Here is a 68,963-nt window from a genome sequence, read left to right as displayed (position 1 = left end):
CCCTGTACACGGATTCCTCTCCCAGGTTCTGCTGTTTCCAGGCTCCCCAATTTCCCTTGTACACGAATCAGTCTCTAGCTTATGTTGATCCCAGCTGCCTAAGGGATTCAGTAGGTTTAAGGAGAGTGGAAGGAAGAAGAGAGTCAGAAAGAGGAGGAGGAGAAAGATTGTCATCAGGGAAGCTCCTTATTTCTCTTGCCACCCAGAGCTCTAAGCAGCTAGAACGCAGCAGACTCTGAGCCTCTGACTCTACAAATAGCTCCCTTGAGTTGATCTGCCCTGGGACACCCCAATTCCCCCCTCCCGGCTGCTGCCCAGGGTCTCAGCTTTAAGTTAAGCATCCTCTGGAGGGCCCCTTCTTGGAGGGGTGCTTGTGCATGCATGCGGCAGGGTAGACAAGAGCCTTCCCAAGCCCTGGGCTCTCTCAGCCCAGCCTCCTGTCTCTCCCCTGATCCTTCCTCCTTGCCTTCCTCGCCCCTCTTTGTCTCTTTCCCAGGAGCTACACCTTAGCTCCTCTCAGTTTATTCAGCTAGAACTTAAAGGAGACTCCAAATGCACCCCCCAGGGTAAAGGGGGTACAAAGCAAGAGACCTACCCTTTTTGTTTCTTTCAGCTTTTCAGGATGGAGTAGGATTAATCTTGGGTCCTAGAAATTCATTCTGTGCCTGGACTAGCATGCTGGCATGCTTCTGCAGCCTTCATAAACACTTGTTTCATCCTTGTTGCATACAAACAGATGCCCTACATCCTAATCCTCCTTGGGGGGAGGGACGGGGGTGGCACAGTGTTCTGCAAGGCTTTCCAGGACCTTACCTTCTCTGATTCACTTTGGGGGCAATAGTGCCCCCAAAGCTTCTACTGGAATCTGGGGAAGTGTGTGTGATTCTCCATCTCCTTCCTCCACTCACGCACCCACCCACATACCCATTAGCCCGATCCCAGCCATTTTGTCAGTCATGATGCTCCATCTTGCCGGCTCCAGCAAACATTCTGGGCTCACCAGGGAACAAACAGGAAGGCAGACCTGCTGGGTCCAAGTGCAGTGCTCTAACAGAAGACAGACCTTTCTTCAAAGTGAAGCCTATGGGGTTTCAGACCTCACTGCTTCTGCTCCCAAGACCAGAAAGCAGCTTTAGTTTCCCCACCTGTCAAGTGGGGAGGACACACCTGCTTCCCTCACAGCAGTTGGGAGTGCAAATACAATTACTTATGTGGAGGAAACAGAATTCTTTCACAGAACTTGACAAGTGTGTTATTTACATAAATCCTATTTAAAGAAATCTGTACAAGGAGCTATTCTGCATTTTGTATATAAATTCTCCTTCCTTTGTTCGAAGATAAACGCAGTTGATGACAGTCATTTATTTCATTATTTAAAAAAACACTAGTGGAGGGAACTCCCTGGCGGTCCAGTGGTTAGGACTCAGCGCTCTCACTGCCGAGGACCCTGGTTCAATCCCTGGTCAGGGAACTAAGATCCCACAAGCTGGGCGGTGTGGCCAAAACAAACAAACAGAAAACACTACGGAGTTAGAAACTCTACAAACTACCTACAGACAGGTGTCAATACTCACTGAAATGTAGACTTAAAATGTGTGAATTTTAGTGTATGTAAATTATACCTCAATAAATCTGATTGAGAACATGCAAAGAACATGTGAATTGGGGTTTTGAATCAAGAGAGCCCAGGGTCACAGAGAGGTAAGCAGGGTTTCAGGAAACCCCCACTGCCGTCCCAGCTCTGTCACTTGTTCGCTGTGTGACATTGGGTAAGTCATCCTTTGAGCTTCACTTTCCTCAGCTGAAGCTCTTTTGCTTGTTCTCCCAGAACCACCCAACTTCCTTTTCCTACCTCAAAGCATAAACTTTCTTCAGTGCTCGAGTCCCTCACCCCCCTTCCCCAACCTCCAAGCTACCTGGGGAACGGGGTCAAATCTGAAGTGTTGGAAGGGAGGTCTGGTTTTCTTGACACTGTATTCAACAGGGGCCCTGTTTTCTCAGCACAACTGCCCCTAGTTCCTAGGGTCTCTCAGCCCCTCTTCCCAGCCAAGGTCCCCCCACCCCACCGGCGCGCACCAGGCTCTGCTCTGTGGTCTAGGGTCCAAGGCTCAGCTAGATGTCATTCCTGCAGGCCTTTCCACGGCCACAACCTGATCCCCGCCCCGCCAGAAAGGAAGGAAGTGGGGCTGGTCTTACGGCGCCATCTTCTGGACAGACCTGTGAGAGTGTATTCTACTTGCAGGCTTTCGGAGAACCCTGAGATATTTTTTGGTTTCCAAAGTTTTTAAAAATCTCATCTGCTTCCCCATAACCAAGTTCTGAATTCTGGACTTTCCCAGCCATTTCTTAGGAGAGACTGTTCCTGGAGCCCCCTAACCTTCCGAATACAGGGCTCGACCCTCCAGAGGGTTAGGGATGATCCCTAAACCATCGAGACCCAGAAGCAGCTGAGGCCAGTCTCTTCCAATCATTCCAACAGAGAACCCATGTCTCCACATATGTTCCCATATGTCCCCAACATACCCACCCCATGAATCCCTGTCAATCACTAAGAAGCTGTTGCCTGGAGGAAGGGACATTGCCCCCATGACGTTCAGAGTTTCCTTCTACCCTCAAGTTTTCCTGAATGAGGGCTCATTGCAGCCACGAGAATAAGACATATTTTTTTAATCTTTTTTGGGGGGGGGGGGACAGTTCACATACATGTAATAAGTTCACAGTTCACACTTTTTTGGGGCTGCGTTGCGTCTTCGTTGCTGCGCTCGGGCTTTCTCTAGCGGCGAGTGGGGGCTACTCTTTGCAGTGTGCGGGCTCCTCATTGTGGTGGCTTCTCTTGGTGCAGAGCATGGACTCTAGGCACGTGAGCTTCAGTAGTTGTGACTCACGGGCTCTAGAGCGCAGGCTCAGTAGTTGTGGCGCAGGGGCTTAGTTGCTCCGCGGCTCGTGGGATCTTCCAGGACCAGGGACTGAACCCATGTCCCCTGCATTGGCAGGAGGATTCTCAACCACTGCGCCACCAGGGAAGTCCCGATACATGTTTTCAATGCCTTAAAAATCAGGTGTCTCCCTCACGCTGGTCAGAATGGCCATTCCCAAAAAATCTAGAAACAATAAATGCTGGAAACGGTGTGGTGAAAAGGAAACCCTCCTGCACTGTTGGTGGGAATGTAAAGTGATACAACCACTATGGAGAACAGTATGGAGGTTCCTTAAAAAGCTAAAAATAGAACTACCATATGACTCAGCAATCCCACTCCTGGGCATATACCCTGAGAAAACCATAATTCAAAAAGAGACATGTACCACAATGTTCATTGCAGCACTATTTACAATAGCCAGGACATGGAACTAATCTAAATGTCCATCGACAGATGAATGGATAAAGAAGATGTGGCACATATATACAATGGAATATTAGTCAGCCATAAAAAGAAACGAAATTGAGTTATTTGTAGTGAGGTGGATGGACCTAGAGTCTGTCGTACAGAGTGGAGTAAGTCAGAAAGAGAAAAATAAATACTGTATGCTAACACATATATATGGAATCTAAAAAAAAAAAGTTACTGATGAACCTAGTTGCAGGGCAGGAATAAAGACATAGACATAGAGAATGGACTTGAGGACACGGGGTGGGAGGGGGAAGCTGGGGTGAAGTGAGAGTAGCAACAACATATCTACGCTACCGAGTGTAAAATAGCTAGTGGGAAGCAGCAGCATAGCACAGGGAGATCGGCTCGGTGCTTTGCGATGAACTAGAGGGGTGGGATAGGGAGGATGGGAGGGAGGCTCAAGAGGGAGGGGATATGGGGACATATGTATGCATACGGCTGATTCACTTTGGTGTACAACAGAAACTAACACAGTATTGTGAAGCAATTATACTCCAATAAAGATCTTTAAAAAAATTTCTTTTAAAGGGTAAATTCCACAGTGTGTGAATTATATCTCAACAAAGCTATTATAAAAAAAAATCAGGTGTCTGGATAAAGACAAACTGTGCATCTGGTCAAAAGGAATCAGATCTCTCTTGCCATTTCTTTTTCTTTCATTTATTTGTGTGTGTGTGTGTGTGTGTGTGTGTGTATTTTTAGAGTGGGTGTAGGTGAGGGTGATAAGAGGGAGCCAAATATATAAGCTATAAAGTGGATTTATTACTTTAAAATTTTTTTATTGAGGTATAGTTGATGTACACTATTATAGAAGTTTCAGGTGTACAACATAGTGATTCACAATTTTTAAAGATTATACTTCATTTACAGTTATTATAAAATATTGGCTATAGTCCCTGTGCTACACAGTATACCCTTGTGGCTTATTTATTTTATACATAGTAGTTTGTACCTCTTAATCACCTACTCCTAATTTACCCCTCTCCCTTTCCCTCTCCCTACTGGAAACCACTGGTTTATCACTTTTTAACATACTTTTCAGAACATAAATGTCAAATCATTGTCCCTAACAAAGGGGTCCTTTTGGAAGCCCTGTTGTGGAATGATTCCCTGCAATTATCTGAATTAATTCAAAAGCACTAACTCTTCAAACTCTGAGTAGACTTGATTTTTGCCAGCTGTTTGGTGACAAGATGCACAATCAAGCTGGATGGCACTGTTTAGATAAAGAATGGGAAGGGACTATAATGAAAATGACTGCCTTGGGACTTCCCTGGTGGTCCAGTTGTTAAGACTCCGGGCTTCCAATGCAGGGGGCGCAGGTTCGATCCCGGGTCGGGTCGGGACCTAAGATCCCACATGTGGCACGGCCAATAAAATAAAAATTAAAAAATGAAAATGACTACCTTCTGTAGGTCTTGCGCTGACCCTAGATTGTTATTTCCCCCTTCAGTAGACATTCCACGTTGCCGGCAGAGTTCCTTGCTGAAAACACAGAGTTGATATCCCTTAACTGCTAGAAAATCTTTAATGGCTCCCTATCACCTTCAGAATACAAATCAGGCTCCGTGGCAAAGAGGAGTGGGCACTGGAGTCAGACCAGCCTGGGATTCAATCTCACCTGTGCCCTGAGGCAGATTATTCAAATTCCTGGGCTCTCAGTTGTAAAAATAGGTCTGACAGCATCTACGTGGTTAGGTTGCTTTGAAGACAATAGTATTTCTTTTTTTTTTTTTTGACAGTAGTATTTCTAAGGAGCACAGACTAGTCAACTCAGTAAACTGCGGTGATTTGTTACCGTGACATTCAACACTGGCCTTGATCCGGTCACAACCTGTTTAGGGAGAAGCTTCAAGCTGCAGCATACCCGGACCTCCCCACAGAGACACACATCCTCCATTCCAGCTACATGTACCTACCTGCAATTCCTTAGACAGGGATTCTCTGCCTCTTTGCTTTGCTTACACACTTTCTCCCTTTGTGGTGTCTTTTCCCCCAACTTTTTTCTGTGAAATAACTATGTAACACCATCTCCTTTGTCAACGTTTTCAATTTCTTTGTTCCCAGTCAAGTTGTGATCTCCTTAGGTCAGGAACCGTGTCTTCCAGTTCATCTTAGAAGCTCCCACCAACCCCCATTAAGGTGTCTGGTGGGAGGACTTCCCTGGTGGCGCAGTGGATAAGACTCCACACTCCCAATGCAGGGGGCCCGGGTTCCGTCCCTGGTCAGGGAACTAGATGCCACATGCATGCTGCAACTAAGAAGTTCACATGCCAGAACTAAGGAGCTCGCATGCCACAACTAAGGAGCCTGCGAGCCGCAACTAAGATCCGGCACAACCAAATTAATTAAGTAATTAATATATTTTTTAAAAGGTCTTTGGCTCAGAACAGCCAGTTAATAAATGTCTATTGAAATTATCTATTCCAAAAGAAACTTAATTTTGCTTCTACTATTGTTACTTTTATCAATACTGCTTTTCTTACCAAAGAGTCTGTTTTAAGGAATGGCACTCGTCTGTATATACAATATAAAGTCCACACGTGCTCACAATCACTCTGATTTCTGTGGATCCTCATCTCAGGTATTTTCCAGTTTTAGTTGATAAGAGATGAAGAAGAGATTAGCAGACAGATGAGGACCACACAGATGCTGACGATAGAGTCAAACCTGGCAGCCATTTGATTAATTTACTTTTTTCGTTAAGAATGACTTACAGGAAGTAAGAATGACCTACAGGAAGGAACACAGAGCGCAAACTCTGAATTTTTAACACCACTCAGATAAAGGACACCGTTGGATTTTTAAAGGTATTTCTACCTTGAAATATCTCTCATCCCTTCTCTCCTTTCAACCCTCCACCCCCACCCCACTGCCACCTCTGGGCCCAATCACTTGCTAATCAGTCTCCCTTTCTTTCCCTAGTGCCAGGCTTCTGGCAAACACTCAAATATTTGAGTGAAAGAATGAACGAGTGAACGAACAAACGGAATGCACGAATATTGTTAAATGAATGAGACCCAGTTTGGAGGGAAAGGGAGGTCCATAGGGTTGTGTCCAAACTGCTTTGGGTAAATTATTCAATTTTGCCTACATCAGGTTCCGGGGTTAAAGGGTATCTACAGGGAATTAGGGGTAGGATTTTTTTTCTCTGTATAGAGTTTAAAGGGAGATTGTGAGCACGGAAAGACTGAGCCTTAGGCCGGTCTCCAGCTCATCCACCTACCCACTCCCCAGGGCTGTTTGGTCCCACCTTAGCCAAACTGAGCCGCGAAGCGGACACCGTCTCGGCCGCTGTCCAGTCAGAGCGGAGCCATCCATCACTGTCTGGACGCAGACCAATCCGACCAGCTCTGCCTTCCTGCCAGCCAATGGCCGGAAAGCAGGGGGCGAGAGGAGCCAGAGAAGGGGCCACCGGCTGAGAACGGTATAAAGGGGGTCCGAGGGCCTGGTGGTACTACCTCTGTGTCCCTATCCTGGTCTAGGTGTGTCTATCGTCCCCCCTGCACCCGAGCCCCGGGCCAGTGCTAAAGTGTGCGTGCGCCCTCTGGCTGGGCCTGGGCCCCTGAGGTCTCGGTTTCTGACGTGTCCCGGTCCCAATTCGGCAGGAGGAAAGGGGGCGCCCTGAAGCCCCTTCCTCACAGATACTCGAGACCCGCCGGGTCGCCCACGAGGGCAGAAAGGCGGGGAGGAGCCCCAGGGTTGAGAGCAGACGGGAAGGCAGGCCCCGGGGCTGCTCCCGCCAGGAACGGCCGACTGCCCTTCCCAAAACCTGGGCCTGGACAGACGGCGCCCCTGCCCAGCGTGCTGCGCGCTCCAGGGGTTGGGGGCGCCGGGGCCAGCGGGCAGAGCTCGAGGCAGACGACCAGACCCGCCGTCCTGGCGGCTCTGCGAGGCTGCAGGCGCCGAGAGGGGGCTGGGGATGCAGCGGGCCCTCCGCCTCAGCCCGGGAGAGCCGGGCCTGCAAATTTGGCGTCGGTAGGAAGAGGCCGCGACCCCACCCTGCCGGCGCTCCCCGGAGACCCGCGCGGTTCCGCGCAGCCCTCTCCCCTACGCGGGCGTGGGTCGGCTGCTTCGCTGCAGCCCCCCTCCCCAGAGTCCTTTGGCCACAAAGAGCGAGGACACCTCTCTGGTGGCCTCCCCGCATTGCCATGCCCCCTCGGCTCATTCTTCCTAACCCCGTACTGTCCCTGTGTGGGCGAGGGGTTCGGACGGCCCTTGGGTAGGGAGCGCGGGAAAGCCACCTCGCTCCAGCAGTGCCCGCTCCTGAGTCCGGCTCTGCGGAAACTGTTGTAAATACTTTAACCTTTCAGAGCCTCGGTGTGCCTCTCGGTAAAATGGGGAAGCACCGCATAGTCCACAGCATTCGGTGAGCCAGTTTGTGTGACGGCCGGGCCTTCCCATTCCAGTCCCTGCACTACTGGGCTGCAGCACCCGAGAGGGCGCGACCGGGTTGCTAGGAAGCGAATTTGCCCCTCCGGTTCTTGCGGTCGTTAAGAGGCGGTGGATGGAGCCGGGCACCGGATAAGGCCGAACATTCGCCAAAGTATTTCTGGAAAATTTTTCATTTCCCGTCGCCACAATGGCCCCCGAACTCGACAGCATTTAATTGCATACTCTTTTTTTCCCTTTCGGAGTTGCATTATTTGGTGGAATGGTTGTGTACAGAATGTTTATAATCTGTTTACATAACTGTATATTTATCATTTTCTCTAATTGCAAAAGTAGTCATACCCATTATAAATATCCAGTTCTGGAGAATTTTATAATGTAGGACGTGATAACCCGCAGGGACTGTCTCTACTAACACCCAGGTTTCGCCACTTTCTTTCAGCAGCGTCACACTGAAATTCGTGAGCCACAGCTGGAGCAGAGCTCGCAGGGCGTATCCAGCCCGCTGGTTGCTAGAGCAACCCCCTGCCTCCGAGTTTGGAGGCCGGCGATTAACTCGCGGGAGCAGGGTTCGGTCCCCTCCCTGGGGGCGGAGTTAGTAGGGGGAGAGGGACCCGGAGGGAGCGCGTTTCCCACCTATCCCTCCAGGTGGCGCTATAGGATCGTGGATAAGGTCCTGGGAAGGGGCTCCCCGCGGCGGGGGGCGCCGAGGGGCGGAGCCAGGGCGGGGCGTAGACTCGCGTTGCATTTACCTAGGGATTGGAGGGAAACGAGCTGTCCCAGGCGGAAATGTTAGACACTCTCGGGGACTTCTGTACGTGACGCAGAAAGTGTATATGTCAGAGAAAGAAAGGGAGAAAGGGGCGGTTCTAGAACGGGGAGAGAAAAGGGGAGTCGTGTCCCCCGAAAGTCACTCCATCCTTTCCATTTGCCTATAGAATGCCCCTCCGCCCGTCTCCCCCTTTGGACCTGCAATTCTTCACACCCTCGAGCGCACTGGGTGCTCTGGACACAAATACAAGGCGGGAGCTGGCCGGTGCTTCCTCACCCCTAGTATCTGGGCCTAGCCATGGCAAGCTTGCAGGGCTCTAGTGCCCAGGGTATATGCCAGCAGAGGAATTCCGCGGCAATCTCCCAGGCAAGCCAAGAAAAACAGGCGTGCTGTTCCTCAGTTTGTCCAGAGGAAACCTTACGCCCTTCCCTCCTGGAGGCTGAGAATGGAAAAAGCGAGATGAAGAATCCCGGCGGGGCCACCATGTGTGTACCATCTTTTGCTCTCCTTTCCCCCGCAAATGCACCATTCCTCCCATTATGACTCTTTTACCCTGTCACACAATCATACCCAGCCCTCCACACCACACATAGGGCCCCAGTATCAGTGTCGCACCCCGTCACTGTGTTAAATTGTCTCCTCTCCCTTGACCCACCCCTCTCCCCAGTCACACAACCACAAGGATACACCCTGGAACTGGGCATCCAGGAGATGAGCCCCCCACAGTGCAGAAGCCCTTATCAGACCCCCCCCCCACACACACACACACACACTTCCCAGGTCAAGAGAGAAAGAGACCATTGGCAGGAGACAAAAGCAGGTTTATTTGGGCTCTGGGGCCAGGGATGCCTAAGGTCTGAGTTAAGGCAGCTCAGCTGGTTCTGAAGGCCCAAAGAGCAGGCCAGGACAGTGAGAAGGGGTGACTCAGTGTTGAAACCAAACCTCTGCATCTCAGAGTCCCTGGCCGGAGACCTCGGGAGTCAGTTCTGGGAAGGCCTGGGGATATAGAGGGGTCTCTGGTGTCCCCTGGGGTCTTTGTGCTTTTGCCAGGGTTGGGGGAATGGTCTGGGGGCAGGGAGCCTTGAATGCACAGCCTTCATTTCAGTAACGACCATTTAATTTGTTCCTTGGCAGACTGAAGAACCTGGGTGGGGTGGGGGTGTGCAAGGTTGAGAGAATTACTGGGGAGGAATGACAAGTACATTAACACTGCAGTGAGACGGGGGAGGGGGCGGTCTATAGCCTCTCTCTACGCGTCCCTATAATCCCCGGTCACTAGGTGGCAGCAGCTCATCTCTGCCTGCCGTAAGTGGGGCCGGGCCGTCAAGATGGGAAGAGCAGCCGTAACTGGCTGCAGCCAACAACCAGCCCAGGCCAGAGCCTGCCCAGCTCTCCGCTCCTGCATCTGCAGCCCTGGGTGTGGCAGCAGCCCTGACTCCCCACACCATGCCATTCAAGCTCCCGCCCACAGTGCCACGTCCAGGCAGAGACGGGCCCAGGCCTGACACTTCCTGTGCCCAGACACCTCAGCAAACCCCTAGCTCTGGCTTTGGCTGGCAGTAGGTCCTCAACACCCCACCCCAACCCGCTGCTGATGTGGCACAGCTGGCAAAGGGCTCCTGGGCAGACTCTGCTGAGGGTCACCTGCACCCAGATGTGTTCACTCTAACATCCTGCTGAGGAAACCGCCTCAGCCCCACGTTTACACAGATCCATACGACTGTGCACACACCATGCCAACATGGTGGGGACCCCAGGTATGTCCCTCACGTTGTTCCTCCAGCCATCAAGCCTCATTCCCTTTCGAAGAAGGTCAATCCCACACTGTATGTCCCTTCCTCCTGCCCACTCCCCCTCCTTTCTCAGGGACAGCCTGGCCCTGGAGTTCTCCTGCTTCTCTCGGCAAAAATCTTTCTCCTCATTTCATCTCCCATTCACTACCTGCAACTTCCTCAGTTCTTTTACTCAAGAATTCCATTAAAAGTGCTGTGCCTTCATTCTTTTCCCCTTTGGAAAACAGGATCTAGGCCAAGAGCTCTCCATGCATTAGCTCATCTAATTCTCTATGATAACTCTATGAGGAGTGTCCTGTGATTATGTGAGGCCCAGAGAAGTTGAGTAACTTGCCCTAGGCTACCCAGCTTGTAGGTGATAAGGCACAACATACATCCTGGGATGACTCACACCAGCACTTCTGTTCTTATCTGCTCTGCTCCTTAACCTCTTTAGCCCTGAAAATTGCCATGCGGCTGCATTCATCTCAGCAGGGTAGGAGGAGGCATTGGGAACTGGGAAGAGGGAGAGGCAGTGTGAGTACGAAGGGCAGTCACAGGAAAGTGGGCACCACACCTGGGGCTCCACGTGGGATGGTACAGGCCCATCTGAGCTTGGGCCATTACAGCAGGAGGTAGTTAGTGGCAGGGCAGGAAACTCCATAAAAGCAGAATTAGTCCGGGCAGACAGACCTGTGGGCAGACAGAATGGAGGTCAAGCTTGACAAGCAGGAAGTTTGCACAGCTGGGAAACCAGTCAAGCCACAGATACAGAAACCTCACCCCTGCCCCACATGCACTTCCAGATAGGACAGGGGTAGACTCTTCCATAGTCAGGTCACTTGGGGACATGGTGGCAAGTGGTGAGAATTAGATCCCATCATGGATTTAAGGGTCCCTTAACAATCTCAGCGTGGACCCTAAACAGCAGGGGTGAGGGTTTGGAGGAAAACTCTATTTGGTATCCTTTCTAGGTTGGGGGAAGCATCAGAGGCCTAAGCCCCCAGATTGCTTTGGGGAACAAGTGACCCAGCCATCTCCAGGGTGGGCAGGTCATCCTGGGTTTTGATCCAACTATACCAAGCCAGGAAGGAGATAAGGTGAACTGCTAGGAAGGTGTCCATCATTTATTAATACCCAGCTCCACGTCACCTAGGGGACCCTGGAAGCCTCCACTGACTGTCTCCAAGAGATGGCCTGACACTGTCATCCCTTCCCTCCTGCACCCCTGACTTCTCAGCCTTGATAGCCCCACTGGGTCCCCCTGGGATGCTCTGCTCTCCTCCCACCAACCCTTTTCTGGCCAAGGCAGATGGAGGGGGCCTACCTGGGCCACACTGTGCTCAGTTAAGCCGCTGTCATCCGCCTGCACGGAAGCAGAGTCAGGGTGGTCAGGCCAGGGCGAGGGTGTTGGGTGAAGAAAGAGAGGCGAGGGAAAGGGGCTTGGGGGTAGTGGCGGCGAACAGATGCAGTGATCAGGGGATCCAGAGCTGCACATGTAAACCACTTAGTGGAAGTCCTAGAGCTTCTTGTTTGGCACAAGGTGGGTGAGAGAGTGAGGGGGAATAAAGATGAGAGGAAAGGTTTCATCCAGACATGAGAAGCCAAACTGGGCAGGGAGGTTCTATCTATACACCCCCAAGGCCAACCTCAAGGCCAAGGCAGCCATCAGGTGTCTCTGTGAGGATTTATTTCTTTCCCCAGTCTACTTCCCACTAGGGAGGATGGTGAGGTGTTTGTGATTCTGCAGGGGGAGAGGGCAGAGATATCTTTTACTAATTGACACTCCTCTAAACTGCTGCTCCCCCAACAAGTGCATCACCCCAGTGGTTGCTTCTGCTAGAGGAGCTTGGGTTCCCGCCATCGGGGTTCTGGCAGCCCAGATACAGGGAGGACAGGAGGTGGAGAGGATGGGAAGGGCAGCCTGGAGGAGATGGGAGTGAGGGGGGATGCAGGATGACTCTTACCCTAAAATTCACTTTCTGGATCACTTGCTGGGGGTCACTCTCCAGAATCACACTACAAGATGACAGAAAAACCGAGAGGAAAATCAGCCACATGCTTCCCTCTGCCTCCGCTCCCTGCTAAGCCCTTCCCTTCCCTGCCGTATGCTACATTCCCCCTCCAAGGTACCTTCCTGCTGATACTCAAGCCAGAACTCTCCCTCACCACGGAGCACCCTCAGCTCTGATTCTCCCACACTTCATCATCACTGGGCAAACACTTAGAGATCAGGTGAGGGCAGTCCAGTCTAGAACAATCCGGTTGTCAAGAGCAGGGACTCAAAAACTGAGACCTCTAGAAAGTTCACTTCACCTCTGGGTCTAGGGATGGATTCAGATGCAGGGAAGGAAGAGAGGCCCCCCCCGCACCCCGGGGTCCCTATCTCGTTTCACTATTATTTTATGCCACAGGGTCATGCCATACACGAAAGAAATGGAACTCCAAAAAATCAGAATCTACAGACCCAGTTATGGAGGCTTTCCTCGGCTAGTTGACGCTCTTTCCTGATGCCCTGGGGGCGTTCTGAAGCCACGTGTGGGTGTGTGCAGGGGTGAGAGCCAGTCACTGTGGGAAGGTTAGGGCCCACGGGGACTGAGTGACTCCTCCTTTTCACCCAGTGAGTCTCCTCCAGGGCAGAAGGAAGTGAAAAAACATTTCTTGAGAGCCTCTCCCAGGCCCATCACAGGGGCACTTGCAGCCCCAGATCTCTCACCAGGGGTCCTTTGGACAGAGCAACCTAGGCCAAGGCTCCAGTTCAGGTGTTGACTCCACTGACACTTCCCTGATTTTCACTGGAGGGAAACTGTGAGCCCCTCAGGGGGCAGAAACTGGGCCTTCTAGGGGCACAGACCGGAAGCTGATAAAGCTTACACCCTCCCTTGTGAAGGTCCTTCCAAGGCCCTGCACCTCATTTTGTATTTGTAATTGTTTGTGTGTGTGTGTGTGTGTGTGTGTGTGTGTGTGTGTGTGCGCGCTTTGCTTTCCTTAAGGACAGTCTACCAAGTTGTATACACAAATTGTATATTCCACAAAACCTGGTTTTATTCCCCTCAGTCTTGGGTCCTAGCAATTAGCACAAGGCCTTGCAGCAGCAGCAGACAGTCAAGAGCTATAGAGGAAAGGAGGGAGGGAGGAAGGAGGGAGGAAGGAGGGAGGAAGCCCACAGTACCCATTCCCAGAGTACCTCCCAGAGCCCCTGTCCCCCAGCAGGGTGGTACAGTGCTGTGGAAAGAGCACAATCTCTGGAAACATGCACATGTTTTAGATCTTGGCCCTGCCCCTCCCTAGCCATGTGATCTTGGGGACTTGAATCTCTGAGCCTCTGTTTCCTCATCTATTAAATGGATGGAATGACAGAGGCCCGTGGATGTCTTTCAGGTGATCTGTTCCCATTACCTTTTGCCCCAGAGCCAGACCTTCTTTTTTTCCCTGAATATTGTGCCACCCCCATGGAAATTCACTAACCAACCCTTCTCCTAAGAGTTCCCACCATCCTAAGACTATAATCTTATGCCAATAGTAGGAAACATTTATTGAAGGAAAACCATGAGCTTCACTTGCGTCACCTTATTTAATCCCACACCCTTTGAGGCAGTTCCCTTACTGTCTCCATTTGAAAGATGGAGAAAGTAAGGAAAGTAAGTAACTGGCCCAGGTCACACGTCTAGCTGGTGTTGGAATGAACCTCTAAGAGCAGGAGGTGTGGCAGCAGCAGGGCTCCGCCTGAAGGAAGTCTTCCCAGGAAGGGGCAAGTATCTGTGCTGCCTGCTTCTCCTGGGCACTGGAAATCAAACCGTCGCCCCAAACCCTGCCTAGTCAACAGTCAGCCATAGTTGGACACCAGATTACTTTCTTGTGTGCTTCTCTTTGGCTAACATTGAAGTCAACCTCCATCCTCATGAGTGGGGTAGGGGGGATGGGACACTGGGAATATGCTGGGGGAAGGGAGGGAGAAGTTGGCCAGAGAGCCAACAGTGTGCTGGGTGCAACCTAGAGCTGATGACTTTCAAGGGCACCTCCCGCTGTGAGTGTCCCTGACCAGCCCCTCTTCCCTCCCCTCCTCCTCACCCGCCATCCACAATCTCGTCCAGCACCAGAAAGGCTCCGTCCATGTTCTCCAGCAACCAGCGCTTCTCCACGTTCTTCCTGAAGGCAGACACAGCTCTGGAACCTCCCCATGGCCAGGAGAAGCCGGGTCCCTGTCTAGGTGAGGCGGACCCGCTCTCTCCAAAGATTGCCTTATTTCCCACCGCCAATCCCCCGCACAAGCACAGGGAAGGAGAATGTCAAGGGCAGTGAGGGCAGCACCTGGGCAAGGGATCCCTGCCCAGAGCACGGGTCTGCTTCCTTAAGCTCCCCTTGCCCGCCGTCCTCACACTTTGAGCAGGGGCCCTGTGCCCACCCTTAAGCATTTCGTAGCACTTCAGGTGCTATAGCCTTACTGTAGTTAATTGTGTCGACTGTGAACATTTATCTTTGGGTTATCTGCGTTTGGTTTACCCAGGCTGCGTTCACTGGCGTAGATACCAGATCACTGAATGGGGGTGGAGGGAGAATCACCCTGAGCTTCAAGTCAAAAGCCCTGAGTTTGAATCTCTGCTCTGATATAAATAGCTTGTAACCTCAGGCAAATCATTTAGTTTCTCTAGACCTCATTTTCTGGCCATACCATTGCTTGATCAGGTAAAGGGCAGGGTCCTTGCAGAAGGATGCTCTGGCTCCAGCCTTAGTCTTGTGGGGACTTCAGGAGAAAAGAGCAGGGAGGAAGGGTCCCGCCTCTGTGATGTACCAAGGTCTGGGGGATGGGAGCCTTGGAGGATAGAGGGCCTCACTCACCTTAACACATGGTTCAGGGACTCAAACAGGCAGGTAAGAACAGACATGAGCATCAGCTGGGGGTGGGCAGATAATGGGAGGAGAAAAACGAGAGAGCTTGAGGTTAAGAAGGCTAAAAGGAAATCTCAGAGCCTGACTGTGTGGGCAGCTGTCCCTCTTCAGAGAGGACATGGCTGGAGCCTGACTGCAGTTTGACCTGAGAGGGCCCCTCCCCTCCCCATGTTTGGGTTGGAAGCACTGGAGTGCCTGCTGTGGGACACTGAGTACATCCTTCTCCAGTGATGTTTAAGACACAGAGGCCTCTGAGGACTCCATTTCTGGTACCCAAGGAATCTAAGGAACATCACGGATATGCACTGTTCCAGAAAGAACCATCTGGCTGCTCCCAGTTCCCCAGAGTCTAGAAGGAGGGGTACCAATGGTGAGCCTCCCAGCTTCTACCCCAGAATCCAAGCCTCCTCGTCACTCCAACCTCCTGAATTCACCTCGTTCTCGTAGGATGAGCCCACCACATACAGGAAGAGGTCAATGCTGCTCTTGTAGACGATGGTCATGCCGCCGAAAAATGCAATCTCACCTAGAAGAGCAGGGGGGGGTCTCAGTTCTGGTCACCTCTGCCTGGCCCCTCCTCCCCGTCTGCAGCTCTGTGCCTCTTGCCCTATTTCCTTCTTCCCCTTCCAGAGAACCCTTGCAAAGGAAGTTCCCTGGCGGTCCAGTGGTTAGGACCCTGCACTTTCACTGCCAAGGGCCCGGGTTCAATCCCTGGTCAGGGAATTAAGATCCCACAAGCTGAGAGGCCAAACAAACAAAGAACCCTTGCAAAGACTAGCACCCTTGAAAAGACACGCACTAGGGACACTACTATTAGGCTACTCTGTGTCCCTCCCCCCACCCTCTACTCCATTCCCAGCACTTGACTGCCTCATTCTAAGAAGTCAACAAACCTGGGTCAAGGCTGACCTTTTGCCCACCATACGCAATGCCTAAGGCTAGTGCCCCAGGCTAGTGCGGGCCCCTTCCACTGAGAGAAGTCCAGGCATGCCCTAGGCAGGAAGAGGGGGGTTGAGAGGGAGGGGAGTGAAGGCTCACAGGAAGAAGAGAGAAGAGAACAGCTGGGAAGGAGAGGAAAAAGCACCTCTGAAGAAAAGGGAATGGCCTGTGGGTGTGTGAGGCCGACGGGGACAGATGTGTCCAGATGAAGATGACGGTGTGCATCTGAAAGTTCTGCACGAGCAAGAGGCGGACACTTACTATCAGTCCGGCTGGTCTTGTTGAAGACATTTTTCTCGAAGGCCATCTGCTCCTTCATGGAGGGGAATGTGTCGTCGTAATACTAGGTGAAAGGGAAGGAGAAAAGGTGACAGCTGTTCCACAGAGCTTCCTCCCTGGATGGGTGGCAGGGAATGGTGGGTGCTGGCCAAGCGGGACCCTGCTGCCGTGCCCCATCTTCTCTTGACCGCCCTCTAGGCCTGTCTGCTCGCTGTTTCCCCATAAACACAAATTCTGAGCAAATAGAGGAATTTTGAGGCCTTCTCGTGGAGTCCTGTCCTGATTTCTTGAAGGCCTTTGTACATTCCGCAGATGTGCAGTGTGCTAAAGACTGCGGTGGTCACTAGGCCACACTGTTTCTACACTAACCTGAGTCTACAGGAAAGAAGGCAGAGCCAGGGACCCTTTAACACAATAATATCACAACAGCTACTTTATTATCCACATTATATGGATGTGGAAACTGAGGCGTGAAGTCAGGTAACTTCCCTGACATCTCACAGTTGTAAGGGACAGAGCTGGGATTGAACACCAACGATGGTCTGACTTCAGACAGGGTTATGGTGAAGATGAAATATCTAAGGGAAAGTTCCTGGCACACACTGCCTAATTAAGTCAATGCTGTTTTGTTTGGGTTTGATGAGACTCTCTCTCTGACTCAGTTCCTGCATCTGAACATGGATGTGATCTGCTGGGAGGAGGCCCTGGAACTTCTGGTTGCCGAGACACCTCTGACCAGCTGCAGCAAGAGATGTCAGCTCAGCTTTCAATTTTCTGAATGTGGATTTTGCCACTTAGTACCCCATCTGCAGGCAAATTAGCAGTCTCCCTGCTGGCCACTGCTGTGGTGAACAAGCTCATTTCAATGTCATGAAGTCAAAAAGTTTCAACCCATACAAACGAAAAATCTACAATGCATTTTGTAGCTAGTTTAGGTGCCATAGTCCTACTATAGTTAACTGTGTTGATGGGAGACATTTATTTTTGGATTATTCTAGTTTGGTTTATCCTGGCCATGTTCACTAGCACAGATACCAGATAGTTGAATAGTTGGTGCAGTGAAAACCACCCTCCTGAACTTCAGGTCAAAATACCTGAGTTTGGATCTGTGTTCGGATATTACTACCTGTGACCACAGGCAACGCTTTTAGCTTCTCTAGACTGCATTTTCCTCATTTGTGAAATGAAAGAATTGGATTATATAGTCTCTAAAATCTTGTCTGGTTCTAAATCCTTAGTGTTTACCAAGCTGTGGAAGAAAAGTGGAGGTTACTTGTTCAGAATCTGGGGACTAGGACTCCGGGGTCCCAGGCCAGTGGAAAAGATGGTGAGAAGACATTTTAGGGAACATTTTAGAAACAGAGGAGACAGCCCCACCCCCTTTCAGGGGCCAGCAGTCTGACAAGGTAGGAGGATGGACAGAATGGCCTTTGGAGGAGTCTCAGCTGAGGTGCTCTGAGTTGCAGAGCCCACAGTGGGGTCCCTCCTGCCAGGAGAGGCAGCTTGGTGGGGACTTCTGTTATTGGGCCTGTGGCACAGTGTCTTCAGGGGCCCTCCGGTGAAGGTGGGAGGTTACCTTGGCCAGCAGGCGGTGTCCGTCATTATCTAGGATGAAGACAGCCTTGATGGTGTAGAGGGAAGGTTCCTGCAACTGACACGGGGCGGGGTGGGGGGGGGGAGAGCTCCGTTGGCCCCTAATTCAGGGTAGACCTCCTGTCATTGGCTCTACGGGACCTTCTGGTCCCAAGAGTCAATCCTCAGGCTCCAGCGACCCCAACCCCAAAGGTCCACAGCTGGTTCCGGCCCAACCCTGTGCCACATGGGCCACTCGGGTGCCCGCTCCCCTCCCAGGCAGATGGTCCACTGCAGGCCCCGGGTGGGCGCTGTGCCCACTGGGTGCGGAAGGTCCGTCCGGGCCCAAGTTCTGTCATGCACTGACTGCTCCAGAGCCCGAGTCGGAGTGTATCACAGAACCTGGGCCGGGGGGACAGCGGCGCCGAGCCTCCTCCTCCAGCGGCCAGCGGCCGAGGCTGGACCCGCGCTCTCCGCGCGCCCCCAGCCCCCGGCCCGTCGGACTCCAGAAGCACGCACGTCAGCCCGAGGCCCGGGGCGGCCCCGCGGCTCCCTAACCCTCCGGGAGAATCGCAATCCAGCCCCGCCGAGCCGTGCCCCCGCCCGCGCCGACTGCTCCAGAACTTCGTCCAAGGGGACGCGAGACCGGCCTCCTCCCGAGTCCGCGCGGAGGAACTTTTCTGCCTGCGCGGGCGCCGCTCCTCCCCGGCCGGTCCGGGCGGCACCAAGTTCCCCAGCGCCCAGCGGGCGACTTGTGAGCTGGCGCCGCCCGCTCGGCCCCCGGTGCCGCCCGCTCCGTACCCGCAGCCCCGCGGGCTCCCGGCCTCGGGCGGGCGGCGCCGGGCCCCCGGCCGGGGCGGCCGCGGCCCCCTCCCCCGGGTGCGGACGTGGCCAGGCCTCCGGCCGCTGCATTCCGCTCGCCGCCTCGCGCTGACAGCGCCGCCCCACCCCGCCCCGCGCCCCCCGGGGCCGCCGCCTGCTCCTCCCCGGCAGCCGCCGGCCTCGCGTCCGCCCTCTCTGCCCGTCTGCGCGTGTCCTTCCTTTCCCCGCGGCCCTTCCCTCCTCGTCCTCCCTCGTCTCCTCTCCGTTCCCGCTCTCTCCGCCTTGCGCCCACACCCCAGCGCTCCTTCCCCCACCTCTCCTTCCCCTCGCCCTCCTCGTCTCCTCAAAGCCCACAGCTCCCCGCATCCTCCGTTTGTCCCAGGACCGGCCTCTCTTTCCCCTCCTGCCTTCTCTCTGACTTGTGGGTTTGGTTTGCACCGACGTCCGCAGGCTGTCCTGAGGCCAGCAGAAAACACAGGCAAAGTCCAGTTTGTCTTTTGACTCCTGGTAGGTACCGTTGGGACAAATATATCAGGTCATCCTTTGGGTCTCAGAGACAGGTTCTAGCAGTGGGAGCAGATGAGGGCAGCTCTTAGAGAGACCCCTCTGCATAGAAGAGTTTCTCCCACTCCTCTCACGCGACTTGGGTTAGGGAGCCATGGCGCCCGGACGCCGTGGCAGAAGTCTCCCAAGACACAGACACGACACAATCTGAAACAAGACAGATGCCTAGCAGCACAAAGGCTTCACCAGTGAATGGCATCAGGCTTTGCCACGCTTTCGTTCCTTTGGCCTAAGTACACCAGAGGACAAGCTTTAGCTTCAGCGTCCTCAAGGCCAGTGGGAAATTCACACTCCAACGGTACAGAGTTTACAGTACTTACCATTTACCTGTCACAATACCAGGCATGCATTTTACACTTAAGACTTTTCACGTACATTATCTGATATAACTTACACCTGTGAGGTAGGTGTTCTCATCCCCATTTCAAGCAAAGGGAGACTCAGAGTTTGTGTGATCTTTCAAGATCCTTCAGCTAATCAATAGTTGAATGGAGGTGGAACCCAGAAATTCAGACTAAGAATTTCTTCTCCATTCTTCTCTTCAGGTCCTTTGATGTTGGGTACCACACTCACTCATCCCAGGTGACTGGGGAATGGGGGTTTCCTCTGCTGAATGGTTTCAAGCCATCTCATTCTTCATCTCAACTTCAATGTCATCACCAAAAGGCCTTCTCTGACAACCACCGAATCTGACTTGGTAGGTCTCTGCTGTCACATTCTCTGTCTCAGCACCCTACATATTTCTTTTGTTGTATTTAATCTCCAAATACCACTTTTACTAATTTGTTTACAAATGTGTGTGGTCCTTCTCTGCATCAGGCATTGCGTACTACAAAAATAGAGATAATGTGCCTGTGGAATCGCTGGTGCCCCAAAGAGGACACATGACAGGTCCAGTGAAACCATGTTTTATGTGCCATACAAATATTTGAGTGCTTCCTATGTGCCAGTTACTTTTTTAGTCACTGGGATGCAACAATAGCCAAGGTAAACAAAATCTTTGCTCTCGTGGAGCTTATTCAAGTGTTTGTGTGTGTGTGTGTGTGTGTGTGTGTGTGTGCATTTCTGTGCAAGACATAATACGCAGATAAATGAATAAAATAGATATTATTTGAATTGCTGGTAAGCACTATGAAGAAAAATAGATCAGGAATGGGTGTCAGGAATGTGAGGGGTTGGGGAGAGGCAGGGAAAAATGCCATTTTCATCAGGGTCATTTGAGAAAGCCTTCAAGAAGGTGACATTTGAACAAAGAGCTGAAGGAAGTGAGGGGGCGAGCCACACGTGTCTGAGGAAACGTCTACTGAACCTCTTTATGATGATTTAGAAGGCACATCTGAATCTTCCCTGCAGGCTACCAGAGTTATAATAATGAACATTAATCAATGCTATTTGGTATAATGGAGGAAAAGACAGTATTTTAATTGCTTGGATTCCAGATGATCAGAAGTTATGTCAATGGTCATGCCGGCTCAATGTTATTAAAAATACTAATTTGGGGCTTCCCTGGTGGCACAGCGGTTAGGAATCTGCCTGCCAAGGCAGAGGACACGGGTTCGAGCCCTGGTCCGGGAAGATTCCATGTGTCACGGAGCAACTAGGCCCGTGGGCCACAACTACTAAGCCTGTGCTCTACAGCCTGCAAGCCACAGCTACTGAGCCCGTGTGCCACGATTACTGAGGCCCGCGTGCCTGGAGCCGGTGCTCCACAGCAAGGGAGGCCACTGCAGTGAGAAGCCCACGCACCGCAGCGAAGAGTGGCTCCCACTCGCTGCAGCTAGAGAAAGCCCACATGCAGCAAAGACCCAAAGCAGCCAAAAATAAAATAAATTTTAAAAAAGTACTGATTTGATTATTTCGATGCTTTAATATTTCTGTGAGCTCGTCCATTATTAGCTCATATTTACAACGACAGCACCAAAAAGCCTCCAGGGGCATTTCCTAGCCTCTGTGTAGTGAATGGTACCCACAGTGGGAGAGGGTCAGCTTGCAGAAGGAGAGGAAGACCTGGGAAGACAGGGGACTTAGAGAGCAGGAGTGGCTCCGGGGAGAGGAGGGGGAGGAATTAGTGACAGCAGAGTGGCTGAGAGGCACTGAGGGGGGCAGAGGGGCTGGGGATGAGAGAGAAGGCCAGGGAAGGAAGCTTAGGAACCGAAAAATCCTCAGCACCACCAACACCACCACCACCACCAGGGTTGCTATCGTTATCATCATCAGGATCGCTTTACAGCTTAAGTGCCGTGGTGAATAAGTAAATCCAGAGCACTCAAGTTGAACTTTTCAAGGAAGAGATTTCCTCCTATCATGGCTCCTTCCCAAACTCCCTCAACAGAGACCCCAGGACTCCTTTCCTTCCTCAGGGTCCCCCAACCTGGGGTGCCCCTTTAGTGGGGATTCTGTATAAACATACAAGTTCAGTGTACACGGTGTCCGGACAATGTCCCCCACAGAGCACAGCCTTACAGTGTAAGGCTGGCAGCACTTGGGAAGCCTGCAAGTGCAGCAGAAAAGAAGCTGCTGGTGAGCTTCTCAGAATGAGGAAGCCAGAGCTGGGTTCAAAAAGAAAGCCGCTTGCTGTTTCCCTGTTCCCTCCTTCCTTGAGAAGGGGCGGGGTGCCCTGGGAGGAGGTGCTGTGCGCATCTCTAAGCAGCTGGGGTCTGTGGAGAAGCTGGACTCAGAATTGGCCCTAAACACACACACACACACACACACACACACACACACACACACACACACACGTCTCTGCCCTTTGGAATCTCCAGGAGGCTAGTGATTCAAATAGGTTCCCCTCTGGGCCTTGATGTATCTTGAAGGTGAGACCATTCCATTTCCTCTGACTCACCCTCCTGCTGCCACATTTCTGTGCTGTCTGTCCTAGGATTTCAGCATCTGTTCTTGTGTGACAAGAAGAAACAGCTCCCTTGGGTAACAGCCTTTCTCTCTCCTTCCTGCTATAATGTCAAGAGGGGGAGGTGTGTGTGCAATGTGAGGTGTGGTTGTGTGTGCTTGTGGCATCCTCCAGAGAGAAAACGAAAGCTTCCATGCTCTGTCTGCAGGATGAGTTTCCAGTTGACTATCCTAAAGACAGCTCTCATTTCTTCAATGTGTTTGGCTTTCTCTGGGATAACAAGGTTGTAGGGTGGGTGGAGAGAGAGCTGGGCAAGAAAGGGACCTCACGCTTAGCTCTACCCATGCATGAATGACTTTATACACAGGATCCGATTTTTAAACTTTGTGAATATGTATATAGTTATCTCCATTTTAGCTCAGGAGGGCCCAACTAGTAAGTTTTGGAACGCAGCTCTGAGTCCAAAACACCCACTTTTCCCGCCTCACAATAGCACCTCACTGACTGTGACATGCCACACTGAGAGCTATACAAAGAAAGTTACCCAACACTGTTTGGGACGACATGGTGAGACATACAGGACCACTGAGTTCAGCTTCATAAAATGTTACACCAAGACATGAATGACCAAAGAAGCGTTTTCATTGGGTAGGTCCAGGAAGAGAACACGTTAGGACTGAGAAAGAGCACGTCGTAAAATCAGGTGGTGATTCTGGTCCGCACTCATGATTACCACCGCTGTGCTTTTTTACTCAACTTGGATTCTTGCCCCCAAGCTACTGATTCTCTACTCTGGCTGCATATAAGAATCACCTAAGGAGCTTTTACAAAATCCTGATGTCCAGGGCTGCTCTGGGAGACTCTGATTTAATTAGTTGGGGGGGTGGGACCTGGGCAAGCCCCCTAGGTGATTCTAATGTGCAGCCAGGGTTGAGAAGCAATCTTCTAAGACAGCCATGGGAGAGGTGCACAGGGAAGAGACTGGCTTGTAGAACCTCTTTTGATGGTTTAATGGTAACAAGCTTGCTAATGATGTTTACCATGTAAGAAAGGGGGTATTGACAGGATGTAATGCTAGAATCTCTCAGAAGGGTGTTAAGGAAATCTCAGGCAGTCATTTTATCCATTCCCCTTGACTAGTTGGAAATTGGAGAGTGAGAAATATTTATATAGGTTAACAACATTTAAAAACATTTTTAAAGAAAGGAAAACTAATGGGTGAGCAGAATGGCAGAAAGATTGGGTTTCCCCTTTGGGGAAAAAGCAATTCCTGCTATTCCAGAAGAACTCTAAACCACAGCCAGTCTGCCTTCCCACATGCCCTTCTCCGAGGGTTTCTGGACAGGAGTCATCATCACAGGATGTTTGGAGGATGGATGTGCCTGCCCGATGGCAGCAACAGCTGTTCCTACAGAGGAGGGTGGGTCAACGTAGATATCACTGGGACGAGTAGGATTTCAGTGTAGTTAGCTGGCTTCCTTTCATGACCCCAAATCCCTGTGCATTAGAACTAACCAACTTCCTGGCTTCCCACTGCCTTCTCTCCTGAGCAGCCTGGAGCCTCCCTGGCAAGACCTGGTTCCACTGTTGGCTCTCAGCCTCTCCCTCAGGGAGCAAGTGCATGCACTCACTTTTTCCAGTGGTCTTCTCAGTCTGATTTAATGGATATACCAGGACGGATGACACATCAGCATGGGATCTTTCTTTCGCTTCTTGGGTAATTGTCCTATTAACAGCTGTTCCCGGGAAAGGAGGGTGTGTGTGTGGGGGGCGGGGAGGAGGGTGGCTTCCTGGGTGAAGAAGGACACACCCTGGATTTTACAAGGTTAATCAGTGGGTTCTGGGAAGGAGGTTTACACCTGCTCAGACTTGACCTGGAACTCTAGACAGCGTGGAAGACGGTCTTTCGATCTCCACTCCCTACACAGAGTACTATTAAATATCCTGGGTGCCTACACCCTGCCAGGCCTCACTGCCGGCTGCTGAGATTTTCTCTACGTCTCTGCTCTCCTCAGCCCCTGCAATGGGCTAGCAATTCTTTGTCTTCCCCATTTTTCTTCCCACCTTTCTGTAACTGCTAAGCTAACTACCCCTAGTCATTCTTTTTTTTTTCTCCTAGTCATTCTTTAACCCAATAATACAGTTCCTGATCCAGCTCTCTCCCACTTTACACTCAAATAATTATTATACACATTTAAACATAGTACTTGAAGTTGGGAGGCAAAAGAAAGGGAACAGGATAGTGTGGGCAAAAGACCTCTCCACACCTTTCCCACCCCTTCTCTAAGGATTTTTTTTTTTTAACATCTTTATTGGAGTATAATTGCTTTACAATGGTGCGTTAGTTTCTGCTTTATAAGAAAGTGAATCAGCTATACATATACATATATCCCCATATCTCTTCCCTCTTGAGTCTCCCTCCCACCCTCCCTATCCCACCCCTCTAGGTGGTCACAAAGCACCGAGCTGATCTCCCTGTGCTATGCGGCTGCTTCCCATTAGCTATCTGTTTTACATTTGGTAGTGTATATATGTCCATGCCACTCTCTCACTTTGTCCCAGCTTACCCTTCCCCCTCCCCATGTTTCTCTAAGGATTAACATGGAGCCCTTCCTATTCTCAGTGCCTGTAACTCTCTCCACACCCAGGACCCCAGAAAGGAGAGAAAGGAAAAAAGAGGATGGGTAAGAGAGCTATCTTAACAAACTTGTGAGTCATTAAAAAGTGACCAAATGAATTTAGGCTTTCAAAGTGATGTGAGAGTATCACATGGTTATCTCCTCAGTGTGGCTGTCCCACCCACAGTTGCCATTTCAGTGAATGTTTATCTTGATTTCATGTTAGTCTTATATGTACTACATAACTTTATTTCTCATCCCAGGCACCTGGTACCCTGCTATGCAGCTCAAAAGAAACTTGTAAAGTACAAATGGACTGTCCAAAACACTCAGTTTTGTTGGTGCTAAGGTTCCCTGACTCCCCATAGATAAACGATTGCCCAGTTGTTGTTTTTTCAGAACTGTGTCAAGGTTTAAAATTGTTCTCTATTTGCTGTGTCAAACAGATGGCCACTCTTAGTATGCAATTTCTCCTTCTAGCTTCTCAAAATAGTCTTGTATTTTAGCCTGGTAACTTTAGTCTAGTCTTGATATCTTTTAGTGCTATGGTTTTAAAATATTTCCTTCTCAACCCCCTTGATATATTTTTAGAGTTACTGATTACACCTTAATTTCTCCTCTTTTCTTATCCAACAGCAGTGTTTACCTTCATGGTCTTATTCAGGGGCTGAAAGGTCATCCATTTTTTTAGATAATATGCCATATCCTTCAAAACCACACCTCCTCCAATTATTGATTTCTGCTTTTAACAGGAACTTTTAATCACAGGCCTGCTTGAGTTCCCCTTCAGTTATTCAGCAAGTACTTTTTATTTATTTATTTAAAAAATGTTTTGTTTTATTTCTTGTATTCTGGCGGCACGTGGGATGGTTCTCCAACCAGGGATTGAACCCTGGCCTCCTCAGTGAAAGCGCGGAATCCTAAGCACTAGCCCACCAGGGAACTTCCATAAAATATTTTACTTATTTGTTTGGTAGTACCAGGTCTTAGTTGTGGCAGGCGGGCTCCTTAGCTGTGGCTCACCAGCTCCTTAGTTGTGGCATGTGAACTCTTAGCTGCAGCATGCATGTGGTATCTAGTTCCCTGACCAGGGATTGAACCCAGGCCCCTCGCATGGGAAGTGCAGAGTCTTAACCACTGCGGCACCAGGGAAGTTCCTTATTTATTTTTTAAAGTCGAGATGTTATTTATTTATTTATTTATTTTTGGCCACACTGTGGGCTTGTGGGATCTCAGTTCCCTGACCAGGGATTGAACTCAGGCCATGGCAGTGAAAGTCTGGAATCCTAACCACTAGACCACCAGGGAACTCCCGGCAAGTATTAAGTATCTGCTATTGCAGGCACTGTCCTAGGTTTTGAAGACTCAACAGTTAATGCACAAAATTCTAGTCCTCATGGGGTTTCTATTTTAGCATTTTCTGGGTGACAAATAGTAAAATGAATAAATAAAACATGTGCTCTCTGAACCCATCTTTTTTTTGGTTAATTATTTATTTTTGGCTGCGCAACGGCTCTCTCTAGTTGTGGGGAACGGGGGCTACTCTTTGTTGCTGTGCACAGGCTTCTCGTTGCAGTGGCTTCTCTTGTTGCGGAGCAAGGGCTCAAGGGGCTCGGGCTTCAGTAGTTGTGGCACTCGGGCTCAGTAGTGGCATGTGGGATCTTCCCCGACCAGGGCTCAAACCTATGTTCCCTGTATTGGCAGGCGGATTCTTAACCACTGCACCACCAGGGAAGTCCCCTTAATCTGTCTTTGAAATGAGTAACTAGTTTTCTGAGGATTCAACGCAGTATACTCCTACATGGTGAAAGTGCATTATAATCTGTGAACCACCCAGAATTAAGCCGCCTAATTCTCCAAACACATGATGGACTAGGTGTTCTCATCAAATAAATTACCAGTTGGCCTTGTCCTTGGTTGTATAAGGACCAATGGCTCGCCCACTAGATTAGCAGGATCTTCCAGGGAGTCAAGAATTTGAGTCAATGCCTCTTTTTGTCCCACAGCTAGGAACAACTTACTGCAAACGCCGCCAACTCAGTGACAGCCTAAAAGTGGTCTTTGCACCAGCTGTATGAAAACTACCCGAGTTGTTTAATAAACGGGCAAGGTTATCAGGCTGCCACCCCAGGGTAAGAATCAGAACCTCTGGTGTGGTGCCTCAAAATGTGCAAGTTCAACAACTTCCCAAGGTGATGCTGGAGGTAAACCAACGTTTGGAAATCACAAAGATGTCGGCTAGAAGAGACTGGAGAACACTAGAAACTGAGGAAAGTTCCTGAAAAGCAAAACTAACCTGCGTGGGAGGCTGGGCAGAGGGGGTGTGTGGGGAGGTTGGTACAGAGGAGAAAGTGTTTGTATTATGACAAAAACAACTAATTATGTCACATTCCTCATAACCCCAACGTCCCACCACCGTCGTGGCAAGCCGTCCGCAGGGTTTGCCTGGGACAGGCGGCGTAAGGATCCCTGACTGGCAAGGGGCCCAACGCGCAGCCCGCACGGAGCGGAAGCTAGGAGAGCGGTTTCCGCTGCCAGCACCCAAAATGGCGGCACGAGCGTCCCCACTATGCGAAACACATGCTCTGTGCCCCACCTCAGCATCTCAGGTCTTACTGGACTTTTGCAAGTCACCGTGGGAACCCTCAAGGGGGGGACCCCGCACTCCGGCGGCGATACCACCTCCCATTCCCAGCCCTAAGCCCTTATACCCTCGCCAAAGAATGCACTGGAAGCGCTCAGCCTATTAACTTCACTCCGTGCCCAGCCTGTAATACCTCCTGCAGCCGGCGAGCGACGGGCGCACGGCTGAAGGGTCCCGAACGCCGGGCGATAGGGCCTTCGCCCCACTTTATTGGTGGGCCCATGCCGTGGGGCGGGCCTACATGCCCATTGGGCCGTGGACCGTGTCAGTCTTGGGAAATCGGTAAAGGGAGAAGGAGGCGCACTCAGCCATTGGGTTCTCTCTGCTGTCAATCAAAGCGACATCCGGCGACGGCCAATGTCTCCGCTCGTTGATTGGAGAAACGTGTCCCGGGGGAGTACGCGGAGGGCGGGCTTCCGTGTGAGGTAGAAGGAGGGGGCGGGGAGGGAAGCGGAGGCTGGCGAGCTCTAGGCCGGCCGGCGGTGGCGGCGGCAAGGCCTGGCTCGGGCTGAGCGCCTGCTGTGGCGGCAGCGGCGGACGCCGAGATCAGCAGAGGGTATCAAGCACATTTCTTTCCCTAACGGGAGGGGCGCAGCGCCGCGGGGCCGAGGCTTACGGGGTGAAGGGCGGCGGGGTGGAGCTGAGGGGCAGGAGGCGGGAGCGGGCGGCCGAGCGGAGTTCGCGTCGGGGCCGGGCCCTGGGCCTGGCAGGGAGGGGCCGAGAGGCAGTGGAGAAAGCATCTCCGGGGTGGGTTGGACTGGGGAGGGCTGAGGGCCTGAGAAGGCGTGGTGTTAGGCCCAGGCTTGGGAGCGGGGTGGGGCCATAAGGGCGGAGGGCGGGGTGGGGTTTGGCCGTCAGGGTGGGTCAAGGCCAGGAAAGTAGCACTTGTTCGCTGCTGCCCAGAGGCTAGAAGTCGAGGCGCCAGGAGCGGCATGGCGACTTGGTCCCAGCCGGACTCGGGTATCCGGGGCAGGGTGGGACCGGGCTCAGGCCTGGCCTTACTCGATCTTTAAGGGACCTTGTCCGGTTTCTCGAACTTAATTGGCTCTTGGGAGGTTTTTAGTAGTAAATTGCGTGAGAATTGGAGGGAAGTGTAAGCAGGAATTCTGGGTCGCAATTATGTTTACTCCAACCAGATAAGGGCGTGTGTGTGTGTGTGTGTGTGTATGTATATATATCCCTCTTTCTCTTTAGGATGAAGTTCGTAGATGGGTCACAGCAGTGAACAGGAGAGAGCTATGTCGTGGTTTATGAGGTTAATGGAAGCTCAGAAGTAGAGACTAGAAAGTGAAAGGCAACTTTACTCCCTCCCCACTTGGCTATCTGGGTTGAAGACTTGGCCATATCCTTCTGCTTTGGATCAGAAGGTCACGTGAATGAAAATAAAACCTGCCTATTCAAATTCTGGACCTAATAATCCTGCCTCAGGGCCCCCCATCTCGTCAGTACCCCCATTTTTTTAAAATGTGAGAGTGATAGGAAAGGGAAATCAGATTTTAAAGTTGGAAAAACAAAAGGCGTTATTCTTTTCTATGATGTGGTGGTTGTCTTCTTGTCCTTTTACTCTCACCCATTAATAATCTCTCCCTCCCTTTTAGAACTTGAAGGCACAAGAATTGTAGGCAGTTTTCTACTGAGAGAGGAGAAACAAACTTTCTTTTAAGATAGGAAATGGACTTCTCACGCTAAAAATAGAAGCTGGGTAGTGTGTATGGGGTGGGGGGAGGGTTGGTAAATCAGACAACGTGTAAAGTATTTTGGATGCCCTGGGCATTATCTGCTTATCCAAAGTGAGCCACCTTTTAGGGTGCTGCAGAATTAATATCCAGAAACTGAGATCCCTTGTGAGCAATACCTTCCTCTCATAGTTGTTCTGTCTGTAACAGGTTTTCATGTTTTGTTTTTCTTGGAGTATAATAACTGATTTCTTTTTAAATAAAAAATAAAAGTGGCCTTTTAATGTGTTTCCTACCTCTGCCTTGGTCATGGCATGAAAATTATGGAATCTTATCCTGTTGCTTTTGTGATTCCCATTTCAGGTTTCTTTGGAAACCCCCCTGGTAAGTGTGGAGGAGGCGGGACACTCTGACCCAAGACAAAAGGCCTGTAGCTCCAGCCAAAGGAAATAAACCTTAGGAGAGAGAAGGAAAAATAATATCCATCAGCTGTTGCCGAGAACAACCTGCAGTGAAATTTACAGAGAGGACAACTAATGTGAGTGAGGAAGTGACTGTATGTGGACTGTGGAGACAGTAAGTCACGTGGGCCCTGAGGGCCTGGACTGGGTTAGGAAACAGTTGTACTTTCAGAGGTGAGGTGTCAAGAAGGGAAAAGTGAATGTGGTCTGGAGTGTGGCCTTGGCTCCAAGGGGTGTGCTTTCCTCTGAGGCTGTCAGGAAGCTCAGCCCCTGTGTTCTGCCAGGGTGGGGTACAGGGTTTGGCACTGAGGAGGGTAACTTGCTGGCTGGAGCAGCAGAGCAGTGGCCTTGATTTGTCTTTTGGAAGATTTAAAAACCAAAAAGCATAAACATTCTGGTCCTTCAGCAATGCTTTCTCTGAAGAAATACTTAACGGAAGGACTCCTCCAGTTCACCATTCTGCTGAGTTTGATCGGGGTGCGGGTGGACGTGGATACTTACCTGACCTCGCAGCTCCCCCCGCTCCGGGAGATCATCCTGGGGCCCAGTTCTGCCTATACTCAGACCCAGTTCCACAACCTGAGGAATACCTTGGATGGCTATGGTATCCACCCCAAGAGCATAGACCTGGACAATTACTTCACTGCCCGGCGGCTCCTCAGTCAGGTGAGGGCCCTGGACAGGTTCCAGGTGCCAACCACTGAGGTTAACGCCTGGCTGGTCCACCGGGATCCGGAGGGGTCTGTCTCTGGCAGCCAGCCCAGCTCGGGCCTCGCCCTCGAGAGTTCCAGTGGTCTCCAAGATGTGACAGGCCCAGACAACGGGGTGCGAGAAAGCGAAACGGAGCAGGGATTCAGTGAAGATTTGGAGGATTTGGGGGCTGTAGCCCCTCCAGTCAGTGGAGACTTAACCAAAGAGGTTAGTGGCGACGTGGAGGGGAGGGTGGGAAGGGTCTGGGGTTGCGGGGGTGGGCTGAAGGGTGGTCAGGAAAGAGTGTAGTAATAGTAGTAAGCCCTGCAAAGAACCAGAGAGGTTCCGGGGGGTCTCAGGCATTGTTCTGGGATAGGAGTGGGCTAGATTGTCTGACTAAGATTGGGGGTTGGGAGCATTTCCTGGTGTTGAACCATTGACCCACCTCTAAATGAACTGTCAGGGCAGTGGGAGGTCCTTAGAACATGCCTGTGTGTTTACTGCTTGGATTTCAACATGACTCCTGGAGGCCTGGGGTGGGGGAGGGAGTCATGTTATGATGGGCTTTGATGCGGTGTATGTTCGTTGCTAAGACACAAATATTTTGTGGACTGTTGCCTTGTACCTCCCCCCACATCAAAACACACCTACGTATTCTGAAGTTCTCCTCCTTTGTGGTCAGGCCTGTTGTGGTGGTAAGGTCCTGATAAGTCTCCTCTCCTGGGTCTGAGCCAAGGGGTAGATTTAGATAGTTATTCTTGGCCAGGAGAGGGCCAAGGCTCCCATTCTTTGCTAAAGGCCCACTGCAGCGAGTAGGGACGGGAGGGATGGATGGGAACTAGAAGAGAAACTGCATTCTGCTGCTGAAGGCAGCTTGCTTTGAGCTGTCAGAGGTCTGAACTGACGAGTGGCTGACAAACTGTTGTGGGCAGAAGGTGATGCAGTCGCCTCTAACCATGTTAAATGGTTTCTGCTGCCCCTCCCCCACCAATGTGATAAGACTGCTTTGAGCTCTGCGTTTGGACCTGTCTTGCCACTCAGTCTTCGGGAGCTTGGGAAAAGATCCAGTTCAGTCGCTGGCCATTAGGGAAGGAGGAGGCTGGATTGCACTGGGCTGGGTTTTCCAGAGCTGAGTCTTGAGGCGGGGGTGAATGGGGGGAGTGTTTGGGAAGAGGGAGTGTGGAGGTATGTTAAAAGTTTTACAGATGCTGTAGAACTTGGCTCTTTCTGCATACCAGTCAGACCAGGTTTTGCCTACCATCCCGCGTTGAAGCCTGTTCTAAGCTCGGTTCTCTGAATGTTAGTGACTGTCAAATCATGTGGCTTTCTCTGGGCCAGTGGTCCTCAACTGGGGATGATTTTGTCCATCAGGGAACATGTGGCAGTGTCTAGAGACAGCTTTGGTTGTCACAACTGGAGAAGGTGTTATTGGCATCTAGTGGAGAGAGGCATGGGATGCTGCCGAACTTCCTAAAAAGCATAGGACAGCCCCTAAATAACAGGTTGATCTGGCCCCAAATGTCAGTAGTGCCAGGGTTGCTCTGTGCTTAGCTGGCTCACATTGGCTCTGCTTTGAGAGAGACTAGAATTACCTGCGTATGGGAGTCGTGAGCACTCCTTGCCTTGCAGTGCCTCTTTTCTGAGATTCTTACAGTGCCACCTCTCTTCTGCTTCCTCTGTTATTTACCTTCAACTGGACTCCAGTCTTGGCACAGTGGTCTGAAGAAGTATGCCTCCCAGCCTCCTCTTCCATCATCCCACCCACGGTAGCTCCTCAAGGGGTAGATGTAATTGGGCTTGGGAACCCTGCTGCTGGTAACCCAGCAGGCATAGCTTCATTCCTCTTCCTGCAGGGATCTCTCCTGGGATGGGGTGGGATGGGATGTTTTCAATGTAATTGGCTGGGTTGGGGTGGAATGGGATGGGACTTTGACCCTGCTTGCCTCCATTTCTTGATCTTCGTGAAGTTTGTGCTTTCCCTGACCCCAGGCTTTCACTGCTCCCTTTGGAGATTGGGGGTGGGTTAGCGTTAGGGGCCCAGGCTGGGTATGGGGGAAGGGAGGATTTTTGTGTGTCTAGAACATTATTTCCTCAGCAACTCAGGGATAAAAATACCCAGGTCCAGAGCATGTGACAGGCACTGCTGGAGCTGGTATTATCCCTGGGTGGCAGCACTCCCCTGCTGCCAGGCCTGTTCGATGGACAGCTATAGCCCAGGCCCTTGTCAGGGATAGGATTCCCCTCGAGGTTGGCACTCTGCCCAGAGAGGGGGGTGGCCTGTGTACAGCTCTTTGCAGGCGAGGAGGAGCACTCTGCGACCAAGGAGAACATACTGTCCCTGACCTGACCTTAGGCTCAAGGGGAGCAGCAGTGAGGATGGGAGCCAGAATTGTGACCCTGATTCTGTCAGGGGCATTCTTCCTGCTTTAGAGATGTAAGCCGGGGCTCAGGCAGAGATGGCTCTTGAACAAAGCCTGGGGTAAAAAGAAAGTGGGGGGCAGGGGGGACATGTTTGTGTCCAGGACGTTGCGGAGCACCTGTCTCCTTCAGTGCTGGCGTTCAGGCTCCTGCCTCCCTCCTCTTGCCTGGGGCTAGGCCTGGCCGGCACTGTGACATCCCTGCATTTGTGCAGATGGATTTCCCCCTTCCTCTTGTCTAGCTTGTTGTAGGGTGACAAAGCCCCTGGTTCCCAGTGGATCTGGGTGCACTGGGTTCCTGCCCAGGCTAGCTTTTTGAGCCTTTGGTTTGAGGACGACTGGCCACAGCCCTCCTGAGGAACGGGAAAACTCCTTACACTTCCAGGGAAGAACTTAGATTCCCGAAGAAGCTGTGGGAGGAGTGTCTGCCCAGTCCTGAGTCCCAGTCCTGAGTGGGCTGGGTAAGCAGGATGCGACAGGAGGTAGAGTGGCACCCCTTCCCCCCAGGGCGCTCTCACTGCGCCACCCCGGCTGGCTGACTGGGCTGGGTGGGGCTGCCCGCCCCTGGGTGCGTCTCCTTGAGGAGACGGAGGCGGCCGGGGATGGGCTGGTTCCTTGCGGCAGCTTCTCCAGCTGCCCTGGTGCAGAGATTGGCTCCCGGCTGCAGCTAGGTAACAGGCGGTGGGAGGGGATTGGCTCCTTCCGCATCTCCAGCGGAGACTTGGGGGAGGAGATTGGCTCTCGTCGCAGCCTAGGTAACGACAGTGGGAGGGGATTGGCTCTTTCCGCAGCCCAGCTGCTGACCTGGGGGAGGGGATTGGCTCTCCGCAGCCTCAGCAGTGACCTGCGGGGTGGGAGGGGGAGGGGATTGGCTCCTTGCTGCAGCCTAGGTAACAAGTTTGGGGGGCGTGGGGAGGGGGAGAGAGGGAGGAGCGGGAGGATAGGCCCAGGAGGGAGCTTGCTTTCCTCTGCAGCTTGAGCACGGAGCATGGGGTGGGAGTCCCATCTCACTGCAGCCTCTGCGGTGAGCTCAGGGTGGGGGCTGCCGGGCGCCTGAGTGGAACTGGGGTTGTGAGGTGGGAGGGGGCTGCTCCAGGATGGAGGAAGGGGGCTGGGCTGGGCCGCCCAGGCAGCAGCACGGGCGGGGCACCCTCCTTGGGCCCCTCGGAGCTAGCAAGGGGCCACCCTTCCAGCCTGGTGTGCTCCCTGCGAGCCAAGAGCTCCTTGGAGCCCCCTGTCCGGCTGCCCAGCACCAGCTGCCCTGGGGCTCATCTCGCACACCATGACCCGCCTGGACCGCAGCTCTCACAGTGGTGGGGGCCATGCCAAAGGGAGCCGGCCCCTTAACTCTTTGGTGGCTGGTCACCGGGTGGCCCAGCCCCCCTCTGCTCCTGGGTCCAGGGCTTCTGTTCAGGTTGGTATATGTGGGGAGACTGCAGGGAGAGGTACACCTGGGAGGTCTTAGGATCAGGGAGGCTTACTGTGGGAGAGGGATACCTGGTCAGATCTAGGGAGGTGGGTCTAATCTAAGGATACTGCTTTCTGGAAAGTGTCTGCCTTTTAATCTCTGACTGGAAGGCAACAGTTTAGGGTTTCTTTAACTGCAGGGGGTGGCATGTACAGGAAACCCGAACGCCTCATATTTATTGGGGTTGTACGCTGGTGGCATTGGGGGTAGCAGGTGGAGCCGGAACTAATCAGGAGCCGCCAGCGTAGAGTGAGAGGGAGGCATTTTGGTGCCCGGGGCGGCAGTTGTGGCTGGGCAGTGATGGGGGCTATGTCCTTGAGTGGGTTGCCTGATGGGAGTCAGTGAGTCCTGGGGTGTGGTAAGGGAGTGAGAGCACTGGTTTGTGGGGACACCGTGGGGCTGGCCTTGGCAGGGGTGGGGTGTCCAGTGAGGATCATCTGACTGCCTGAGGCTCTCCGGGGATTGAGGCAGCTTGCTGGGATCAGCTGAGAGTGGGCATTCTGTTCTGGCAGGGATGGATCTTGAGGTGAGCCTGGACTGAGAATTGTGGGTGTTCAGCCTTACTCCTGCCTCATCCAGGGAAGGGGGAACGGCTGTAGGAAGGGCTGGATAGCCTGTCGTTGTCATTGGTTGCATCAGGTGGTTGCAAATGCAGGGATTTTCCTCTCCAGTCCACCCCACCCCTTTATGCAAATGAAATGGCACCACAGGCTGATGCAAGTCTGGCCACTGCGAAGCAATTTTGCTTGACAGTTCACTCTTGCTTGCCATGGCCAGCTTTCTACAAACCAAGTTTTAAGGGATTCCCATTCCCGAAATGGGAAGTGTCTCCTCCTTCCCCCTTTCTTCTTAAGTAGTGGTAAGATGGCCCTGCCTTTTGGCCTGGCTGTGCCTCTGGTCCAGATCCTAAGCCCGCAGACCGGTATGGTGATGGTTGTGCTAGTGGTTTTCGCTAGCTCTTTTTTTTTTTTTTTTTTGGAGGCTGGTGTCTGGAAATGGATGAATGAAGCCGTGCTGGTACGGAGGGGACAGGGGGTAGAGTCTGGCAGGTGTAGATTGGGAGGGGCCCCACCCGGGAGTAGTTGGGGTGATGCTAGCAGAAACCTCTGAGGGGCAGGACAGGGAGGGGCCCCTGGACCCCAGAGCTAAACTCATGATGCTCTGTCTTTCAGGACATAGATCTGATTGACATCCTTTGGCGACAGGATATTGACCTGGGGGCTGGGCGTGAGATTTTTGACTACAGTCATCGCCAGAAGGAGCAGGATGTGGATAAGGAGCTGCAAGATGGAGCAGAGCAGGAGGACACCTGGCCAGGCGAGGGTGCAGAAGCTCTGGCACGAAACTTGCTAGTGGATGGAGAGACTGGGGAGAGCTTCCCTGCACAGGTACTTCTGCCTCTGCCCACTTCTAGAAACTTCTCTTTAGAGAAGGCAGGTTGTGTCTGTGGGATGGGCCTGAATGTATATCTTGGGTTGGGGTCTGTAAGTCACAGTGGTGGCTGAGGAAGCGGGATTAGAAGAGCAGCAGCAGCGGAGGGGCCGCGCCTTGGTAACGAACAGCACATGGGAGGCAGAGCATCTAGCGGCTTTCTGCTTGCGTCAGAACCCCCCACTCTCTTCTCCCCTGGAGTTTGGGACTCAGGGCCAGCCGACAGCCTGGGAACGGAGGGCGAGTGTAGGCCTGCAACCATGCAGGGCCTCCTTCAAGCTTCCCCTTGGAAAGGCTGGGGAAGGGGCTTCGGCCCACAGGCAGCCAAGGCCCGGATCAGTCAGACTTAACAGTTGCTGTTGCCACAGGTGCCTGGTGGGGAGGACCAGACAGCCCTGTCCCTGGAAGAGTGCCTTAGGCTGCTGGAGGCCACCTGCCCCTTTGGGGAGAATGCTGAGGTGAGCAGGACTCCAGGGAGAGCCCACTGAGTCAGCAGGGCAGCCTGCACACAGTGTGTCTCTCTGTGGCTGCCTGAGGGGCCGGCTTTTGGTGTTGGCCTTGTCCTGGCTGCTGGGGGTGAATTCAGAGGAAGGAAGAAACAGAACCTCAGGTGGTAGTCTCGGGGAGGAAAGCAGAAGGTGGTCTTTCCTCCTCCCCTGTTAAACGCTCTGTGTTTTGCCCTAGTTTCCAGCAGACATTTCCAGCATAACAGAAGCAGTGCCTAGTGAGAGTGAGCCCCCAGGTCTTCAAAACAATCTTTTGTCTCCTCTCCTGACGGGGACAGAGTCTCCATTTGATTTGGAACAGCAGTGGCAAGATCTCATGTCCATCATGGAAATGCAGGTAGGATTATCAGAACCAGGCACAAACCTCTCGGACTTTGTGTGGGGTGTCTTCATACTCAGTTGCTTTTCCACTTCTGGGAAAAGAGAGAGTAACACCTTTCTGATCCATAGGAAAGTGGGGACACTGAGAGGTAACTGTCCACGTGTCAGTAGGTGGTGGAGTCAGGATTGGGGTTTGGGTTAAAGCCCCGGGGCTGAGGCTTCTAACGCAGGCCTGCCTCCTAGGTGCGCCTCCTTCTTTCCCTTCAGGCAGATAATCACTGGGCTGGGTGTTTCCTAGGTTTAGCATTAATAAAAGCTGACATTATTGTAGTGCTTTACAGCCATTGTATTTCACTTGGCCCTCGGGATCATCTAGTCAACCCTTTATTATTTTAAACGTGAGGACACTGAATCTCAAAGAGAGACTGAGTGAAATGCTCCTGGTCTTACAGCAAGTGGTGCAGCTAGGCTTTCTTACTCCAAGGCTGGGTGTACTTTTCACTGTGCTGATTCTGCAGTGTTAGGTGCTTTTTTCCTCTCCTCCATGATGGGGGAGTCTGGGCCAAACATGACCTGGAGCTGATCAGTCCTGCCTTGGGGTGGAGTCCACAGGGAGGAACCCGTCTCTGCCAGGCATGATGGATCAAGCGGGGCCAGGAGCTGATGCTGTGGGCTGTGGTTTCCTGTCTCTTGCCTTTACACCCATGCAGCTGTGCCTATGTTGGGTGCCTGCTATCGTGAGCCCCCAGCCACACCTGGGGATGGAGTCTGCGCTAAGTGAACGGTGATGCTCTTCTCCCCTCCCAGGCCATGGAAGTGAACACATCAACAAGTGAAATCCTGTACGATGCCCCTCCAGGAGACCCACTGAGCACCAACTACAGCCTTGCCCCCAACACTCCCATCAATCAGAATGTCAGCCTGCATCAGGCGTCCCTGGGGGGCTGCAGCCAGGACTTCTCACTCTTCAGCCCGGAGGTGGAGAGCCTGCCTGTGGCCGGCAGCTCCACGCTGCTCCCGCTGGTCCCCAGCAATTCCACCAGCCTCAACTCCACCTTTGGTTCCACCAACCTGGCAGGGCTCTTCTTTCCACCCCAGCTGAATGGCACAGCCAATGACACAGCAGGCCCTGAGCTGCCTGACCCACTCGGGGGTCTGTTAGATGAAGCCATGCTAGATGAGATCAGCCTGATGGACCTGGCCATTGAAGAAGGCTTTAACCCCGTGCAGGCCTCCCAGCTCGAAGAGGAATTTGACTCTGACTCAGGCCTCTCCTTGGACTCCAGCCATAGCCCTTCCTCCCTGAGCAGCTCTGAAGGTAGTTCTTCCTCCTCCTCGTCCTCCTCCTCCTCTTCTTCCTCTTCCTCTTCCTCTACTTCTTCCTCAGCCTCTTCCTCCTTTTCTGAGGAAGGTGCAGTTGGCTACAGTTCTGACTCTGAGACCTTGGATCTGGAAGAGGCTGAGGGCGCTGTGGGCTACCAGCCCGAGTATTCCAAGTTCTGCCGCATGAGCTACCAGGACCCAGCTCAGCTCTCCTGCCTGCCCTATTTGGAGCATGTGGGCCACAACCACACATACAACATGGCACCCAGTGCCCTCGACTCTGCTGACCTGCCACCACCCAGCACCCTCAAGAAGGGCAGCAAGGAGAAGCAGGCCGACTTCCTGGACAAACAGATGAGCCGGGATGAGCATCGAGCCCGAGCCATGAAGATCCCCTTCACCAACGACAAGATCATCAACCTGCCTGTGGAGGAGTTCAACGAGCTGCTGTCCAAGTACCAGCTGAGTGAAGCCCAGCTGAGCCTCATCCGTGACATCCGGCGCCGTGGCAAGAACAAGATGGCGGCGCAGAACTGCCGCAAGCGCAAGCTGGACACCATCCTGAACCTGGAGCGGGATGTGGAGGACCTGCAGCGCGATAAAGCCCGGCTGCTGCGGGAGAAGGTTGAGTTCCTCCGGTCCCTGCGGCAGATGAAGCAGAAGGTCCAGAGCTTGTACCAGGAAGTGTTTGGGCGGCTGCGGGATGAGAACGGGCGGCCCTACTCGCCCAGTCAGTATGCGCTGCAGTATGCCGGGGATGGCAGCGTCCTCCTCATTCCCCGCACCTTGGCTGACCAGCAGGCCCGGCGGCAGGAGAGGAAGCCGAAGGACCGGAGAAAGTGAGCCTGGGGAGGAAGGGGGTTGACGCTCACCGAGATGGAAACTGGAGAAGGGCTGGGCCTGGACCTGGACCTACAGCGGGGACTTTAATGCCTTCTTATCCAATAGATCTCAGATGGGATGACTGCGGGTCAGTGGACAGGAAGAGGCAGGCGCAGGCGCTGTCTGGCTCAGCTTCCCCCACTGAGGGGGGTGGAAGTGGCCAGACCATTTGGGTGGACAGGGTCCTCACCCCTACCCTTTTCCTTTGAGGGAAGGGTGGTGCTGGCATTGCTGGAGGCCGAAAAAGGGAAAGTAAGGGACTTGTGAGAGGAGAGGAAAGTAGTAGAAAGTCTCATTCCTGGAAGGAAGGAAGGAAGGAAGGAAGGAAGGAAGGAAAACAGAAAACCCAGAAAAATCAAAGCGGGAAGAAAATCAGAGGGCAGGTTAAGTTGGCTCTGGCCAGGATTCCAGGCAGCAGGTTTTAGAGGGGACTAGATTACTGGTGTGAGTAAACCCCACTTCAGCCTAGGGGAGGGGTGGAACACGGAGTCGGTTCTGAGAGGGGCCTGTGAACTCTTCCTGCTCCTGCACTTTGGCATCCCTGACGGGGAGCTCTCGGATAATATCTCCTGTGAGGTTTCCATCAGAGGGGAGCCCCTGGGACCCGACACTGGCTTGGAGGGTTAGGATCAAAGGGTAGAGTCAACAGGCAGGGGTCGTGAGGCCTCATGCTGCAGCAGCCCCAACACCAAGCATGTCACTCACTGCCCTGCCATACATCTTCCTCTGTGCCCAGTCACCCCTGAGCTGAGGCTCCCACGTCTCCATCAGAGCCTGCATGCGAATGCTGTTCTCTTCCCACCCGTGTGCCCCCGCCCCTCACCAGCTGCCTGGAGCTCTTCTGGAGCTGGGGTGCTGGCAGTGCCCACAGGGCTGGGCCTGCAGCCTCCTGGGAGCTGCTCTGAGGCAGGGGGATGATGTGGAGAAGCCAGGCAGTATTCAGCACAACACTGGGGAGTGACCCTTCCCTCAGGCCTCCCCTACCAACAACTGGGCTTTGTCACTGGAAAGACAAAAAACTACAAAACCCAGCAGCAACAACAAAAACTAGTCCTCTTAGAGTTTCTTGCGCTTTGATTTTTTTAGGGCTTGAGCCCTGTTTCACTTATAGGGTCTAGAATGCTTGTGTTGAGTAAAAAGGAGATACCAATATTCAAAGCTGCTAAATGTTCTCTTTGCCATAAAGACTCCGTGTAACCGTGTGAACACTTGGGATTTTTCTCCTCTGTCCCGAGGTCTCTGTCTTTCTTTTTTGGGTTTCTTTCTAGGAGACTGAGAAATGCATGTAACAGGGGCTGAGGGTACCCCTCCCTCAGGCTCTTGGCCACAGGCAGCTTCTCCACACCCCCAGTTTAGCAAGGGCTCCTGGAGGACCGCCTGGGGGAGGCAGAGAGGGGAGCGCCAAGGTGGCCAGGTGGTTCCAGGACCACAGTGTCTCTAACTGTTGCCACTGCTGTCCCCACCTCGGCCTGGGTCTGGAGCATTGTCTGCCCCAGGCTAGCAGGAATGAGTTGAAGGGGGGAAGCAGATTCTCCTCCCTGCTTAGGTGGGGAGGCATTCTAACTGAGCAGTAGGGATAGAAGGCACGAGCCTGGGAAGTGCTTTTATAAATTATTTTCCTTGTAGATTTTATTTTTAATTTATCTCTGTGACCTGCCAGGGAGAGGAGAGAGAGATGCTGTGAGCACATGACAAAATAAAATAAAATAAAATGGATGATTTATTCTCAAGTGCAATTTTTCCCTATTTTGAGTTTAAATTGAGAGTAAAGGAAACAGGCCCCATGAGGAGAGGACTGGCCATTGTGTGGCTAAGGCAGAGCTCTTAGGGGAAAGTGGGTGGAGAGCAGAGGAGGTTGACAATGAAGAATTTAGAAAGACAAGAGTCTTAAATACTGTATTAAAGCTTCCAGACAGGGGTTATGTACCTTTCTGTAGGGTTTGCCAGCTGAATCCTTTTAGACGAAGGATTCAGAATCCTTTTTGGCCTTTCTCGTAGGGCTAGGCTAGGTGGGTGTTGTCACCTGGCCCAGCTCCTTACCTGTCTTCCTGTGGCAAACTGCATTTTTAATATTGATTGTGCTGTTATTTCTCTGGTGGCCCCACCTACCAAGGGGGTGCAGAGCTTTGGAGCGTAGTCACAGTGATGACGGTGATGGCAGAAACCCAAGAGATCTACAGGACCAGCACACGCCAAGCACTTCACTATAATAGCAGGGCCACGGAACCAGAGAACAGAACGCTAGACCCCAGGGTTTAAGGCATTTGAAAGCTCTCCAGCTGAGGTGACCAGAATCTGTTCTCCCTCAAAATAATACAAAAAGCCTGTAAAGAGTTAAATGCTTTAAGGTACTGGATGGTTGCTGGAACAGCCACATGCGCATCTAGGGGTAGGTACTTAACAAATGTCCAAGTAATGAATGCCCACCTGGCAGTCTCTGTGAGATTACCACATGAAGTTTAGGACTGGAAGCTGTGATCCTCCTCATGAAACCTGTGATCTTGAACTCCCCATGTACCACTGTATGACCTGGCTTAGCCCAGTCCTTTAATGATGCTACTAGAGTTTATCCTATGGGGTGAATAGAATTCTGGGAATAACACTGAGTTCTTTTTTGTTTCAATTTACAATGTCTTTTGCCCCCCATCTAGTTGGAACGGGTTGGTCCTATCAAACGAGCTCTTTCCTAATTAGTAATTAACTTATGACTGTAAGCCAAATAAAACGAAGATTCTTAAAAAAAAAAGGCTAAAACTTAAGTCAGAAAAACTAATTTATGCTGATAAAAAATACAAGTTATATACAGAAAACTGTGACAAGTAAAATTCAGAGTAATGTTTTTGTATACTTTCTAGAAATGTGTATATTTTTGTTTAGTACACAATTAGGCTATAACTTTTATCTTGTTTTGCAACTTTTCAAACAGATTTTAAAGATTTTAAGAAAAAGTCCTCTCACCTTCCCCTTTGCTAGTGTTGCCTCTGGTCTGAGAAAGTGTGTTTTGGTCACCCCCTTCCCCCATGTCCCCTTATGGAGAAATGTACAGTTGTGTCTGGGAGCTTGCTGATTAGCTGGGGCTTTGGGCCAAGTTGGTCAGCACTGCTGTGGGGCTGACCTCTTTTTGCTGTTGGCAGGTGGAGTGGGTGTTCCAGCTTCAAGGCTTTTTCTGGCAGGAAGAAGATACGAGACCTCAAGTAAGGACTGTGAAGGCTGCTACACCTGAGACAGGAAGTGAGACGAGGTCCTAGATTTCGCAGGGAGATGAGCAAACCTCAGGACCAAACTTCTGGGTGACGTGCTTGGGTAGGGGTCGAAGGCTTGCTTTGTCTTGACTTTAGTCCTAGGCATCATTCAAACTGATTTTCCCACACATTTTAAATCATGTAAGGCGACGGAAATAGATCCATTGTGTTTGGGTTTTTTTTGCGGTACGCGGGCCTCTCACTGTTGCGGCCTCTCCCGTTGCGAAGCACAGGCTCCAGACGTGCAGGCCCAGCGGCCATGGCTCACGGGCCCAGCCGCTTCGCGGCATGTGGGATCTTCCGGACCGTGGGGCACGAACCCACGTCCCGTGCATCAGCAGGCGGACTCCCAAGCACTGCGCCACCAGGGAAGCCCCACTGTGGTTTTTTTTTTAAGGCTGCACCACATGGCCTGTGGGATCTTAGTTCCCTGACCAGGGATTGAACCCGTGCCCCCTACAGTGGAAGCACAGAGTCCTAACCACTGGACCGCCAAGGAAGTCCCAGATCCACTGTTTCAATCTCTGCCCCACATACGATCACCAGTGAAGCCAGGGCTATTTCAGAATCAACAAAAATAGAAAAAATATAGAACTGAGGGAAAGTAGAGATCTAGAGACATGCTCAGTGTCATCAAGACCTGGCCTCCACGGCTGGCTCCTTGCCCTTCCTAGGGAAAGCTGAACAGCAATTAAAAACAGCCAGTGAATGAGGAGGTACTTTCCATGGAGTCCTGCCTTCCTCAGGCTGCCTTCATCCCTGCTTTGACCACCCACAGCTACACCAGACCTTGCTGCTCTTCAGATCTGTTTGGCACATAGCTGGAAAACAAGTGCCTTGCAGAAAAAAAGAACATCCCTACCACCATAGTTCTACCTCATCCAGTAGGGACTGACCTAAGGCAACAGCTTCAGAAACTCAGACTAAATATATAGTTTTAGGGCACTACCAGCAAGAGCCCATTTCCTTGATACTATCCATGTACAAAAATGGGTACCAGGTTGGTGTCTGCCTCTCTGGAAGTCATTTTCCCAACCAAGTGTAGACATTCTCTAGCAAAATCCATGTGTTTGATTATTATGAGTGGTTAAGCCTTGTTTTTCTATGCCTGATCCATCTGGGAAGTGAGAGGGAACCATAGACCTTCAACTGGTCATTTTGTCAGTGCACCAAGAACCTCTTTCACTTTTACTTCTCCCACAGAGGTCAGTCAGCCTCCGTGTAGTTCTGAACTTTATAGAGTAAGAGAGTGAGCATGTGGGGACTCTGGGGATACGTGTGAAACTTAACGCGTGATTTGAGTTCTGGTCCTTTTTCTGTCTAGGATTTCTTTGAAAGTTCATGTCTGCCTGAATTAGTTGAGAATCAGAATCTAGTGTACAAGTTGTCTCCAGTGGAGTGAGAATATGGGCCTTTGTGAAGAAGTGTGTTTTCAAAATCAGTTGGATAGAAATCCTTGTCTTCCTTTTTGAGTGTGCAGAAATATCAATAAAAGTCTTAAAGCTGGTTCTTTTCCAGTCTAACTGCAGAATGGAATAGGTTGTACAGTATTTGTTACTTAATTCCAAATGCTGTTTCAACCAAGGAAGCAAAACCTAGTTCACTTGGGGAGAGGTGGAGAAAAGACCAAGAGTTGGGGCTCTGCCTTTTGTTTTAAACACAGATTTAATGAGGCTAATTCAGTTGTCTTAATAAGCCTTCCAGTCTTCAGCTAGGGGCTGAAGCAGTAACTGAAACTGTGGGCCCATGTCCCAGAGCCAGGCCCCAAAGTAGCCCAGCCAGACCTGTGACTATGCAAACAGTAAACAGGGCAGGATTGGTCAAAGTCAACTAGGATTTTAAAATCCATGTGGGGTAAACAATGGCTTTGGTACTATCACAAGTAGTACTTTGGTAAATCACATGCAAACCAGTAAGGTCAGAATGCAGACTCAGACCTGCTGGTGAATTAACACAAGCTATTTAGTATCAACAAAAACCAGTCAGCATTATATTGTAAACCTAACGTTTCAGCCTTGCCTCAGAGTTCTGCCACCTAACTGGCCTAAGCAAAAAAAAGCCTTAGAAACCGACTCCTTACTCTACTTGCCCCATAGAGCAGGGCCAACTATGCTTTTCATCCCAGCAGGATGATTTTATTTCACATTTCATTTGCTTTCAATATTCATCAATTTACTCATCGGGAAGTGCCCAAGGCCAAAGTCAATTAAAAGTCATCCATACGAAAGATAAGCAACCCTGAACACATCGGCTAGGAAAGCAGCAACTTTTGGAGAAAACCTCATTGCTGGACAGTCAAACCAAGGTGATGTGCAGATCAGAGACTGACAGTTGTCTGAGGACCTTAAGCTCCTATATCAAACTTCTTACCACATATCAGAACACCAGGATGTCTCTATCTATTGCTAAAAGGCAAGGTGAAGGAAGCCAAGACTCCTTCCTTTAATAAGCTGAATGCTGGCCTGGTAGTGGTATTTGTATTTCAATCAAATTCTAGCAGAGGGGACTTCCCTGGTGGTGCAGTGGTTAGGAATCCGCCCGCCAATGCAGGGGACATGGTTTCGAGCCCTGGTCCAGGAAGACCCCTCTTGCCACAGAGCAACTAAGCCTGTGCGCCACAACTGCTGAACCTGCGTGCCACAACTACTGAGCCTGCACACCTACAGCCTGTGCTCCGCAACAAGAGAATCCACCACAATGAGAAGCCCGCGCACCGCAACTAGAGAAAGCCCACGCGCAGCAATGCAGCCAAAAATTAAAATAAATAAAAATAAAAAAAATAAATTCTAGCAGAGGGAAAACACTGAGCCTGGACTTAGTTCATTCCTATCAGTTCTGAGTTTTAAATGAGAACATCCTCATGATGTTCATGAGAAGGCCCAACTTGCACATCAGATTAGTATGACTTGATCAGATAAATTTGATCTCAAACAGAACTCAGGTCCATACATAGTTCAGGATTTGGAGCCATTGCAGAAATTTGGATTTCAGAGTTTCAATTCCACCAAATTATTTCGGAGTAGCGATTTGTTCTAGCACTCCCCCCCCACCCTTTCTCTATGAGGAAAATAATTACCTTGTAATACAGATTCCCAATGCCACAGGCCATAGACTATAAAGATGTGCTGTGTACACATGGTCAAACACTAAATAGCCAAGGGTTAAAATCAAGTTGAGCTGAGTCTGAATGAGTTCTGGAATGTAAGATTATACCGGAAAATAAGTACTTAAAAATCAATTATTAAACATTATTTAAAATGGGTAGTCAAAACTTTCAAATGCCATTGGAAAGCAGAAACAATTATTCCTGAGCACTGTCAGTTGACAAGAGTGTTTCTGTATTTACTGTATTAACTTGAAACTCAACTGAAGGCAGTGAAGGAACAAGGTATTTTCTTTGACTGGCTTTGCCAGTGTAGGACAGCTGATAATGATTCTGTCACCAAATTAGTAAGCTCTTGTTCTTTTGTAATGGTAACTAAGGTAACAATCTGTATCTCCTCAACTCCTGGGCTAGAGGTCTAATATGATGCAATTCTGTTGAAGGCATCTGACATGTTTTTGTATTTCCTAAAGAAATGCTCTACGAATACTTTCTGAAAGCAGACTTAAGATTTGTTGTGCCTATGTATATTTTTTCCCCTGACATTTCTGCATGCATTTGTGGCTTCAGCGATCACTTGAGAAAAATGTATCCTTAACCCTTGAATCTAGAAATGTGTGATAATTGGCTTTTAAAGATAACAAAATTGCATATCTTCACTTCAACGTGCATTATCAATTTCAGTGTCTTCCATGGGGAAGAATGATATGGTTTTAAAAGAGCTCAGGAATGCCAGCAGTGACAGTGAAATAGGTTCCAAAGGTTAAGGCTAAAGCTGAATAGCACCCCATCTTGGACAAGCACCAAGACTGAAGGCTAATTTCAGTGCATCTGATGATGGAGAACAGAACCAGATATATCTGCCCACCCCAACTCTCTTAACTAGCTACAGACTGCTCTGCTGCTGCCAACTACAAGGACACACTCAGACCTCTGCAGAGGAAGACCTCTCCAGCTCCATTTATGTCTCCCTAAACTCCTAGGAGGCTTTCTGAAAAAAGTATACCTACACTCAGTTTATTTGGAACAAATGCTTTGCACTAATGCGTAGAGCTGAACTGATCTCAGTGGAAATCCTATTTCCCCTTTTATAACTGACAAGAATCTAGTCCCATTTTGGCTCTAGAATTATAGGCAGAAAATGATGTTAAGAAAATGGATGACATTTTAATTCACTGATCAAACACAGGACCAATTCCTGAAAAGTTTGGAGAAGCTGACTTTAGCTACGGTCACACAAATCTATGAAATACCTGAGCCAGGATCTAAACCTAACCCCAAAACCTGTATTTCCAAACGTATCATATTTTGGAAGTGCTATCAGGTCACAGAGTGCTGAACGAACTTTGAGCAGTATGAAGACAGAATGATGCGACAATCTTTATAATCTCTGTATCAATTATAAATGCTCAGTGTCAAAGAAAGATCCACACCAGACACTAGATTTTCAAGCCTACAGTATTTAAGAAATAAAACCATTCAAGTGTGGAAGTTGTTCCCAAAGAGGCTTAATCTATAAAATAATAATAAGGCAAGGAGTGTTTCTGGCAAGACAAGACAAAAATCAAGGATTATAAATCTATAGTTTTATTAAGACAAAAACTGACAGTGTTGGTATGAAGTTTAACATTTAAAAACAAAAGTTTTCACAGAAACCTAACACATGCCTAAAAAGATTTTACAACGGAGTTCTAGATGCAGGTCTAAATGATGTCAAGAACTGATGGATCTCATGATTCAAGACAGCATTTTGGGTTTTAGTTAATTCTTAGGATTAAAAAAATGTGTTTTGTTTTAAAGTGAACCACTGCCCCAGTATGAAAATTTAATCTCCTGAGACCAGGGCTTCAGAAATCATTCAACTCTTGAAGTGACTCAGTGAACTTGTGCTGTCAGTGACTGAACCCTGCCACCAATGGTTTCAAAGTTCAAAAAACAGAGGCTCCAAGAGTTTTCCACCCTAAGAGCACCGGCCCTTGTCTTTGCCTACTCTCCCATCTCCTATACCACCCTCTGCCCTTCCCCAAATACTTCAGCCAGTGGCTTGGATGGAGAAGCTGATATTTATAACTTCAAAATTGGAAAAGAAAGGGTCTTCTTGTCGATTTCAAGAATTAGCACCTCTAAGACAGAATGATCTGCCTGTGTATACACTCCAATAAGACTTTTCCTCAACCAGTTTCCATCCCCCAAATGGCGGCTTTGGTAACTTCTTAATTGGGAAGTTAAGAAGTTACCAAAGCTTAATGCTTTTTGGGAACAGCATTAAGCTCAGGCAGGCAACACCTTGGCTTCTAAGTTTCAGGCATTCACAGCTTTTAAACAGTCTCTCACAGTCCTCATTTAGGTTGCCAATGACATTTTTTGAAAGGATGAAATATTCTGGACACAGAACCAAATCATCATTAGTTGTTCTTTCCTTTCTTTCACCATTTCCCCCCAACAGGCCCCAAATTTTAACAAAAATGATCCTAACCCATCTCCCTTCTTCCCCACCCCATCCCTCCCACCCCAAATAACACACCAGAAATAGCCAAAAACTACATACATGCTACGCTGTAAAAATGCAGAGTTAACACTATTGGGAAGAAGGCTGTGGGTTGTGGAGATGCTCTTTGAAGATCTGCAGTATCTTTTGCTCTCCCACATCCCATTCTGCAAGTTTTGTCCTTCATAGAAGGCCCTTTGCTTTTCTCAGCAAAGTTCAGAATGGGTTGCCTTGAAACACTGACCCTCCTTCCCCTCCACTGGGATGGGTGTGCAAACTATACAGCATGGAGCGGCTTTAAAGCACTTGGGCTGCTGTAGGGCACAGAAACTATACTGGCTCTTCAAAGGACATCTTCTCAAGCCCCCTCTACGGTGTCAAGACAAGTAGATCTCCTTCTTTCCCCACCTGAAACCCACAGTCAGATGTGACAGGGGCTGGTACTCAGGAGAGTTAATTCTTGTCATCTTTTTTGTCATCATCCTCCGAGGGGTAGGAATGCCACGTCAGCCTTTCCTCATAGAAGGATATGACAACCTGTGGGCACTTGACATTGGCTTCCTTGGCAGGGACCAGGTCAGCCTCATCAGAGTTTTTCCTGCAGAACAAAGCACAAAGAGACTTTGAGACCAGGTGCTAGTGGTCTCCTAACTTGGATCACCCAAGGGCTTGGGCTTTTAAAATATTAATTCCAGGCTTCCCTGGTGGCGCTGTGGTTAAGAATCTGCCTGTCAATGCAGGGGACGTGGGTTCGAGCCCTGGTCCAGAAGATCCCACATGCTGCAGAGCAACTAAGCCTGTGCGCCACAACTACTGAGCCCGTAAGCCACAACTACTGAGCCCGTGTGCCACAAATACCGAAGCCCACGCGCCTAGAGCCTGTGGCTCTGCAACAAGAGAAGCCACCATAATGAGAAGCCCGCACACCGCAACGCAACAAAGAGTAGCCCCTGCTCACCGCAACTAGAGAAAGCCCGCATGCAGCAACAAAGACCCAATGCGGCCAAAAATAAATTTTTTAAAAAATTTATTCTCTGAGGAAATAAGAGAGGCTACCATACTCTTCCAAAGCCATATCCCAGCTGCTAAAAGCCCATGGAGAGATCTTGGCTTGGTAATAGGATTTAATACCATGTTGGATAGTAAGATTTAATACCAATTTGGCACTGACCAGAGCCAATGCAGGTGGACACTTTCTTGCTTACTCATAATCATACTGTTTAACACTACCAAGTGCCATGCTCACAGACAGGCCACAACTCCCAGGTGCTTTGAAATGGTGCTTCAAAACTGGGAGATAGAAAATAAAGGGACTGTTACATAATTCTCCATATTTTTTCTGAATTTTAAAATGTTCTCAGAAATTGAAAACCACATACATATTACAAGGGACTTAGGGGTAAGCTATCTTCAGGTCATTGGGAACATCCTAGATGGAAGCAATAGCATAGGGCAGGCAGCAGATAGATATATATGATGGGATCTCTGACGAGACACTACCCCAAACTTCCAGAACTCCAGCAACAGGTACACCAAAGCCACACAGCCCCACGGAACCAGGGAAGAGTAAGCCAGTAAGGTATGATTTTGAAAAACAGACAAGAGAATGGGAAGGAAAAGGAGTATAACAGCATGGGAACCTGAAGCAGGCTGCCCCTTGTTGACAATTCAACAACAGCCTTTGAAGTAAGAGTTCAGTCTTTTCACTGCACAGAAAAATAGCTACTTTGGGAAATGAACAAGTATCTCCATTCTCTAGGAAAATCACTTTAAAGTGAACTTGGTTTAATAATCAACATCCAATCTTAACTTGCAGAGTTACATTCAGCTATAATCTTTACACACTAGTGAGTGAACCAAAGGAATGTAGTGTCAAGCAATAAGGAGGTGCTACCATTACTCAGACTGGTCACATGCAGCCAGAGAAAGTGTATTCTAGTTGGACTGAATAAGTCCTGGTATTAATTCCTTTCTCCCATATGCAGCACCTTAAAAATGAACTTTTCTCCTACAGGCTAGCAATAAATAAGCTAAAAGAAGGTCAGAGTCAGTAAACACCTAGGGAGTGCATGGGAAAAAAAAAGAGCTTTAGCCGGTTGTGCCATAGGCTTTCAGTGTTCAAGTTAGGCCTCTCCTGCCACCTTCTAAAGGAGAGGAATTAGTACAGATATGAGTTTCCGAGAAGGTTCTAGACTGACAAAAGGACAAAGCCCCTAGAATGCTGCCTTCTTTGGCACAAGCTTAGGATTATTCACTCCTAATTTATATTTTAAGGACAATGATTGAGCTTCACTTTGGGGGGGAGGAGAACAAGCACTTCCAACAAGCAAGAAAAAGGGAAGAAAGCTTTCCTTTTGGACAGAGAATAGAGAAATTATAGAGAATTTTGGGTTAATTACAGTTCTTAAGATTCTCAAGACAACTGCTTTCATTAAGCTGTTTCATGGAGTACTACCACCACTGGTATTTATACTTATAATGGAAAAAAGCAGGCTTCTCTGTATGCTTAGTATAGTAAAGGGGCCTTGCTGACCCCTGCTGGCAGATACTGCAATTGTAGAATCTGCACAAACTGGAGAGGATCTAACAGTCAAGGACAAAGGAAGAGCTACAGAAATTCTTTCCTAACCCTGAGAAGTTAACAGAATTTCTGATCCTGGGGCCAGCCCGATCTTTATTAAGGAGGTGGTGGAAGGGGAGGGTGGTTCAATCACATTTCTTTTTTTCCCCCTTTATTTACATGAGTGAAATGTGATTCCTCCCCATACCCTCTGTACTCCAGATTGTCTCCCACCTCCTAAAAAAAAAATGGGCAAAGATCCAAGAATCCTAAGGGCCCCTACCTGTAACTCACGAGTCCAGGTTGGCAGTCAGGCCGAGGGTCACTATCGAAGGACTATGCCATCTTAAAGATTTCACACCTGGGCGACTGGAATTTTGAAGGTCCAGCTCTTTTCCTCTGGCATGGAACAGATGTGGAGAAGAAAAAAACAACCACACAGAGCCACTGGCAGACTCACCATTTCATCAGGAACATGAGTTCTCCACTGGAGTCTGTAGCTCCAATAATCCGCTCTGGTTCCAAACCCCGGGCAAAGCCTCGTGGCTTTTCTGACTGTAAAAACCACAGAGATGGAACAATTTTAACTATATGGGACTGTTATCTGGACTGGAGCAACTCCTGTTTCTCTGACAATGTTATCAAACCCTTTTGCCAATATTTCACCAAATCTTTGGCTCTAAGTCACAAGCCTTTTAGAATCCTTCTGAGTGATTATTCCGTCGAGTTTTGAAGTGCTTGAGGTTTCCCCATATGTAAAAAGGGACCCACATCTCAAGCAAAATAAATGTTCACAACTGTTCTTCACCCTCGAAAGGTACCTTACTTTACGGTATTGAATAGATTAAAACCTGTAATGATTAAAACATTGACAGCCATCTCCTCACAGGAATGAATTCCCTTGCACTTACTGTTCTTGAACCTCACATAAAATAAGAGTAGATTATGTGGCTTCATGAGATTGAACCCTCAAACATTTTTTTTTTTTTTTTTGCGGCACGCAGGCCTCTCACTGTTGTGGCCTCTCCCGTTGCGGAGCACAGGTGCTGGACGCGCAGGCTCAGCGGCCATGGCTCACGGGCCCAGTCGCTCCGCGGCATGTGGGACCTTCCCGGACCGGGGCACGAACCCGTGTCCCCTGCATCGGCAGGCGGACTCCCAACCACTGCGCCACCAGGGAAGCCCCTCTCAAACATTTTTAAAGCATTAGCCTATCTAACATTCCAAAAGGATTGAGAGCCAGCTGCTGAGATCTAAGGAGCAGCAGAACAAAAGTGCTTAAATTATCTTTCAGCTTCTTTGACAGCAGCATGAATTCTAGGCTAGTAAAAATTCTTACTTCGAGCCTTACCTCTTCTTTCTTCTTCTTTGGTTTGCTCTCCTCCCCCTTATCTTCCGAATCAGAATCAGCTTTGCGCTTGCCTCCCTCCGATTTATCTGTCTCGTGTGCTGTTTTCTGTGACTGCAGGAACTCAGCAATGAGGTCAGGGCAATCCAGGTTTTCTTCTGGCTCCCATGTGTTGTCCTCACTGAAACCAGAGGCACACAAGTCACAATTTCCACTCAAAGTTAGCACACTCACACTAAGGAGAAGCACAGGAGGACAAAACCTGGTGTCCTTGGAACAGAGGAGTTAATGATAAAATATAACTGGATTCTGTCCAAGACCAAGAACCTGACAAAGTTGACATTTTTTGGGAGGCAGTAGGGGGCTTTTTAGTACAAATTGAAAGCTTAGAAACTTGCCTCCTTCAAAAGAAAGTTACTCTCTCTTTGCAAACTTGGATCAGTGTAAAGCCACACACAAAACTGCTCATCAGAAATCAGTCTTGCATGATAGCACTTTGTACATGTAGGTCATTTTCCTAATTAAACTATAAGCTGTGAAGGCCAGGCCTGAGTCACAACGTACCCATCAGTGCACCCTGGGTCATGCACATTACCAGTCTCCTGAGAAATAGTTGGTGACCAAATGAATGGATTTTCCTGGGTCAATGAAACTTACTCTGAGAACCCCTTCCACTTTAGGAGGTACTCCACTTTGCCTTTTACCACTCGACGGTCAAGAACTTTTTCCACCACATATTCTTCTTCTTCTTCTTCTAGCACCTCCTCCACTTTCTTCTTGTTTTGTTTTTTCCCCATAGTGCCCGCCAGCTTTCTGGTATAAAGGGTGACGCTGCTAAAATGATAAAGGAAATAAAAAGGACATTAGGGTACACTCTTAGGAGAATATTTGGATAAAACCAGGGACATCATCGATGATTTTAATAGTGCACGCTTGGGACTTCCCTGGTGGTCCAGTGGTAAAGAATCCACCTTCCAATGCAGGGGACATGGGTTCGATCCCTGGTCAGGGGACTAAGATCCCACATGCCATGGGGCCACCAAGCCCATGTGCCACAACTACTGAGCTCGTGCGCCTCAATTAGAGAGCCTGTGTGCCGCAAACTACAGAGCCCACACACCCTGGAGCCTGAGTGCCACAACTAGATACAAAACCCGCACGCCAGAACCAGAGAGAAGCCTGTGTGCTGCAACGAAGAGCCCGCATGCCTCAACGAAGATCCCGCATGCCGCAACTAAGACCCAATGCAGCCAAAAATAATAAAATAAATAAGTAATAAATAAATCTTACAAAAAACAGTGCATTCTGCTTCAATAAATGTTATGCCTATTCATCTTCAATACCCAAGAGTTTTCTATGTTCAGCTAGAAAGTTAGTTTTCTAAAACAGCCCCAACTAATCTCACAGCAAAACTTCTTTATTCTTGCATATCCACTTAAAACTTTTATACCCATTCCTCCTAAGTTAAAAAAGCTCCCAATACCCCTTTACTTATGGTATCTAAAATATTACACTAATTTGAAAAAAAAGCAATTCTCCTAAAAATAAGGTCTATACATCAAACCTATATACATATAATCCTCTGATCCATACTTTCTAATTCTCTGAATGTTTTTCAATTTCATCACAGTATTGGACTTGGATTTTTACTAAGGGAAATGGCTTGTCCTATTTATTAAACATCTAGTTTAATTTTCCCTTCTGTATATGCATATATAATATAAGCAATTCTTCTGCATTGTTAAACACAATCTCTTTTGAGTCCCCTTAAGGTTCTTTATGTAGTCTTTTCTGAATGCCACCATTAATTTATAATTCTCAAGTTTCTTGTGAACTTTTTATTCTACTTTTTATTTCTAAGGCTGAGAAGGATTCATAAAAATGCCAGAATGACCATGGGATTCTCTAAATGGATTTGGAAATAAATGGGGGAAAAAAGGTGGGTATCACAGATAACAGAACCTGAATTTATTCTTTTGTAAAATATATCATCAGGCTGGGTAACCTCTAAGGGTTTTTCCAGTGCTAAAATTCCAGTCCCCTATAAATCTATCTTCTTTAGTCCTTCATACAACTCTTGACTGTTGGTAAGCATAAAGCCTTATGATTACAAATGTGTCAGTAGGTGGCGCCATAAGATACCTATACAACAAAATTGATCTACAAAACTGGCTGCAGTCTACAAATTGATAGATACATTAGCTGCCCAGAAGGAAATACAAACAACCAAGAGTATGGCAGATGATCCAAGACAAGAAAGTAGTTACTACCATGTTTCATGTTTGAATTTAAGGCAATGCTAATTGGGGTTTAAACTGGTTATTCCTAGCATCCTTGGGAAAAGGAGTCAGTGAAAGTAGGCTTTTCTAAATAGTTTTAAATTGGCACGTGTAGACAGAATGTATTTTAGAAAGAGTTCATCTATAGACTATATGAAATATAACAAACCTTTACTAAAAGTCAGGCTCATCAATATGAATCAGTTATAGTATCTACAGATGCTTATTTAGGTTTATACTCTGAGATATTCTCATGTCTGCATATATAAGCAATGCTGACTTACTGAAACAACAAACATTTGGCTACTAGAAAATTCTGCATTGCTGGAGACTGGAGATTCAAGAGAGTAAGTAATGGTCCCTGTCTTCCTGAAACCTAATGTCTGGTAAGAAAAAAATATAGATACCTCTTCCACTAAAGGTATTCTGAACTTTTGCTGAGTGGCATACACACAAAGTTTTCTGAGATGCTTTCAGTGTGGCCTAAGGCCACACCCAATGCCCCTGTCCACACAGTTCAAAACACACATCTGCACTGAGACTGTTTCTCTCCATTTACATACCAAAGATTCTGCTTTCCTTCCCTCCCCAACCCATCTTTTAGTGCCATGAGTTTTCCTTTTATTGTTACTGAACAGACTAATCAGTGTATTGAATGTCACCTTTTGCTAATTATTGGCTAGCTTCATTGTGCCTCTGATTCAGAGCCTGTTGCTTCTTCCTGGAGGGAGATACTTTCAGGTTTTCAGAATCTGATTGCCATGACAAGTGTTATAAGGAAAGGAAAAAAAGTCTAATTTTTCTTTTGGATAAATGCAGTAGTGTTTGCTCCGAAGAACAAGTGCTACTCCTTGCTTGCTTCCTTTCACTGTCAGTTGAAGGGGTGGCAAGATTCATGCATCAGTTAATGTGCAAAGAAAAATAAATTGACAATCACCTTTCAATAACAAAGGGTACCACAACTCCCTACATTAGTTTGGACTCAGAAATTGGAAGCTACTCCCTTTCTCAACAGACAGAAAAACAACGGGTTACAGACAACCCCAAACCAGTAACTGTCCCCTAATAACCCCTCTCCCAAGTAATTAAATTTAAGAAAGTAAAGGAAAGGCAGTCTTATCACTCTGCCTTCAGAATTCAGAGATATTGAAGGCTCTGTGTTATCTACATTAATAGCTACATTTGTCTTACAAAAAGAAATAACACTGAATCCTGCCCATCTGATCCTGTTACTACAAAACAAAAAGGTAGGGACAGCTTCTAGCTCATCTCTAGCTACTGCAGGCCTCCCCTCCCTTTATCGTTAGCATGGCCTCAAGGAGAAAGAGTCATAGCATAAGAATATAATCCTTTAGGTTAGGTAAAGAAAACCCCCAAATAGGGAAATCTAGAGTGAGACCGCTTGATTTTCATCTTTACTCACTTAAATTCATTGTCCTAAGAGCAACTCAAATGAGAAGTGAAGAATGTAGAAAACACACTTCCATTTCTCTCTTCTGAGTTTTCTTAACTGGCTCATCCCAGCATTTACCTCCAGGGATTGGATTCTCTTTATATTGGAGACTCTCAGCCAGGCTTCCCAGTGTGAGTGTTTTCCTTATTTATAGGTACTTCTCTGGGGTCCTGAATAAACCATTTGTCAAAATCAGTAGAGAAGTGGATTAAATACACAACCCACTCTTCCTACAGAATCTATCGATAGCACCTTCAGACAAGCCAAGAGCTCCCTTAAATATTATGACAGGCCAATTATTTGCATATAGTTTCCAAATCGATTATTTCAAGAGACCACCTCTCCCTGAATATGGCAATCTCCAAATACCAGCAGTGACATCTGGAAGGAGGGCTTTCAACTGGAATTGCTTGGCAAGGATATTCAAAGTAACTCAGATCAGCGTAGTAGCATAATGGAAAAATGCCTTTATTCAATGCTATTTGCCACTCTCCCTAAATATCCTGGCAACCAAATTATGGCATAAAAAGTGCCATAATCATTGAACAAAGGGTCAAGGTATATACTAGAACATCACAAGATGTACACAAGGGCGAACAGTTCTAAATTAACTCAGAAATCTTAGGGACTTCCCTGGTGGTCCAGTGGTTAAGGCTCCGTGCTCCCTATGCAGGGGGCCTGGGTTTGATACCTGTTCGCGGAACTAAGATCCCACATACCGCAATGCATCCCGTGCGCCGCCAACTACTGAGCCCACGCGCCACAACTAGAGAAGCCCTTGCACTGCAACGAAGACCCAGCGCAGCTAAATAAATAAATAAAAAGATTAGAAAAGAATCCTTGGACAAGTCTTCTTAAGGGGGCTTCCCTGGTGGCGCAGTGGTTAAGAATCTGCCTGCCAATGCAAGGGATATGGGTTCGAGCCCTGGTCCGGGAAGATCACACATGCCACGGAGCAGCTAAGCCTGTGTGCCACAACTACTGAAGCCCGCATGCCTAGAGCCCGTGCTCCGCAACAAGAGAAGCCACCGCAATGAGAAGCCACCGCAATGAGAAGCCTGCGTACCGCAACAAAGAGTAGCCCCACTCACTGCAGCTAGAGGAAGCCTGCACACAGCAACGAAGACCCAACGTAGCCCAAAAAAAAAAAAAAAAAAAAGTCTTCTTAAGGCTCATCACGATGTTTCAGACAAAAAATCCTTAACCTAGTTAAGCTGCTACAATTTTACCTAAATATCTACTGGGTCTGCTACATTTTAAGATGCCTAGAAAAATAATACGTTACATTTGTATTGCACTTTACAGTTTACAAAGTGCTACCATGTTATCTCATTTGATCTTTGAAACAATCCTATAAAATAAGCCATTCAGATGTTATTGACACCTCAGAGATAACACAATAAATTTACATGAAATAAATCTTCTAAGGTCACACAATTAACAAAAAATACATCACTTCAGTGTGGACATCTCCCAGCAGGACTGGGCTAATGGCCCTGCTGCACACACAGAACTAGGAGCTAGCTACACACTTACAGGAGAAATTTCCCTCCAGCCTCTACGAGGACAGGACTGAAAGGTCTGACTTCAGTCCTCTCTACAATTTGTCATCAGTAAATAAGGAAGTGTGGATAATGATTTTCTTTCAAAAAAGACCTTAGAATATGTATAGGTGTTTAAAAACCAATGATTTTTTATTGGTTACTGGAATATGGAAGGTATACATTGTTAATTAAATCAGCAGGCAGTGGCAAAGCTTTGGTTTTTAGGGCCCCAGCAGTCTTCTCAGTCTTTTAAATTGACAAGTGCTAGATGGTGCAGAAGTTTTGAATTTTTGTAGCCTAGCAAGTAGGCTACAGAGAACTACTGAGAAAATGCCAATTTTAAGAACCCCAAATTCTTCTACAGTGTCCCAATAAATCCAGGAATAGTGTAAATCTGAAGCAAGAGTCATGAACTCATAGTTCTTTTAAGAGAAAGAAAAAGCACAGTTGCAATTCTCCTGGATACCCCCTCCACTCCTACAGTTAGGAGCTAGAAAATGGAAAGGAGGAACAATGCTACTTGCAGGCAGAGGCAGTGAAGTATCAGACACAGGATTAAGCATTCTGGTTTTGAATACAGGCAGACCTCCAGACCCCTGCAATAAAACGAGACTCACAAATTTTCTGGTTTCCCAGTGCATATAAAAGTTTACACTATATTGTAGTCTACTAAGCAATAATAGCATTATGTCTAAAAAACCAATATACATACTACCTTAAAGAATACAGCGAAAAATGCTAACCAACATCTGAACTTTCAGCAAGTCAACCTTTTTGCTAATGAAGGAAGGGTCTTGCCCTGATGTTGATGGCTGCAGAATGATTTAGGGTGGTGCATTCTGAAAGATGGGGTGGCTGTGACAGTTTACTAAAATAAGACAACAATGAAGTTCTCCACACTGACTGACTCTTCCTTTCACGAACTGATTTCTCTGTAGCATTCATGCTGTTTGATAACCTTTTACCCACAGAACTTCTTTCAAAATTGGAGTCAGTCCTCTCAAACCCTGCTGCTGCTTTATCAAATGAGTTTGTATAATATTCTAAATCCTTTGTTGTCATTTCAACAGCCTTCACAGCATCTCCACCAAGAGTAGATTCTGTCTCAAGAAACCACTTTTTTGGCTCAACCATAAGAAGCAACTCACCTGCTGAAGTTTTATTATGACACTGCAGCAATTCAGTCACTCTTCAGACTACACTTCTAATTCTAGTTCTCTTGCTATTTCCACCACATGTCTATTTCCTTCACTTAAGTCTTGAACCCCTCAAAATCATCCATGAGGGCTTGGAATTAACTTCTTTCAAACTCCTGTTAGTGTTGGTATTTTGACCTCTTCCGATGAATCACAAATGTTCTTAATGGCATCTAGAATGGTGAATCCTTTCCCGAAGGTTTTCAATTTACTTTGCCCAGATCCATCAAAGGAATCACTATCTATGGCAGCTACAGCCTTACAAAATGTATTTCTTAAATAATAAGACTTGAAAGTCAAAATGACTCCTTGATCCACGGGCTGCAGAATGATGCTGCGTTTGCAGGCATGAAAACAACATTAACCTTGTACATCTCCATCAGAGCTCTTGGTGACCAAATGTTGTCAATGAGCAGTAATATTTTGAAAGGAATCTTTTTTTCTAAGCAGTAGGTCTCAACAGTGGGCATAAAATAACTTTATTGTGTGCAGCAGCCCCTTTCACACCAAGTATTAGTTTTTTCATGTGAAATAAGATTTAAAATGATAAAGTTATTGTTAAGGAGATGCACTGGGCAATAGAAAAAGCTGAATAGAGTTTTTGTCAGAAACTGGAAAACAGAACAGTCTGGAAAAAAAGGACCACATGTTGCTAAGACCAAAAAAGGAGACTGGAGACCATGCTGTAAACTACGTTGTAAACAGATGTGCTGTCATCCAGGCTTTGTTGTTCCATTTACAGAACACAGTCAGAGTAGATTTAGTAGATTTTAAGGGCCCTAAGATTTCTGGAATGGTAAATGAGTACTGGCTTCAACTTAAAGTCACCAGCTGCATTAGCCCCTAACAAGAGAGTCAGCCTGTCCCTTGAAGCCAGGCATTGACTTCTCCTCTCTAGCTACGACAAAGTGCTAGATGGCATCTTCTTCCAATAGAAAGCTGTTTCATCTACACTAAAAATCTGTCGTTTACTGTAGCCAACTTCATTAATTATTTTAGCTAGATCTTCTGGATAACTTGCTGTAGCTTCTATGTCAGCACTTGCTGCTTCACTTTGCATTTTTATGTTATGGAGATGGCTTTCCTCCTTAAATCTTATGAACCAACCTCTGCTGGCTTCAACGCTGTGACCGGTTTAATCTTCGATCCAGGCCATTAAAACTTTCTACATATGAGCAAGAAGACTGTTTTGTTTTCTTATCATTTATGTGTTCACCGGAGTAGCACTTTTAATTTCCTTTAAAAACTTTTCCTTTGCATTCATAACTTGGCTAAGCAGCGCCTACCTTTTGGCGTATCTCAGTTTTCAACATGCCTTCCTCATTAAACGTAATCGTTTCTAGATTCTGATTAAAGTGAGAGACACAACTTTTCCTTTCACTTGAACACTTAGAGGCCATTGCAGTGTTATTAAATGGCCTAATTTCAATATTCGTTGTATCTCAAGGAATAGGGAGGCCTGAGGAAAGGGAGAGAAACTGGGGAACAGCTGGCAGATTAAGTTTCGCCATCTTACATGGGCATGGTTTGTGGCACCCCAAAACAATTACAATAGTAATATCAAAGATCACTGATCACAGATCACTATAACAAATATAATAGTAATGAAAAAGTCTGAAATATTGCAAGAATTACCAAAGCGTGACACAGAGACATAAAGTGAGCAGATGTTGTTAGAAAAATGGCACTGATAGACTTACTTGACACAGGGTTGCCACAAACCTTCAATTTGTAAAAAATGCAGTATCTTCAAATAAAGTGAAGTGTAATAAAACAAGGTATGCCTGTAGTTGGTCCTAGTGAAACGATATGAGAAGGATCTGAGAAGACAATGTGAGCATAGCTCCTGCTTGCCATCACAAACATGAATTATAACGGGCTACCCCAGAACTTCCATACGGATTTCTTGCCAGCTTGAAAGGTCAAATTCCAGATGTGAGGACAAGGTAACAGCTACAGCCCTCTGAAACAAACCAGTAGGCCTTTTGAGGTAAACACTAAGGTGAAACATTTAGAATGCTGGTCTGGTGAGATGACCATCTGTACTAAGAAAGAATTCACAGGAAAGCAGACCTTGAGTAGAGAACTTTCACCTACATGAGAATAAGAATCACCTATGGAATTTATAAATACAGATACCCAGATCCAGTGAGTCAGAGTGTAGGGTGTGTGTATGTGCATTATTTAAAAAAATATTTTGTTTTTCTAACTGTAATATAATACATGTATTCACATTCAATTAGGGAATCAAAGTTCCCTGGCTCAAAACCTGTCAAAGCTGTTCTTCTATATGTAAACTGACCCAGATGTACATATGTGAAAATAGTTATTATAGTTCTATAATTTGCCTTTTAATATAATGTAATGCATCTCTGACATTGTTGCATAAAGGTCTCCACTCTTTTTTTTTTTTTGCGGTACGCAGGCCTCTCGCTGCTGTGGCCTCTCCCGTTGTGAAGCACAGGCTCTGGACGCGCAGGCTCAGCGGCCATGGCTCACGGGCCTAGCCGCTCCGCGGCACGTGGGATCTTCCCGGACCGGGGCACGAACCCGTGTCCCCTGCATCGGCAGGCGGACTCTCAACCACTGCGCCACCAGGGAAGCCCAAGGTCTCCATTCTTAAGCTGCATAGTATTCCATCTTGTATGGCCACACCATACTCTAACCATCTACCTAATGATGAAAATTTCGGTTGTTTCCAATTTATTATTATTGCAAACACTGTTGATTTGACCACGGCACCTGCATCTTTAAAAGCTCCTTAGGTGATCTGATGCATTCCTTGGATATAAGCCATTGCTGTAAGAGGACTGGCAGAAACTACATTCCTCAGGTGAAATTATACATTATTGCAGACATAAATCAATTCTCATAGTTAGCTAAAAGGTAGGTGAACGTTTTACTTTCTCCATAAAAATTTAGAATAAGGCTGAACAGTAAGTAATAACTGATGTTCTTGAAAACAAAACCTCTACATCGCATTCAACATCATTCACTCTAGACCTTTCTTGTACTAGAAATGAAACTGGAAGAGCACTGCCTGAAGGGTCCTCACAGTTCCTTTCACCAAAAGAAAGCTAGTATGAGCACCAGAAGCATGATATCTTTGCTGTCCTTGACCTCTCAAAACTTTATGCTTATAGGTAGTTATATATATTTACTGCATAACTCAGTTTTCTCATCTGTAAAATTGGTGTAACAACTCTCATGGAATTCCTTTGAGGTGAGCTTTTATGACCTTCTGGCATTCATTATCTATTTACATATTTGCATATATAAGCTACTTCATTAGATTATTTACTGCTTTAAGCGTAAGGATAACTCTCTGAAATCCAGTGCATTAGGAACTCTAAGAAAATACCATTTTTGTTCAATGTATATGGCTGAAATTCATGGCTAGGTTTTTCTTTCTTTTTTAAATATATTTTGGCTGTGTTGAGTCTTCATTGCTGCGCACAGACTTTCTCTAGTTGTGGCGAGCGGGGGCTACTCTTCCTTGCGGTGCGTGGGCTTCTCTTGTTGTGGGGCAGGGGCTCTAGGCGCACAGGCTTCAGCAGTTGCAGCACGCAGGCTTAGTAGTTGTGGCATGTGGGCCCTAGAGCGCGCGGGCTCTAGAGCACAGGCTCAGTAGTTGTGGAGCACGGGCTTAGTTGCTCCGTGGCATGTGGGATCTTCCCGGACCAGGGATCGAACCCGTGTCCCCTGCATTGGTAAGCGGATTCTTAACCACTGTGCCACCAGGGAAGTCCCCTGGCTAGGTTTCTCAAAACAGCAGAGCAGCTCCAGAACACACTCAAGAAGGACCCAGGTCTGACTGGTATGAATGACCAATAATTATAAAACAGAAACCAAGATCTCATTTCTGGAAGACTGAGATAGAAGAGCTGCCAGAATCGGAGAAATCACATTTCATATACCTAAAGTGTAGGAATTTCTTATGTTCTTCCTTTTGTCTCACCCAGGCAGCAAAACAAAGTAAGAAAGCCCTTGTAGTAAATGGCAAAAGGAATCTATGTTCCTATGAAGACAGATAAGATAGGTGAGAAAAAGGAAGTAAATTCTGGATACAAACAATGGAAAATTTCAACAGAATTATTTGCAAAAGGAATTTTAAGATATCTGAAGAACTACATAAATACCAAAAGTCAGTTTTAATGATTCATACAGTAAAGTTCTATAACTTCAGAGGTTGTGATTTCAGGCTCTGATTTTACAGATATACTTTTAAAAAAGGCCCATCACCCAATTAAATGAATGGTCTTTCTAAGAATTCATATAGCTTTTACTGAGTTCAAGACAAAATTATGACATTCTTGATTTCTCCCCACTCAAACCCCATATCCAGTCTCTTACTAAATCCTGTTGATTTTATATCTTAAATATCTTTTAATTTATACATTTGTCTAGTCCCACTACTACCATCCTATTCCAAGCAACCACCATCTCTTGCCTGGATAACTCCCAACCCAATTCATTCTCAATACTAGCCACTGATGTAAAAATGCAGACCTCTTCATACCATTATCTGTGGGCATTTGAGCTGAAGACCACTGCACCTAACCCTATCAATCACAATTACCTTGCCCTTTGCTCCATTCTTCACTTGACTAATTCCCTTAGCTAAAAAAATGTCATCATCAGAAGCTTCCCCGAAGCCCCAGACTAAGTTTAGGTTAACTCTTCCTGTGAACATGCTCCTACAGTATTCATTCACTTAACAATTACCTATATTGGGTGCCTATTATGCGTGAGACACTAGACAAATAGGGTGAACAAGACAGACAAAATCCCTGGTCTCTTAGAGTTTATATTCTAATGTGGACAAATGAGTCAGCATGAGTGGGAGTGTATGCATGCATGCATGCGTGTGCAGAGTAGGGCACAGACAAGAAGCAAGAAAACATTAGTGATAAATGCTATAAAGAAAATATCTTCAGATTAAGTAACATTTAAACAGAGACCCAAATGACAAGGAGACAACTCATCAAAAATCAGAAAAACGTACCAAATTTAAAGAATAGTGGGTTCAAAGTCCTAGGGTGAGAAGAGCTTGCTATATCTGAAGAACAGAAGTGTGGCCAGGTAGAAAGAGCTATATTGCGGGAGCAGCAGACAAGGACCAGATGATAATTACCGTGCATTTCACTCCCCACTTCATTCCTTCATCTAGCTCCTTTTTCCATTCCTTGTTTTCCTTACCCATCTTTTGCCTCTAGCTTAGGTTTAACCTAGTCAGTTAATGGCTATAAAAGTTTATAACTACAGCTCTACTAGCTTTTAATACCATCTATTAAAAAACCAAATCAAATCAATAAGGATTTACTAAGAGCTTGGGTGGAATAAAGGGTGACCAATTCATCCCAGCTAAAGCACTGAAAGCTTCTGAAAGCTCCACATCACAGAATGTGGAATCCCCTCAGACCCAGGCAAATGGAACTGTTTGGCCAGGCTAGCAGCATATGCAGACTCACAGGAAGTAGAGGCTTTTGAAAATCCCATAAGGACTAGTAATAACAAAATAACTTTTACTGAATACTTAACACTTAATGCATAGAAAGGCACTTAATTCAATGCTCACAACATCTCTATTAAGCCCATTTCACAAACGAGGAAACTAAGGCTTACTGAAGGAAAGAAAAATTCCCCAAGTCCCCCGCTCAAGGGTAAGACACAGAGCCAGGACTGTACGATTAAAAACATACCAGAAAGGTACAAATGCAATTGAAGTTCATTTCAATAGAAGAAATGACAGGAGTATGCAGTAATTAGGAAAAGAAATGTAAGCAAGAAGTAGCCGCCATCAAAGCACTACCGGGGCTTGGAAGAATAAATGGCTAGGGTGATTAGAAAGGTTTTGAAAAGCTGGGATTGAGGCAAGGTTCCAATAGCATTTGAAAAACTGGACTGGAGGGAGGCGATTTAGCCCAAGGAACTATTGTTAACAAAAGCAACGGAGGCAGACAGTGTGTAAACCAGTTTAGGTGGGAGTACACTGATTAGGAAAGTGGCAGGTAACTGCTAAAAAATTTTCTACAAAGTCTCCTCCTCCTTTCTTATAAAAAAGGCCAAACTCCACAATGTACATCTAACACCCTTTAGATCCAACCATTCCATACTCCTACTTCCCTCACAAACCTATTCTCCTGTCAAAACAGAAAAGTACAACCTGAACATATCCTGCACATTTCCTCCATGCATGGATTTGCTCATTATTAAGAAGTGTGCTCCTGTCCAAGGCTAGTAGTCAAAATCCTACCCCTCCTTCAAGAGCTAGCTCAAATGCTACTTCTTCCATGATGCTTACCCAACTTAGCTAAATATTATTTCTCTTTTTCTTGTGGTTCCCAAAGCATTTTGTTTCTATTTTTACTCAGACACTCAAAGGTAGGTCTGGACCCAGTGTAAGGTGTTGAACCCTATATGGGCAATAAGAATGGATGTCTCAGATTGAGATAACGAGGGAACAGAAGTCCAAAGTTGTCAGCTTTTTAGGGAATGATGAGCAAATAAATCGGATCTGCAAAGAAGTAAGTATCCTTGCTGAGCATTAGCAACTACATACCAGTCATCAAAAGGCAGGTGAAGGCATGTGTAGTATATTCAGTTTGTAGTCCTCCTAACTCATGTTTCCAAACTGCTTTCAGTTTGTTAGCTGTGGCTGTTTGTGAGGCAAATGCTTTCCAGATGGAAAACTTTACTGCGCAGAAAACAAGAACTTGTGCCACATACCGGGTGGGCAGGAGTTTCATTTTTAAAGAAATCCCTGTCCTCGAATTCCAGGATCTAGGACTAGAATACCAGTGTGTGAATAAAATTAGAATTTTATCTGAGACGTGTCCAGAAGCTTGGCTAACTCCTTTTCATGGTGCTGATAGAAATTAAACTATAGATATAGCTTGGGTTTAGAGGCCATAGGGATCTGTAAATATTAGTAGAACACAGTGATACCTGAAGCAAATATTTTAGTTTAAAATGAAATAAAAGTGATTAGAAAGCAAGACCAGAATAAGAGCAGAGACCAAAGGATTCATAGACAACAAAACAAAACCAGAGTAGTGACATTAACTTCTCAAATACCATAGTTCTGTTAGGCCCTCAATGTGTTTGCTATTATTAAAGAAAGGCACAATTTCACAGACAAATTAGGCTGCCCCCTTTTGGTCAGTAAATCATAAAAGCTTAAAAGGCAGGAAAGATTTAACAAGTTATTCAAATACTTACAGGATCAGAATTTTGTCCTCATTCAAACAACTTCTCCAATTAATCGTGGAAAGGCTATTCAATTTTTCAGTAGACATCGCCATTGAGAAATACTTATTAACTCTATACAAAGGACACAAATGATTTTTCAAGATACTTATATAACAGAAAATATTCAAAATACTATATAGCTTGCTGTTGAAACCCAGAACCTGGGTCCTCTCCTAGTACTTGCCTAAGGTATTTAAAACTGCCACTTGCACAGTCTGCATACCTTTTCTGTATTTAATACCAGGGTGAGTATATTAAAAACATAGGCTAAGACAAGCATGCCAAGGGCAACAGTTTTACTCTGCCTAACGTCATAGAACAAAAACAGGCAAATTGATTACATAAATGCACATCAGGCCATTCTACTAATACGGGATTCTCAAAAAAGATCTCAAAGCCCTATCCATTCAACTGATTACATAAATGCACATCAGGCCATTCTACTAATATGGGATTCTCAGAAAAGATCTCAAAGCCCTATCCATTCATTCAACAATATGAATGGTCAACAATGTGTCAGACACTTGAGTGAACAAGAAGCATGGCCCCATCTTATATAGGCCATAAACTAGCCATTAGCATCTTATTCCAAAAACTCTTCAGCGAAATAACCTATGATGCAAAAAAGCCATCAAATCTAATGCAAAACCTGTTATACCACGAGAAAGAGTATATGAAAAAGGAAGATTTCAATGGATAAACTACTAGAAAATGACAAAAATTCATCAATTCTCTTTAAGTGGTGTGAATTCAAAAAGAAACATTTTCCTAGTCTCTAAAATGGGCACCAGAAGATATAATGGTTGCTTCCTTTCTTTAGATGATTATAAAAATATTAGTATCCTGTAGTCAAAATGCAGAAGGATAGGGTACCCATACTTGGTCTCCTTTAATCAAGAAGCTAGAAACACCAAGCTACACAATATTTACATTTTTAGTGAAAAACAATTTAGGTTATAGCAGCCAATGAAGAAAATGGCACCAGAGGGAAAATTGGAAATGACTGAAGATTCTGAACTGCCTTGAAGCTTTATTAAGGTGTGGCCGATTCCAACACTGTGCACTTCAGTCATAGCACTTTCCATGTAAATATCTGTAAGCACCTTGGAGCACTGGCACTAATTTCCCAATTGTATTCCTGCATTCATTCCAAAACCCTGGACCTTTTAGAACTATTCCAAAATGGCGACCTGATTCTTAACACATTTGAGGACAGCTTACCCCTGGCCAGAGGTTCTAGCGTAACTGATCTTTTTGTAAATTCCACCTTAATTGAGCTCAACCAATACATGTCTGAATATAGCAACAATCCATGAAAAATCTTCATCTGAAGTTTTGGAAAAGGGGTAAAGTACTGCTCCCTTCGTATTCAAATTTTCCAGGAAGGACAAGCTGCCTAAAAAACTTAAGAGTCCAAGGAAAAAAACCTCACAATCTCACGAACTTTTCCACTTTCTCTCTCAACCTCCCACACCGTCTCATAATCTCTCACTAAGTTAACTTCATTCCTTAAATATGAACTCATCTACACATTTCTACAATTTCACCGCAGTGAAATTGTGACCAGCAACAATCTCAGATAAAAACGTATGGAACTAATTATGAATCAAAGCAAGAGCTGCACTTGGACTTTTTAACTCCCTAAAGGAATCAAGGAGTGAAGGTAGTAGAAAATCTGGAAAAAGGAAAAAAGTGTGTTCCATCTTTTCTTCACACATTATTCTTACTGCCGATCAACCAGGAAGCAAGGGGTGGCCAGTTTCCCCCTTTTCTTCTTCACACCTCACAGAAAATGCTCTCGGGACCTCCGCCCCACTTGCCCTGACAGCTTCTCCCCGCCTCCCCCCGCCCCCCAACCCGAGCCAAGCCAGGCAAATAACTACCCCTCCTTCTAGCCCCTTCCTCGATTTATTCAACAGATCTCTTCCCCCAGTAGCACACTTTGGGCCGCCCGGCCCACCCTTACAATTTCCTCGAAGTTACCGTTCCCCAGCCCTGCAAGAGGAATTCCTCTGGCAGCCCCGGCTGGACCCAATATATTCTCAGGTTACATTTCTAAACCTCGGGTCTCGCAGTCATCAACGCTCCCTACGCTTGTCCAAGCATCCAGGCTGCCCCGTCCGTCCCCTTCCCAATTTACCCAGTGTTTTCTCTCCAGCCCAATCCCGCAGCCGCCCACCCAACCCAAGGAGCATTGTCTTGGTCTACCCAGGCCCGAAGGGCGACCCCCAAGTGCTCGGCCCACCCAGAATCGCTTCAATTTCTGGCTCAGGAGACGCCGCCCCGCCCTCTCCATCCTTCTCGCGCCAGTCGTCCTACTCACTGCGCCCGGCGGAGAGCTCGGCGCGGGAAGGGCGCGGGATTCAGACACGCTCCCCGCTCCCGACCTCCGCCGCGAGCGCGCGGCCCCTCATCCAGGGCTCCCGCCGCCGCCGCCGCCGCCGCCTCCGCGCGCCTCCCCCCTGCTTCCCCGCCTCTAGCGGGCTCTTCACCTCAGAGCAGCGCCCACGAGCCCGAGAGAAATCGGTGCCGCGCTACTAGCGCGTCTTGTCGGGCCGGCCAGGGGAGTGGCGACCAGAAAAGCAACAAGCCGGTTGACCGCGGTTGAGCCCCTCACTGAAGCGGCGTACCGCAGGCCCCGGCCAACGGCCCTCCCCTCAGCCGAACAAAAGAGCCTCGCACTCTGCGCTGCCCGCCGCCCGCATCACGCAGGCGCGACGTCCCGCCGCACAGCGCTATGGGACTCGAAGTCCGTCCCAGACTACAAGACCCGAAGTGCTGCGCGCCTTCCACGGCGCCACGCACAGTTTGCTAGGGTTTCGAGTTTTACTTAGTTCTTCGATAGCTAGTGCCGCCGAAGCGACTGCAGTTTAGAAAGCTGCAACCTAGAAAGTTAAAACGTGTGGTTTTACAAGAGAGTCTGATGCTTGGTCTGAAATATCAACCACTTCTGGACAGTAGTTCACATCCTTGAAAATTTTGCATCTTATAACAGGTTTCTCACCAGATCTCTGTAAGGCTCCTACGTCTCGGCGTTGAGATTACAGTACTTCCCTTTCGAGGCATTCCCTGACCCCTTAGGCTGGGTAGGTCCGCCTGGTAGGTGTCATCATAGTATCTCATTGGCTGCACCAATGGGTGGCTTTAGTGCCAAAACCCCCATTATCCATGAACACCCCTCCCTCACCCAGCCTCCCCAAAGAAACACAGAAATAGGCAAAAAAAACATGTTTCTTATTCTTTGGGACAAGTGTTCTAATTCTTCTAATATCAACTAGATTGCCGTCCCCAAACCCGCTCACGTGGGAATTCGCTCTTATCGTAATATTCACCCCACTTTATTGTCATGTCTGTCTTCTCTCTTGGACTCAAAACACCACTCCAGTAAGGGCAGAAACCTTGGCCCAGTACAGCCCCTAGCATACAGTAGTCAATCCCTAGCATACAGTAGTCAGTCAACATTTGTTGACTAAATGATTAAATGAATTAATATGTTCTTCTCCTACCTGACAGAAAATGTAGGTGATCAAGATTTCCTTCGTCTCTTTTCTTCACATCATATTTGTGGGGTTTTTCGATCTCCCCCCCTTACTCTACTTTTCCTTATCCAATCAGGAACTAAATAGAACTTCTACCACCAAGGTGACGTTTTCCCCCTTACCTGGAATTCAAACATCCTCCTAATCAGAGGGAAAGGAAAAAGGCAACTAGTCTACTGTACTCCACCCCAGAATGCAGGAGTCTGCATTTATATAGCAGTTTTGCTGTGCCAGGTACTGTGCAGGATTCTGGAGAATTGCCATGTAAGAACCCAGCCCAGCAA

The 68,963-nt window shown here is 48.1% G+C and overlaps 3 protein-coding genes across 26 annotated transcripts; 1 reads left to right on the top strand and 2 right to left on the bottom strand.

The window, feature by feature from the left end:
- Positions 1 to 9,353: 9,353 nt before the first annotated feature.
- Positions 9,354 to 19,193, bottom strand: COPZ2 (coat protein complex I subunit zeta 2). 8 transcript variants are annotated; one of them, XR_003430344.1, is made up of 11 exons: positions 18,807 to 18,957; positions 18,010 to 18,084; positions 16,416 to 16,497; positions 15,650 to 15,741; positions 15,165 to 15,220; positions 14,998 to 15,069; positions 14,397 to 14,474; positions 12,293 to 12,344; positions 11,653 to 11,691; positions 10,903 to 11,018; positions 9,354 to 9,697 (listed from the first exon to the last, which is right to left on the bottom strand). XR_003430344.1 is itself a non-coding variant. In XM_027094604.1 (10 exons), exons 1-10 carry the CDS (start codon positions 18,915 to 18,917, stop codon positions 9,650 to 9,652), a joined length of 705 nt encoding a protein of 234 aa, XP_026950405.1. In that variant the 5' UTR covers positions 18,918 to 18,941; the 3' UTR covers positions 9,354 to 9,649. The 8 variants fall into 8 exon arrangements, 6 of the variants coding, with proteins under 6 accessions (XP_026950405.1, XP_026950410.1, XP_026950406.1 ...); XR_003430345.1 differs by lacking the exon at positions 14,998 to 15,069 and having other exon boundaries at positions 18,807 to 18,935; XM_027094604.1 differs by lacking the exon at positions 10,903 to 11,018 and having other exon boundaries at positions 18,807 to 18,941.
- NFE2L1 (NFE2 like bZIP transcription factor 1) lies at positions 19,120 to 42,078 on the top strand. Of its 14 annotated transcripts, XM_027094591.1 has the most exons (8): positions 19,120 to 19,334; positions 19,937 to 20,088; positions 29,541 to 30,556; positions 35,386 to 35,601; positions 36,013 to 36,102; positions 36,329 to 36,487; positions 37,279 to 38,633; positions 41,811 to 42,078. In XM_027094591.1, exons 3-8 carry the CDS (start codon positions 30,047 to 30,049, stop codon positions 41,872 to 41,874), a joined length of 2,394 nt encoding a protein of 797 aa, XP_026950392.1. In that variant the 5' UTR covers positions 19,120 to 19,334; positions 19,937 to 20,088; positions 29,541 to 30,046; the 3' UTR covers positions 41,875 to 42,078. The 14 variants fall into 14 exon arrangements, with proteins under 14 accessions (XP_026950392.1, XP_026950391.1, XP_026950395.1 ...); XM_027094590.1 differs by lacking the exons at positions 19,120 to 19,334; positions 19,937 to 20,088 and adding an exon at positions 27,932 to 28,057; XM_027094594.1 differs by lacking the exons at positions 19,120 to 19,334; positions 19,937 to 20,088 and adding an exon at positions 28,360 to 28,461 and having other exon boundaries at positions 35,419 to 35,601.
- A 4,507-nt stretch (positions 42,079 to 46,585) lies between these two features.
- CBX1 (chromobox 1) lies at positions 46,586 to 67,886 on the bottom strand. Of its 4 annotated transcripts, XM_027094835.1 has the most exons (6): positions 67,633 to 67,813; positions 65,111 to 65,212; positions 52,075 to 52,251; positions 51,421 to 51,598; positions 50,530 to 50,624; positions 46,586 to 48,107 (listed from the first exon to the last, which is right to left on the bottom strand). In XM_027094835.1, the coding sequence occupies exons 2-6, from the start codon at positions 65,191 to 65,193 to the stop codon at positions 47,963 to 47,965; spliced, it is 678 nt and encodes a 225-aa protein (XP_026950636.1). In that variant the 5' UTR covers positions 65,194 to 65,212; positions 67,633 to 67,813; the 3' UTR covers positions 46,586 to 47,962. The 4 variants fall into 4 exon arrangements, with proteins under 4 accessions (XP_026950636.1, XP_026950637.1, XP_026950638.1 ...); XM_027094836.1 differs by lacking the exon at positions 65,111 to 65,212 and having other exon boundaries at positions 67,633 to 67,886; XM_027094837.1 differs by lacking the exons at positions 65,111 to 65,212; positions 67,633 to 67,813 and adding an exon at positions 55,869 to 55,887.
- Positions 67,887 to 68,963: the final 1,077 nt, after the last annotated feature.

The sequence above is a fragment of the Aethalodelphis obliquidens genome, unplaced genomic scaffold (assembly GCF_003676395.1).
Source record: "Aethalodelphis obliquidens isolate GAN/ISIS:26980383/991018 unplaced genomic scaffold, ASM367639v1 scaffold89, whole genome shotgun sequence".
NCBI lineage: Eukaryota > Metazoa > Chordata > Mammalia > Artiodactyla > Delphinidae > Aethalodelphis > Aethalodelphis obliquidens.
This window is presented reverse-complemented; position numbering and strand designations above follow the sequence as displayed.

Bases quoted from the DNA above. Each gene is read 5' to 3' on its own strand.
- COPZ2 (XM_027094604.1), bottom strand. From the start codon at position 18,917: ATGCAGCGGCCGGAGGCCTGGCCACGTCCGCACCCGGGGGAGGGGGCC. The intron at 15,070-15,164 runs GTGAGTGAGGCC...TTTCTCCTGAAG, and splicing joins TCCCTGAACCATGTGTTAAG to TCCCCACAAGACTAAGGCTG. The intron at 9,698-11,652 runs GTAGGCCCCCTC...CACCCCACCCAG, and splicing joins CTGAGCACAGTGTGGCCCAG to GTTCTTCAGTCTGCCAAGGA.
- NFE2L1 (XM_027094591.1), top strand. From the start codon at position 30,047: ATGCTTTCTCTGAAGAAATACTTAACGGAAGGACTCCTCCAGTTCACC. The intron at 36,103-36,328 runs GTGAGCAGGACT...GTTTTGCCCTAG, and splicing joins CCTTTGGGGAGAATGCTGAG to TTTCCAGCAGACATTTCCAG. The intron at 36,488-37,278 runs GTAGGATTATCA...CTCCCCTCCCAG, and splicing joins TGTCCATCATGGAAATGCAG to GCCATGGAAGTGAACACATC.
- CBX1 (XM_027094835.1), bottom strand. From the start codon at position 65,193: ATGGCGATGTCTACTGAAAAATTGAATAGCCTTTCCACGATTAATTGG. The intron at 52,252-65,110 runs GTAAGTATTTGA...TTATCATTTTAG, and splicing joins GAGGACAAAATTCTGATCCT to CAGCGTCACCCTTTATACCA. The intron at 51,599-52,074 runs GTAAGTTTCATT...CTCTGGTTTCAG, and splicing joins AAGTGGAAGGGGTTCTCAGA to TGAGGACAACACATGGGAGC.